This window comes from Pimephales promelas, chromosome 10 (assembly GCF_988280905.1).
Source record: "Pimephales promelas chromosome 10, fPimPro1.hap1.1, whole genome shotgun sequence".
NCBI classification, from domain to species: Eukaryota; Metazoa; Chordata; class Actinopteri; order Cypriniformes; family Leuciscidae; genus Pimephales; species Pimephales promelas.
This window is the reverse complement of record NC_142778.1, coordinates 19,489,875-19,561,963: the sequence shown is the minus strand read 5'-3', so window position 1 is coordinate 19,561,963 and position 72,089 is coordinate 19,489,875.

Sequence of the window (72,089 nt, the reverse complement as noted above, 5' to 3'; positions counted from 1 at the left end):
GATTAGGATTTAATAGAAATATCGTGAAGTAAAGTTAGGCGTCCCGGTACTGCGACGGTGAAGTCAGTGCAACACATACATTTTATTTATCTATTTTTGAATATAGATAGAATAATAAGTTGTGTAAGCAGTGCAGTGGATTCACTTTTTATGACGTCATGAGCAATCCAGTTCTATTTTCTAAAGCTATACAGTATGTATATATATATATAAAAAATGGATCACATCACTTCAGAAGGCCTTTATTAACCCCTTGGAGCCATATGGATTACGTTTATGATAGATGGAGGCACTTTTTTTGGTTCTTCCAAATCTCAGGTACCATTCAATCCAATTATGAAGCTTGGAAGAGGATATTTTTTTTTAATATAACTACAATTGTGTTTGGCTGAAAGAAGAAAGTCATATACACCCAGGATGGCTTGAGGGTGAGTAAATCATGGGATAGTTTTCATTTTTGGGTGAACTAATCCTTTGATATCAGGCTACAACTGCCTCTCAGCCCAGTGACGTTTTTCATTATCCATCTTTGAAAGCGACTACTCATGCAAAAAGCACCAACTCAGTTTTAAAAATATGTAGTTTTTCATGTCCTTAGTGTAACAAAATCTCTTAAAGGGAAAAAATTTCAACATTTGTGATGGATTAATAATTTTCTGGTCCAAAATTCCATTTCCTTCGTTTGTTCAATAAATGTTTCTCTATCATCTGCATAGTTATCAGTGATGGGAGCTTGAGGCACGATGGAACACCCTCATATCATATGCAAACAAAACTTAATCTTACAAACTTTTTTTTCTTCTCAAGAGGCTGAATCTTACACTTGTTTTTTTTTTTTTTTTTTGGGGGGGGGGGGGTTGTTTATTTGTTTGTTTGTTTTTTTTGGTTTGGTTTTTCCCTCAATGCAGAAACTCATTAACCTTTCGCAGGCGCAATTACAACAAAAACTAATGCAGATAAAACATCCCAACACTCTTCTCTCAAACAAATGCTTAAGCATCCAATTACACCGGCCCCTGTTCGATGCATCCCTGTCGAGCATCAGATGATGAAGTTTCTGATTACACAAATAACCTCTCCCCAATGCACAACTTCTAAAACAATATATCTTCACCCAAACTGAGGTTTTATTCTAATTATCTCTGTTTTGTGGTGAATTGAAAGAAATTCAGCAGAAAAGTGCTGTAAGGAAAAGCAGCAGGAACCGGGCTAACCATAAATGAAAAGGTGAAGGGTCCCAGGTCAGGCATGCAGTACTGATCTCCAGACACAGCGGGCATACCAATTAAAAAGTTAATGAAGATCATATCAAGCAACATGTCCAGCAGGGTACTCTATTCCACAGAGAAGAGGTTGTGGCTGTGCTGTAGTACACAGCAGGAGCAAATAAATGGCACAGATAGGATCAAAACATGGCTTAATTAGAATTCAATTGGCCTCAGTCTTTTTAACTTATTTTCAAGAACCTCTTCTCTAAGAGATAATGTACATCATCTATAAATCATGGAAATAAATAAATTTTCAAGCGATGTTTTTGAACATTTGGACATTTGTGATGCGATCTGGGAAAACCCGTCGGATGTAGCGGTGGTATGTTTTCAGTAAGGTCTAAATATAGATTGAATGTCAGTTTTTTGTCAAAAAAAGTTTTTTATTAAATTATTATTCTATGACTTGTTTATCATCTCTGAATTTATCTTGGGACAATTTACTAGTTTAGTGCAGAAAAATAGCGACTTAAACAGTGTTGGTCAAGTTACTTGGAAATAGTAATTAGCTACTGATTACTTTTCCAAGAAAGTAATCCAATTACTTTACTGATTACTTATTTTCAAAAGTAATTAGTTACTTTAGTAGTTACTTTACTAAGTTACTTTTCAAAAACATGATTCACAACCTGAATACGCTAAAGCATAGACATTTCAGCCTAATTCTATTCTTTCTGCATATTCCATCATCTAAAATGTAATCAAATTAAACATTCTCTTTTTTTAAACTTGTTTTATTTGTTTCAATATTTTAACTTTATGCACACTGCATCAAGCAAAAATTAAATTAAATGCAACAGTCTCAGACTAGAAGAAAATTGTTGAACATTTAAACCTATTTTCTCCACCATATTTTAAAGTCCCTGTAAAGTCAAAATTAAGTATGTGTTCTGAGTTTGTCACACCACAGAAAAATGTGTTATTAGCCACCCAGCCAAATTTGAATGATAAAAAAGCTGGCAAGTACATAAAATAAGCTATCAAAATCATGAAAAAATTAGCAGTTATCTCTGTTCTCAAACGCTGGGGGCGTGTCCGCTGGCTGCGCTGAAACCACGCCCACTAGCGGGAAAGCTGTCGACGGTGATACTGCTGATTAGCTGATACTGCTTTCCGGACGGGAGGATGAACACTGAGGCGGGAGATAGTCGTTTCGGCCCAGTTTACCAGTAACAGCGGATCATCAGTGAATCCCAGTTGTCTCTGAGGAAAGTTTATAAAACAATCCCCTGTAAAATGATCACTTCAGAGGCGGGTGTTGACGGTGATCCTCAGCTCTTCACCAAGGTTGGTTCTCTAAAAACCTCTTCTTGATGTGATCGTTTATAGGGAATTTAAATGAAGATACCGATCTGTTTTGTACATGATCGCATCCAGGTAGTACCCTATGCATTTCTGTGTCGAAGGCATAGCTAGCTAGAAAACTGTAGGCTCAGCTATAGTTGTACTGACAGTCACTCGCGATTGAGCGGTGAATGCGAATGTGCTCGGGGAGTGTTATTGTGTGTTAGGGGAGAGATCAGACTCTGTGCGTCATCAAATAGGGGCTTGTCCAGGAGCTCATGGGCTCCAGTGCGTCATCGAGCCCTGTTTTAGCCCCGCCCAAACAATCCGTAAAATTGCAATGGTGAAAAACTGTTCAACGGTCTAACTCCACATTTCAGTACTTCATAGTTCAGTCTTTGTAATATGTTTTAGCAATACATATGCAACATTTATGATGTGTTTAGAACTTTTTTGTAGAATTGCCTTCACAAGGACTTTAATGAAATAAAGACAGTCCTTCTTCTGTTGACTTAAATTTCTACATATTCCAGCATATAAAATAAATATATTTTGTAAAATCCTTCATTTGAATAGATGCAAAAATACAGCAATAAAATCACGAAAGCCGCGCAAAAATTTAAGTGAAATTATTGAACTTAAATATACAAGCTTGATAAAAATCATCATTAAAGAAGAAAATTTCAAATGGCATTTAGAGGCTTTTGCATCTGAACTCTGTGTGTGTGTGTGTGTGTGTGTGTACTAGAAATGTGTGCTTGAAAATTGATTCAAAGTAAATACCATTATTTTCCAGTATTCATAAAACATTTTTCATCACATAACAAAAGAAAATTAAATATAAATGTATAAATAAGTAAAATAAGAATTTTCGGACTTTTATTCTAGGTTTAAAATAAGCAGAATTCAATAAATACAATGCAGCACACACTACATGAACTTATAGTTCATTAAAAAGGAATAGTTTGCCCAAGAAGAAAAGTTCTGTCATCATATACTTACCCTCAAGTTGTTTCAACCCTGTATGAAATTTTTGGGCGAACTATCTCATTAACATGCTGCATATTTTGATGTATCAAGTAAATCTCAGAAATAATATTTGTATGTCGGTTTTCACAATACTCAAATACAACAAATAATTCCATAGCACAGACTGGAGATTGCAGCCGATACTACTTACGGTTTATTCATCACACTGGAAACCATGGCTCAACGTGGCTGGACTATAGACAGTTGTTGCACTGACCTCCTCTCCGCAGGTTTCCACACCTATTTGTCTTGCATTTTTCAATGCAGAGATATGAACAGGCCTGTGCTGGAATGGAGGGTCTCTTGACACTTTCCCCCGGTTTCACAGGCGAGGCTTAAGCCTTTTCTCAGACTAAAATGCATGTTTGAACTGTTTTCAATGAAAGCAACTTGCACTGGCATATCTTAAAATATATCAGTGCCATTGTTTTGTTTCACGATGCATAACAGTAATGTTTTTTTTTCTAATGCATGTTTTTAAAAGATAACTTAATGTCTTAATTGAATAAGGCCTAATTCTATTTGAATCTAAGCAATGTCTGTAAAACCAGGTCTTTGAGTGATCAGTAAAACCAAAAGGTGTGAATTATTCCTGTGCATGTGTTATTAAACAATAACCTCTTGTGCAGTTACAACGCTTGCCGATACACTCTCACCGATCTGTTTCTTTGTATGTTTACAGAGAACGGCCACCTAAAGAAGGGTCTTCCTGTTTATTTGAATGGTTGCATAGTAAATAATTGAGTTATTTTACAAGAGGTTCTCTCATATTGCGCAAGTTTGTAAAGTCAAAAATTGAGTATGTGTTCTGAGTTTGTCACACCACAGAAAAATGTGTTATTAGCCACCCAGCCAAATTTGAATGATAAAAAAGCTGGCAAGTACATAAAATAAGCTATCAAAAGCATTAAAAAATGAGCAGTTATCTCTGTTCTCAAACGCTGGGGGTGTGTCTACTGGCTGCACTGAAATCGCGCCCACTAGCGGGAAAGCTGTCGACGGTGAAATTAGCTGATACTGCTTTCGGGACGCGAGGATGAACGCTGAGGCGAGAGATAGTCGGTTCAGCCCCGTTCACCAGCGGATTATCAGTGAATCCCAGTTGTCTCTGAGGAAAGTTTATAAAACGATCCTGTGTAAAATGATCACTAAAGAGGTGGGTGTTGGCAGTGATCTTCAGCTCTTCATCAAGGTTGGCTCTACACAAAATTAATCCACCTCTTCTTGATGTGATTGTTTATAGGAAATTTAAATAAAGACACTGATCTGTTTTGTACATGATCGCATCTAGGTAGTAGCCTATGCATTTCCGTGTCGAAGGCATACAGTAGCTAGCAAACTGTAGGCTGTAGTTACTAATAGCACTGACAGTAACTCGCGATTGAGCGGCGAATGTGCTCTATTGAGAGAGATCAGCCTCAGTGGCCTCAATGCATCATCAAGTAGGGGCGTGTCCACGAGCTCCAGTGCGTCATCGAGCCCTGTTTTAGCCCCGCCCAAAAAATACGCAAAATAGCAATGGTGGAAAACTGTTTAACAGTTTTAACTCCATATTTCACTACTTCACAGTTCACAGTCTTTGTAATATGTTTTAGCAATACATTTGTAACATTTATAATGTGTTTACAATTTTTTTGTAGAATTGCCTTTACAGGGATTTTAAGGTTCAATCCCAATTCACCCCTTGGCCCTACCCCCTAGCCCTACCCCTCTGTTTTGCACGTTCACGTCTAGGGGTAGGGTGTCCCTATTCTTGTTGAGATCGAGGGGTAGGGTGAAGGGGTAGGGCTACATAGCCCTCGAAACGGAGATTTTTCAGAGGCACACTCCAAACGGAGGGCTAAGAGAAAAGTTCACGGAATGCATTGGAAATCACCGGTGAGAAGGATCGCAAACAGTTAAACATTTAAATTTAGCGCCAGATGATTCCACCATGCACTTTATTTACTCTTATAATAACACTATAGTCGTTTAAATTAAGAAATGGTATAATAAGTTACCTTTCCGATCAGAAAAGACATACATTTTGAGGAAGGGATGTTATAATCATCATGTTTATTCAAAGTTAAGAGCAGCTGCGCTGATTGTCAGTTGTTGTCATGGAGAAATCCTGTACAAACTCTGTAATGGCAGAGCCATCGCCGACGACTGATGATGTATCCGGTTCATGAAGGGTTGTTCCATTTCGTAGGGGAATATTTCAACCCCTTGGCCCTTGTAACTCCGTTTTAAGGGCCGAGGGGTACATTCGAAAACAAAGGGTAGGGCCAAGGGGTGAATTAGGAGTGAAGTATTAGGGGTGAACAAGGGGTGAAGTATTCCGGCACCGTGCGGCCGTGAGGAAAAAATGATTATTTTCGTTATTCATTTTTTTTCCAGCTTTAAAGTGTTAAAATATTTAATGCAAACGCATCCGTTTTTTTTCTGTCATCCTTTAGCTAGGGTTATGACCATGCTCTTATTCTCGCAAATGCTTTAAACCACTCATGCGTGACAAGACGAGAGTGAATGTCCTCCTCCACATGCGCTTACACACTCACAGAAAGACGCGTTGTCAGTATTGAGTTCTCTTTCGCGCTTAAACGAACAATAACACACACATGTATGCCAAAATGTCAGTTTTGTCGAGCCTCCTCACAAGAACAGTCTTAAGTTAGTTGAATAAAATCTTAAATGGAAGTAAATAGTAGTGAGAGAACAGAACAAAATGAAAAAGCCGGAACGAGGATTAACACTGGTCCAGCTTTCGCTTCGCCCGCTGGCGTGAGAGGAAGGGTGCTCGACCGATACGGACGCTTGCCTGCACACAAATGCCATTTCCAAGGTAACCCAGATGAATTCATATAAACAGTGTTGTATTTTCTGGTATTCCGGCCACAGCCGATGGTATTATGAGTGTAATATAATACCCACAGCTCAGTGTTCATTTCTACACACAAACACAGCCCGCATCAACTCAGTACGACTCAGTAGTACCCACAAACACTAACGTTACACACCACAGGTCCCACTGTTTCTGTAAAAATAAATGTCACAGGTCGAGGGGAGGAACGCTCGGGTGACCAACCACCCCACCTCTAACTGAGTCACCACCGTGAGGAGCCGACACCACAGGCACACAACAGAGGACCCGGAGACAGAGATAAGTTTCAAAGGAGTAACAATCTTTATTAAACCAAGGGTTTCTCACAGTTCAAGAGACTCTCGTCGATGTACGATGATGGAGCAGGGGGGGGGTTTGAAGCTCTCCCCAGCGGTGCTGCAGACTTCCAGACCCAAGAGTAAGTATGTCAGGTAAGGATTCTTCACGGTACAAAGTACCCTCGTTGGTGCACAGTAATGAAGCAGTGGATTAAAAGCTTACTCTTCCCCCAGCGGTGCTGCAGACTTCCAGACTCAGACAGTAAGTATGGCAGGTAAGGATTCTTCACAGTACAGAATACTCTCGTTGGTGCACGATAATAAAGCAGTGGATTAAAAGCTTACTTTTCCCCCAGCGGTGCTGCAGACTTCCAGACCCAAGAGTAAGTATGTCAGGTAAGGATTCTTCATGGTACAAAGTACTCTCGTTGGTGCACGATAATAAAGCAGTGGATTAAAAGCTTACTTTTCCCCCAGCGGTGCTGCAGACTTCCAGACTCAGACAGTAAGTATGGCAGGTAAGGATTCTTCACAGTACAGAGTACTCTCGTTGGTGCACGATAATAAAGCAGTGGATTAAAAGCTTACTTTTCCCCCAGCGGTGCTGCAGACTTCCAGACTCACAGTAAGTATGGCAGGTAAGGATTCTTCACAGTACAGAGTACTCTCATTGGTGCACGATAATAAAGCAGTGGATTAAAAGCTTACTTTTTCCCCAGCGGTGCTGCAGACTTCCAGACTCAGACAGTAAGTATGGCAGGTAATGATTCTTCACAGTACAGGGTACTCTCGTGGGTGCACGGTAATGAAGCAGTGGATTAAACGATTTCTTTATCAGCGTTGCTGTATACTTCTGGGCTCAAACAGTAAGTAGAACAGGTGAGGATATTCACAGTACACAGTACCAGAGGTGGGGGACTCGAGTCACATGACTTGACTCGAGTCTGACTCGAGTCACAATTTTCAGGACTTGTGACTTGCTTGATTAAAGTACAAAAATGACTTGACTTGACTTTGACTTGAGAACAAGTTACTTGAGACTTGACTTGAAGTGGAAGACTCGACAATGACTTGAACTGTTGAACATATAATAAACAAACAGCAATACAGTTAATTAAAATATATATATATTGTGACGTCAGCATCACTATATCGGCATCTGACTGTGCCTTTAACGCTGCTCAATTCAAACCGCGCCAAACGGAAATTCCGGGAGTCTCACGCATATTGATAGCGTCTCCCTGATGCCCGCAAATGAGTTAAAATCTCCCGGAATCTAGAGCGAGATACTGCGCGTATAACATACATAGCGTGCGGCGTGTGCACGGCAGAGATATGGGAAGCCAAACAAACCAAAAGTGGGACGAGACAGCGGGGCTTTACAGAGCTCGTGCCGCGCAGACATGTCATCTGCACGGTTCAATCATGATCCGAGCTGCGCAGCCGATTCGTCAGCGCAGCGCGGACGTGTTTCCTAGCGACACTCAATAGTCAGCGCTGCACTGACCAATTTAAAGCAACGCAAACCATATGCTACATACTACATGCAAATAAATGTACAATAAAGAAACCCCTCCTTCCTTACAAAGAATTGTTCTCTACTGAAGTTTAGGAGTTAATTATGGAGAATTCCATAATTAAAACAATCATTTGTTAATATTTATGTAAATTTAATATATAATATACATAATATTATTTAATATGTAATATTTATTAAATATAAAATATGTTAATATAACATATTACCATTTTTATTTTATATTTATTTTAAACAAATTTTAAATATGTTACCATAACATATTAACATATTTTATATTTATTAACATATTTTATATAATTGCATTTTATATTCTCATACATTTCATACATTTTAGATTTTATATTTTACATTTATATAAGATATAAGATATTACATTTTAGATTTCATACATTTTAGACCGTTTCAATTAAATTGAATTAGACAGATTGGATTATACATCTTAGAATCGATACATCTTAGACTCTGAACGTTTTGTGTAAACAACAAAATTTTCTTTTTTTTTCAGATATTAATGTAGCACAGATATATGCATATGATTAATATAGCAAATGTAAGATACATAATATATGTATAAAAGTTCATCTTTTCTGTGCAAAAATAAATATGTAGCCTATCGAAAAAATTTACCTCTATTTATTTTAGTAGTGTGACTTGACTTTACTTGAAACTTATCAGGACTTGACTTGACTTGCTTAGGGTGAACCCTTGACTTGACTTGACTTGCTTGATTTATCTGAACTGCGACTTGAGACTTGACTCGAGACTTGATGGTTAAGACTTGAGACTTGCTTGGACTTGACCATGTGTGACTTGTCCCCACCTCTGCACAGTACTCTCTCTTCAGTTCACAATAGGGAGACAGTGAGTCATAAGGTTACTTTACCAGCGATGTTGTGTGCTTCTGGGCTCAAACAGCAAGTAGAACAGGTGGGGATCTTCACAGTACAAAGTACTCTCTCCTCAGTTCACAGTAGGGCGACAGTGGGTTAAACGACTACTTTATCAGCGTTGCTGTATACTTCTGGGCTCAAACAGTAAGTGGAACAGGTGAGGATATTCACAGTACACAGTACTCTCTCTTCAGTTCACAATAGGGAGACAGTGAGTCATAAGGTTACTTTACCAGTGGTGCTGTATGCTTCTGGGCTCAAACAGCAAGTATAACAGGTGGGGATCTTCACAGTACAAAGTATTCTCTCCTCAGTTCACAGTAGGGCAGCCGTGGATTAAACGATTACTTTATCAGCGTTGCTGTATACTTCTGGGCTCAAAAAGTAAGTAGAACAGGTGAGGATATTCACAATACACAGTACTCTCTCTTCAGTTCACTGTATCACTCTGGGCTTCTGACGGGGGCAGATATAATAACCTTCCACGAACGTGTAAGCATGGATGGGGGCCACTTCTCAACAAAGACACAGCACACTTGTGTTCACTTCAATTCCACAGCAATAAATCAATGTGTATCAATAAGGCAAAAGCACTACAATTCACTCACACGATAGGGTTGGACAGAGGCCCCACTCCGTCCGTTGCGCTTGTTTACAGGGTTTTCACTTTTAATTCCTCCTCATCACACTCTGAAACACATAGCTCCTCCAACAGTCAGATCCACATTCACTGTATCCTCTTCAAGTGGTTCAAATGTTCATAAGATGAAAACAATTCACTTATCTTTCCTCTCTCCTTCCACAGCACAGATCCAGCCCTAGCTCGGTCCAGCAGTCTTCCCACAACCGATCAGTCTGACCCAGCAAACTCGAATGGGCGATCTCCACACTCCAACGATTTTTCCAAGGAAGCCTGTATCCAGCACTGCCCAGAGTCAACCCACTTAAATGTCTGCTCTTGTAAACCCTTTGGAATCTTGACACACTGTACACCCACCAACCGCGCTGCAAACACTCTCTAAATGCCCCTTTTATATCGTGGCTTATGAAACAGGGAGTCTGTGTGAGTGCCGCTCCTCTCTCTCTCTCACACCTGCAATGCATTAGCGCTAATCAGTACGGGCATGTTTACATCACACCCGGAATCGTAGTGGAGTGTTGCACCCAATACGTTCCCCTAGGAAACTCAGGACTCTCAAGAAGGTTCCATTTACTGAGCGATTTTGTCACCCGTGACATCCCCCCTTGCCAATCGGTTCCAGTCCCTGGAACTGGCGTCCCTCAATTCCATTCGCCGTACCTCTCAGGTGGTTGTCCTCGGGTGTTCCGTTGAGATCGTCGGGGTGGCGAGGGCAGAGCCGCTCTGGCTTCAACCTCAGGGTCCCTCGGGACCACAGCCCACCCTATCATAGGTGCCTCTGAGGCGGGTGGTGCACTTGGGGCTTCAGCCGCTAGTTGCGGGTAGTTTGGACAGGGACGGAGCAGGTTTCGATGGAGCACCCGTATTGGTCCTGGCTTCCCTTCGGGCCGTACAGAGTAGACGGGGGCATCAGGCCCTTGTCGTTGTTCCACCACATATGGCGTCGACTCCCAGCGGGCACTGAGCTTCCCTTTCCCTGGGCGCCGGTTGTCCCATACCAGCACTCGCTCCCCAGGTAACAAAGGGGCCTCTCGGGCAGTCCTGTCGTATAGTCTCTTATTCTTGGCGGCTGCTGCACTCAGATGGTCTGAGACTCGTCGGTAGGCATTGAGCAGTTGGTGGTGGTGCCGATTTACCCAGTCAGTGGTACTATACCCTCTTTCTGCAGCCTCGGTCCCCATGAGCAAGTCCACAGGTAAGCGGAGGTCACGCCCAAACATAAGGTAGGAAGGAGCATAACCGGTGACACTGTGCACACTGTTGTTGTATGCTTGTAACAGCGAGGGAAGACTCTCGGCCCATTGGCCCTGTTGTTCACTCTCTAGGGTCCCCAGCTACCCCAGCAAGGTCTGGTTGAATCTTTCGCACCCTCCGTTACCCTGAGGGTGGTATGAGATCGTATGGGTCTTTCGGCACCCATAGAGGCGGCTCAGCTCTTGGATGACCCGGGACTCGAACTTTGAACCTTGGTCCGAGTGTAGGGTTTCTGGGCAGCCAAAAGGTTGTATCACTGCTCTCCAAAGGGCGTTGGCTGTGGTAACTGCCGTTTGATCGACGGTGGGGACGGCCCAGGCATATTTATTAAATAGGTCGGTCATGACCAGAATATTCTGGAATCGGTCTGTTGGTCGACCCAGAGTCAGGAAATCTATCCCTACGATATGCAGAGGTGCTTTCGGTCGCAGGGGGACCAATGGGGCTCGGACCTCCTTCCTGCGTTTGAACAAGGTACACCGTGGGCAGCTCTGAACAAATTCCTCAACTTTCTTTTCCATCCTAGGCCAGTGGAAATACCTCCTCAGCAGGGACAGTGTCCTCTCTTGGCCCTGATGGCCAGTATGGGTGTGATAGGCATTCAACAGCTCCGAAACTTGGCCCTCTGGTACAACAACTTGGTGTACAGTCTCCTGTGTGCGGGGATCCCGCCTTGAACGACAGATTACTCCTTCTCGGAGTTGCAGCCTCTTCCACTGTCTCAGAAGCTGTCGTACCCCCACCGTCTGAGACCGTCTTTCCTCTGCCCTCGGCATGTTTCCCTGTCGGAGGTACAACAGGAGCTGACCCAAATCTGCATCTCTCTGCTGCAGCTCTCTCCACCGTCCGGGGTCCCACCCCCAACTAGATGGAACAGACTCCGGGGCCCCGGGAGCTTCCACCACGGCCACCAGCAACTCATCTTCGGTACCAAGGGCACCGAGGAGTGCTTGATCGTCTCTCTGGGTGGATGGGAGTCTGGAAAGGGCATCTGCATTTACGTGCTCTCTGCCGGGATGATATTTTAGCTGGTAATCATAATTTGCTAGCTGTGCCACCCAGCGCTGCTCCACTGCCCCCAATTTAGCGGATTGCAAGTGTACTAAGGGATTGTTGTCTGTAATCACCGTTACCTTGGCTCCCCACAAGTAGTCTTTAAACTTCTCCATCATGGCCCACTTCATCGCCAGTAGTTCGATTTTAAAGGAGCTATAGTTTGCAGCGTTTCGCTCGGCGGGATGTAAACTTCGACTTGCGTAAGCTATCACTCTCTCCACTACTTGATGTTCTTGGGCCAGCACGGCCCCCAATCCTGCATTGCTGGCGTCAGTGTACAGGAGAAACGGCTGGGTGAAATCTGCATAGGCTAAGATTGGGGCCTTCAGGAGTTCCTGTTTAAGGTTCTGGAAAGCGGTCTCACAGGTGGAATCCCAGTGTACTGAGGGGGAGCCTTTACCACGGGCACGTCCAGTGCCAGCCAAGAGTTGGTTCAGTGGCTTAGCAAGCCCAGAGAATCCCTTTATAAAGCGACGATAATATCCCACAAAGCCCAGGAACGACCGCACCTGTCTTACTGTCCGGGGTGGCTCCCATCCTTGGACCGCCGCCACCTTCTCTGGGTCAGGGGAGATCCCTACAGCACTGACACGATGTCCCAAGAACTGCACCTCTTTCCGCAGTAACTGGCCTTTTTCCGGCCTAAGCTTCAGCCCATATTTCTCCATGGCCCTGAAAACTCCTTCCAGATGATGCAGGTGAGTGTGGAAATCAGGGGAGAAGACGATCACATCTTCTAGGTAGACCAGCGTTGAGTCGACTAATTGTCCTCCTAGGCAGCGCTGCATCAGGCGTTGGAAAGTCGCAGGAGCGTTGCACAGACCGAACGGCATACGGTCCCATTCAAATAACCCAAACGGGGTGGTGAAAGCTGTCTTCTCCCTATCTCGGTCATCCACCTGCACCTGCCAGTATCCACTTGCCAGGTCCAATGTCGAGTACCATGCCGCTTGGGTAAGACTGGTGAGTGAGTCTTCAATCCGTGGCAACGGGAATGCATCTTTCTTCGTTACACTGTTAAGTTTGCGATAGTCGACGCAAAACCTCCAGGCTCCCGTCTTCTTCTGCATCAGAACGATGGGCGCAGCCCAAGGACTACTGCTTTCTCGGATGATTCCTCCCTCCAGCATACCTTTCAACAGGGTGCGGACCTCGGTATAAAGAGTGGGGGGCACCGGACGGTACCGCTCTCGACTAGGCGTCGCCTCACCAGTGGGTATTTGATGCTTCACCACCCCTGTGCAGCCATAGTCCTCTTCATGTGTTGAAAACACATGTTGCCACTTCCTCAAAAGCTCCTGAAGCTGTACCACTTGCTCCTCTTCCAGATTCTCACCCTTCAGGGACTCTCCCATCAGATGGGCCGGCATCCCTCCTCCAACCGAACCCAGTTCTACCTCGACAGGGCGGACGGCAACTTCCACCACCGCAGGGCTCACCTGTCTGAAGCAGACAGCTTGGTGCTCGTGCACCTGGGCAGGATGTACCGAGGAAACTCGGGCCAGACGTTGGTGTCGACGAAGGAGCACTGGGTAAGGATTTGTGTTCCGTACTTTTACTGAGACTCGCCCCCGATGGACAACCGCCAGTCCGTGAGCCACTTCAACTGGCTGACAATCTTCGTGAGGCTCTACCAGGACACAGGTGCCTGACCCACGGGGTCTTGCGGGTACTCGGACCCAAAGAACGGTCTCACTCTGAGCTGGGATGGACAGAGCATACCTACAGGCAACTCGACCGATGTCTTCCCTCTCTTCTATGTGATTAGCTGCGTGCACTCTTTTACAATCGGCCAGAATTCGGTCCCAGTCCTGTTTTGCCGGTGACGGAGACATCCGAGCCGGCGGGCCCTGAAACAATTCTTCCCAGCAATCCAGTATAACGTTCATCCCTAAAAGTGCTCGATGATTTCCCAAGCAATGATCTCGGACAATAACTACCCCTTTTTGTTGGACGGGGACCCCTCGGACAAGAAAGTCTACCAAGATGTACCCTGTGTAGGGGATGTCCAAACCATTGGCCCCCCGTAGGGTCAGCCTGGAAGCTTCAGTTGCTTGGAGCCGATGATCTGCGAACAACTCCTGGGCCAGGCTCTCCGAGAATAGCGTAACTTGAGACCCTGTGTCAACCAAACAGTCTATCGTGACTCCATTAGCTTGAACCTCCACGGTAGGGCAATGTCCCACCCAGTCATCTCGTGCAACAGGAACAGAAAGAGGGTCACACAAAGGGGTCCCGGCCACTTGACCCACAGTGGCCGGTGGGACTAAAAACCCCCTTGGGAACCCCGACGAAGCCCACACTGGCGACTGATATGTCCAGGATCTCCACAATTTATACAGATGGGCCTTCCTTGGTCATCCCACTGGAACCGGAGGCCCACAGGACGTTGGGGGCGGCGCAGAGGACCTCGCCCTTCCTCTGAATACGACCTCTCTCGCCCCACTGCTCCGCCTTCGACTCGTCCTCGACGAAGTTCACCCAGCAGGTTCCGGGATAATTCCGCCATCTGTCCCTTGACATCCTCTAACAGTTCGGCTCTCAGTTTCTGCTTCCAATCGCTCGGTTCGACAGGCGCAGGTCCACTGGCACTACTTGCTGCCACACAGACTGGTGTGCGAGTTACCTCTCCCTGGTCCAGTTCCAACGCCAAGGCCTCTTGTCGCAGAGCCTCAAAGGTCATAGTGGGGTCTCGTCGAAGCTGGAGTCGTATGCCCTGACGTACTGGCCCTTCACGCAGCCCCAAGACGAATTGATCTCGTAACAAGTCATCCCCTTCACCCAGTCCATGATCCGGTCGCCCCTTCAGCCGGCCAAACTGCTCCCGCAACTTCAAGGAGTATGCCCGAAGTGTCTGCGTAGGTCCCTGTTGATAGTTAAAGAACTGGGCACGAAGAGTGGCCACTGGGGTGGAGTCTCCATATAATCCGAACAAGAAATCAAAGATAGTTTTTGCGGTAGCACGTGTGGCTTCCGATGCAGCCAGAACTCCTCTTTTGGCTTCTCCTTCCAGCGACCCCAACACAAACTGTACTCTCTGTGCTGCACTCAGTCCCTGTAGTCCAGCCAGATACTCCGTCTGCGCCTTCCAATCCTGTAAGCTTAACTCCGATCCTGGTCCTCCATAGCGCTGCGCCCAAGGAGCTCCCATGAAGATCGGCATGACTTGAGGACGAGCCGCTGGTGCCTCTTCGTCCGCCATAGCGTACCTGTGGCCGCTACAACTCACGGTGTGTACCCTGCCGACTACGCCACTTTGATGTCACAGGTCGAGGGGAGGAACGCTCGGGTGACCAACCACCCCACCTCTAACTGAGTCACCACCGTGAGGAGCCGACACCACAGGCACACAACAGAGGACCCGGAGACAGAGATAAGTTTCAAAGGAGTAACAATCTTTATTAAACCAAGGGTTTCTCACAGTTCAAGAGACTCTCGTCGATGTACGATGATGGAGCAGGGGGGGGTTGAAGCTTACTCTCCCCAGCGGTTCTGCAGACTTCCAGACCCAAGAGTAAGTATGTCAGGTAAGGATTATTCACGGTACAAAGTACCCTCGTTGGTGCACAGTAATGAAGCAGTGGATTAAAAGCTTACTCTTCCCCCAGCGGTGCTGCAGACTTCCAGACTCAGACAGTAAGTATGGCAGGTAAGGATTCTTCACAGTACAGAATACTCTCGTTGGTGCACGATAATAAAGCAGTGGATTAAAAGCTTACTTTTCCCCCAGCGGTGCTGCAGACTTCCAGACTCAGACAGTAAGTATGGCAGGTAAGGATTCTTCACAGTACAGAGTACTCTCGTTGGTGCACGATAATAAAGCAGTGGATTAAAAGCTTACTTTTCCCCCAGCGGTGCTGCAGACTTCCAGACCCAAGAGTAAGTATGTCAGGTAAGGATTCTTCACGGTACAAAGTACTCTCGTTGGTGCACGATAATAAAGCAGTGGATTAAAAGCTTACTTTTCCCCCAGCGGTGCTGCAGACTTCCAGACCCAAGAGTAAGTATGTCAGGTAAGGATTCTTCACAGTACAGAGTACTCTCGTTGGTGCACGATAATAAAGCAGTGGATTAAAAGCTTACTTTTCCACCAGCGGTGCTGCAGACTTCCAGACTCACAGTAAGTATGGCAGGTAAGGATTCTTCACAGTACAGAGTACTCTCATTGGTGCACGATAATAAAGCAGTGGATTAAAAGCTTACTTTTTCCCCAGCGGTGCTGCAGACTTCCAGACTCAGACAGTAAGTATGGCAGGTAATGATTCTTCACAGTACAGGGTACTCTCGTGGGTGCACGGTAATGAAGCAGTGGATTAAACGATTTCTTTATCAGCGTTGCTGTATACTTCTGGGCTCAAACAGTAAGTAGAACAGGTGAGGATATTCACAGTACACAGTACTCTCTCTTCAGTTCACAATAGGGAGACAGTGAGTCATAAGGTTACTTTACCAGCGATGTTGTGTGCTTCTGGGCTCAAACAGCAAGTAGAACAGGTGGGGATCTTCAAAGTACAAAGTACTCTCTCCTCAGTTCACAGTAGGGCGACAGTGGGTTAAACGATTACTTTATCAGCGTTGCTGTATACTTCTGGGCTCAAACAGTAAGTAGAACAGGTGAGGATATTCACAGTACACAGTACTCTCTCTTCAGTTCACAATTGAGAGACAGTGAGTCATAAGGTTACTTTACCAGTGGTGCTGTATGCTTCTCGGCTCAAACAGCAAGTAGAACAGGTGGGGATCTTCACAGTACAAAGTACTCTCTCCTCAGTTCACAGTAGGGCGACAGTGGGTTAAACGACTACTTTATCAGCGTTGCTGTATGCTTCTGGGCTCAAACAGCAAGTAGAACAGGTGGGGATCTTCACAGTACAAAGTATTCTCTCCTCAGTTCACAGTAGGGCAGCCGTGGATTAAACGATTACTTTATCAGCGTTGCTGTGTACTTCTGGGCTCAAATAGTAAGTAGAACAGGTAAGGATATTCACAGTACACAGTACTCTCTCTTCAGTTCACTGTATCACTCTGGGCTTCTGACGGGGGCAGATATAATAACCTTCCACGAACGTGTAAGCATGGATGGGGGCCACTTCTCAACAAAGACACAGCACACTTGTGTTCACTTCAATTCCACAGCAATAAATCAATGTGTATCAATAAGGCAAAAGCACTACAATTCACTCACACGATAGGGTTGGACAGAGGCCCCACTCCGTCCGTTGCGCTCGTTTACAGGGTTTTCACTTTTAATTCCTCCTCATCACACTCTGAAACACATAGCTCCTCCAACAGTCAGATCCACATTCACTGTATCCTCTTCAAGTGGTTCAAATGTTCATAAGATGAAAACAATTCACTTATCTTTCCTCTCTCCTTCCACAGCACAGATCCAGCCCTAGCTCGGTCCAGCAGTCTTCCCACAACCGATCAGTCTGACCCAGCAAACTCGAATGGGCGATCTCCACACTCCAACGATTTTTCCAAGGAAGCCTGTATCCAGCACTGCCCAGAGTCAACCCACTTTAATGTCTGCTCTTGTAAACCCTTTGGAATCTTGACACACTGTACACCCACCAACCGCGCTGCAAACACTCTCTAAATGCCCCTTTTATATCGTGGCTTATGAAACAGGGAGTCTGTGTGAGTGCCGCTCCTCTCTCTCACACACCTGCAATGCATTAGCGCTAATCAGTACGGGCATGTTTACATCACACCCGGAACCGTAGTGGAGTGTTGCACCCAATACGTTCCCCTAGGAAACTCAGGACTCTCAAGAAGGTTCCGTTTACTGAGCGATTTTGTCACCCGTGACATCCACCAACACAAATAACGTTACAGTCAGCTCAGACAGACGATGTTTTCAGTGCAGTTGCCTGCCGTCCCATGCCCACATTCACTCACAGACATGATAAGCCCCACGGGGCTCACCCCACTCGCTCTCTCTCAGCCGACTGCTATAAGGGAATCGAGCGCAGCACGGCTGCTTGCCTCAAACACTGCAAGCACACACAATCTAAAGACACGGGAGGCTGACCGGTTGATTGTTTGTTGACTTTAATTTGCGACAGTGCTGCGGAGCTTGAGGCACCATCTAGTGGCCAAAAACTCCACAGTCTGCCTTTAAGTTTAGGTGAACAACTTTGTTAAGGTGAGTGAAATTAATACTTCAGCCACAAAACATTACCACACGATAATGTGTCACAGAGCACTCCATAAGCTCACACCAATGTAACACAAAAACGTTTTTCTACATGTGTCATTGCATTCACTGAAGCATTTTCAGGCATAAACTGAGGGGTTAGAGAAATATTAGACTCCAGACTGCAGTTACAGAAATTTCTGCACACAATTAAACTACTGAAAGTGACTACTAAACATACATGTAACTGCATGTGTAGGGTTTGGAACATTAAGTAGGGAAATATTGTGCATACAATAACTCTTTTGAGCATATTAGCTTTTAAAACTTTGGGAGCAGTCTACATTATGGCTTTTGAACTCTCCAGCTTTTTGTTTCAGAATGCTTTCTTTTAATAATCACAATTGGAGTTAGTTTACAGTTCATTAAGTACTATTGTCACCGTGGTGACAAAGGCAGGCTGAACCTTTTATCACGGCCGGGTTTCCGAGTGGAGGGATTTCCGGTGTGGGACCCGGAAGACTCCAGTTCCGGAAAAGTCCGAACAGAGACGGAGGATTATTAGTTGATTCAAAACAGGTGCAGTTGGGAAGGATAAAAGGATATCTCATCTTCAACACGAGAGGAGGGAAGCAGAGAGGAAAAGCTGCATGTGACATTCGGGTGAATCTGGAAATGTGGAGAGGAGAACTGTGGTGGATAAGTGCTGTTGATGTCTGGATTGTGAAATGAGAGGTCTTGTGGAGGACGTGATGAGAGGAAGAGTGCTGTTGATGTTTGGACTGTGATATGAGAAATATGTTTGGAGAATGTGATGAGACTTCATGAGGTGTAAATCTGTCTTTTTGGCTTCATTGGAAGAAGTCCAAGAGATTGTAGTGATGTGCAGTGGACCAGATCCCCTGTCTACGCCCTAGTTTGTGAGTGACGAGACTTTGCAGTGTTGTCCATTAATATAATCACGTGTGCAGATTTGTGTGAGTTACAGATGAACACGAGTGGAAGTGTAATGCAGTGACCTTGGGGAAGTGGTCCTGGTTGTGAAGACATCGTCCGCACCTCTTAGGCTGGAGGCCGATGGAGGAAGTCATCTACTGGTGAAATTCTCTTTTCTCCTCTTTAATCTCTACGTAGGATTGTGAAGTATCAGTCAACTGTTGAACCCTCATCTCGTCTCTGTCTGCCTGAGCCCTGTGAAGAGAGCCAGCTTCGCTGTTGAATCCTTACTCCTCCCTGTTCATTTGGATTCTGTGAGTAGAGCCTGTTATACTGTTGAATCCTCAGTTATTCTCTGTCTGCCTGGGCACTGAGGAGAGAGCCAGCCATACTGTGGAATTGTCATCTCGTCTCTGTCTGCATGAGCCCTGTGAAGAGAGCCAGCTTCGCTGTTGAATCCTTACTCCTCCCTGTTCATCTGGATTCTGTGAGTAGAGCCAGTTATACTGTTGAATTCTCACCTTTATCCTTTGTCTGCGTGAGCCCTGTGAAGAGAGCCAGCCATACTGTAGAATTGTCATCTTGACTCTCTGTCTGCCTGAGCCCTGTGAAGAGAGCCAGATTCGCTGTTGATTCCTTACTCCTCCCTGTTCATCTGGATTCTGTGAGTAGAGCCAGTTATACTGTTGAATTCTCATCTTTATTCTTTGTCTGCCTGATCCCTGTGAAGAGAGCCAGCCATACTGTGGAATTGTCATCTTACCTCTCTGTCTGCCTGAGCCCTGTGAAGAAAGCTAGCTTCACTGTCGAATCCTTACTCCTCCTTGTTCATCTGGATTCTGTGAGTAGAGCCAGTTACACTGTTGAATCCTCACCTTTATTCTTTGTCTGCCTGAGCCCTGTGAAGAGAGCCAGCCATACCGTGGAATTGTCATCTTACCTCTCTGTCCGCCTGAGCCCTGTGGAGAGAGCCAGCTATATTGTGAAATTGACATCTTGTCTCTCCGCCTGCCTGAGCCCTGTGAAGAGAGCCAGCCATACCGTGGAATTGTCATCTTATCTCTCTGTCTGCCTGAGCCCTGTGAAGAGAGCCAGCTATACTGTGAAATTGCCATCTTGTCTCTCTGCCTGCCTAAACCCTGAGAAGAGAGCCAGCCTGCTGTTGAATCCTTACTTCTCTCCATCTATCTGGATTCTGTGAGTAGAGCCAGTTATACTGTTGAATCCTCACCTTGTTCTCTGTCTGCCTGAGTCCTGTGAAGAGAGCCAGCTATACTGTGGAATTGTCATCTTATCTCTCTGTCTGCCTGAGCCCTGTGAAGAGAGCCAGCTATACTGTGAAATTGTTATCTTGTCTCTCTGCCTGTCTGAGCCCTGAGAAGAGAAACAGCCTGCTGTTGAATTCTTACTCCTCTCCGTCAATCTGGATTCTGTGAGTAGAACCAGTTATACTGTTGAATCCTCACCTTGTTCTCTGTCTGCCTGAGTCCTGTGAAACGAGCCAGCCATACTGTGAAATTGCCATCTTGTCTCTCCGCCTGCCTAAACCCTGAGAAGAGAGCCAGCCTGCTGTTGAATCCTTACTTCTCTCCATCTATCTGGATTCTGTGAGTAGAGCCAGTTATACTGTTGAATCCTCACCTTGTTCTCTGTCTGCCTGAGTCCTGTGAAGAGAGCCAGCTATACTGTGGAATTGTCATCTTATCTCTCTGTCTGCCTGAGCCCTGTGAAGAGAGCCAGCTATACTGTGAAATTGTTATCTTGTCTCTCTGCCTGTCTGAGCCCTGAGAAGAGAAACAGCCTGCTGTTGAATTCTTACTCCTCTCCGTCAATCTGGATTCTGTGAGTAGAACCAGTTATACTGTTGAATCCTCACCTTGTTCTCTGTCTGCCTGAGTCCTGTGAAACGAGCCAGCCATACTGTGAAATTGCCATCTTGTCTCTCCGCCTGCCTGAGCCCTGAGAAGAGAGCCAGCCTGCTGTTGAATCCTTACTTCTCTCCGTCTATCTGGATTCTGTGAGTAGAGCCAGTTATACTGTTGAATCCTCACCTTGTTCTCTGTCTGCCTGAGCCCTGTGAAAAGAGCCAGCCATACTGTGGAATCGTCATCTTGCCTCTCTGACTGCATGAGCCCTGAGAAGAGAGCCAGCTTCGCTGTGGATTCTTTCCTCCTCTCTGTCTATCCGGACCCTGTAAAAAGAACCAGTTCCACTATGAATCCTCACCTGCCCTCTGTCTGCCTGAGTCCTGAGAAGAGAACTTTGCTGTGGATTCCGGACTCCTCTCCGTCCATCCGAATCCTGTAAAGAGAGAAACAGTTCCGCTGGGAATCCGAGAGAAACAGTTCCGCTGTGAATCCTTACCTGTTCTCTGCCTGTCTGAGCCCTGGGAAGAGAGCCAGCTTGCTGCTGATTCCCTAGTCCACTCTGTCCATCTGAGCCCTGAGAAGAGAGCCAGCTTCGCTGCTGATTCCTTAGTCCTCTCCGTCCATCTGGACCCTGTGAAGAGAGAAACAGTTTCACTGTGAATCTGGCGTTCAGCCTCCCCAACCCGTGACACTATTTTGACCTTGAAACTTTAGTATGACAGATTGAGCTTCTTAAAAAACCTGTATTGTAACACGATTGAAAGACTTTGGTGCATTACAGTGCAAAGTAATGCACAGTAATGCTATCATATTTGCTAATCCTACTTGAACTACTGTGCAAAAGTTTGGGGTCAGTAAGAAATTAATGCTTTTATTCAATGAGGATGCATTCAATTAATAAAAAGTGGGAGTAAAGAAAAATATTTCTGTTTCAAATAAAGGATGTTAGTTTGGACTTTCCATTATTCAAAGATTGATTAAAATGTGGCAATAATAACATTTATATTGTTTCAAATAAATGCTTTTTTTGTACTTTCTATTCATCTAAGAATCCTGAAAATAAAATGTATCAGTATCCACAAACAGGAGCACAACTGTTTTCAACATTGATAAAATAAGACAGGTAATGTAAATCAGGATATGACACTGAAGACTTAATGATGCTGAAAATTCATCACAGGAATAATTTATATATTAAAATATAAAAATACAAAACTGTTATACATTTAGTTGTACTGATATTTCACAATATTACTGTTTTACTGAATGTTTGATTCAATAAATTAAGCTTTGGTGTGCAGAGACTAAAAAAATCATACTGATCCCAACATTTTTAATGGTTGTTACAATAACCTAGCAACCACCCAACACACTAGGAACTGCATAGCAACAATGACGGATTAAAAAAAAACTTAAATTGATGGAGTTCGTTGAGTATTTTGTCCATAACCAGCTGTTTTTATGGACAACATGATAACAGAAATGTTGACAGCTCTATTATTAGTGTTAAAATGGTTTTGTAAAATATTCACATGTCATTTGAACTCAATTTGCAGCGTTATGTAAGTAATTTGTTGCATTTCAAATTAAGCCCACCAGGAAGAGAATAATGCAATTTCACATCAATACATTTCTCAGCAATATTCCCCTATTTACTGCAAGACTGATGAGATAGTTTGAAGACAACTGACCTAGATGACCTAATTCAGTTTCATCTGTGCTTTCTATGTGGAAGTTTGTGTGGTGCATCTTTCATGAAAATGATGAAAATCAGCAATTCATTCACTGACCTTGTTTCTGAAAAAAATATCTGAATGTCATTGCATTAGATAAGAACATATCAAGTGTAAATCTTTAAGGTAGATAGACTCAACATTTCATAAAAAAAAAACTTTTGTCTTATCTTCTCTCTTCATGAACGCTTAACTGGTTCATTATTCTTAATTAACTGGTGTTCATATTAGCCCCTTTCACACCAAGATTCTGGAAAATACACTGATAATGTGTCCCGGGATTTGTCCTGGGATCATTTGATTTTAGTCCATTCACACTGCCAATGATTTTCTGGAGTCTCTGCATGCGTTCACACACATCCTAAAGACCCCATAAAGACATCAAGATGTGACGTGTATACGGCTTGTAATGATGTCAGCTTCAGCGCAAATAATGAGGAGCTCCCTAGTCTCTGGTTCATTCCAGTTTGCAGACCTTTGTCCCTTTGACGAACACAAACTTTCTTCTTTCTTAATGTGCAACGTGACTGTTGATTTAAACCTCTTTACGGCATTGGTCCAGCCTTTTGTTCGCACAGGGCACATTCTGGGAGTAATCCCAGCAATGGTAATATGTCCCCATTCCAGGATCAATCCCAGGACATGTTTGCATTCACAAAGGGGCCTCTAGCAATTACTGTATATGACAACTTTCTGAGATCAACGGTCGGTGTAAAAGTTGCTATTGTATAGCCGTGACAACTATCAATATATTCCACTAACCAAAAATAAATACAAGGTGATTGGTATTTAGGATTGTCTTAATTTTCTTGATTCCTTGACTTCATTTTCAACACTACAGGCCCTATTTTTACAATCTAAGAGCATGGTCTTAAGTGCATTTCGCAAGTGCACTTAGTCCAAATCCACTTTCGCTAGTTTAACGACGGGAAAAATGCTCATAGTCTAAAAAGATTGTCCTTTGTTCTCTTAATGAGTAATGGGTGCGTTTAATTTCCCTTTAAAAATCAGTTGTGTACACAATATTAATCTTTTACATTGTAATCCTTTTATTTTTTAGCATTTGGCATGTTTGTGTGCATGCGTCCCTGTGTGTGTGTAATAAGCAGAGTTACCAATGTACTATATATATATATATATTTACAACTGAAATAGACTGCACCATTGACTTTAGACAAGGTTTCTGTTGGTCAGTGGTGCAGTGTATTTCAGTTGCCTAAAAATAGCAACGTGCCAACAATGTGCCAGAACACACCTCGTTTTCAGACCAGCACGCCCATGGGCGAACAGATGGGCGCAAATGCATTTGCTATTTAAACAACGTGGCGCATGACTTGAAAATGATAACTGTGTTGGGCTGAAACTAGCAAAAAACACTTGTGTTACACCTAGAACTACATTGTGCTGGGTGTTTGATTGGGCCCAATATCTCTTAATATAGCATCTTTCTTTAAAAATTGTTTTCTTTCAAATTAACTTTTTATGATATGACATGCAATGGATTCACATTTAGGTGTGCCTTGAAATTAAGTGTCCAAATATATTTGGGGGACGCTATACTATACACAAATTAAAAATGTTAAAAATGTACTGTTGTTACACTGTTGTTATGATTATTCTGGCTCACACACTATGACAGTACAGGTGCACAAACATTGAGCATAGGAATTGGGAAATAGGAAAGTGGGAAAGATGTGGGTGGATTCTAAAAATTCACATGTTTGATAATAATGAGTCAGCAGAACCACCACAGAATTATGCAATGAGAAGCTAACAGATTTAAAACTGAACTGTGTCATTTTTCAAAGTTAAAATATTCTTCTATCCCAGTTTAATATGCAGAGTTGACAATAAATAAGCCATTCCTAGGCTGACTATCTAATGCATGTAAAAAAAAAAAAGTGGCTTTTTCAAAATACTGCTCAATGAAAGTTCTCATTTGTGTTTATTTTAAGCATTAACTGTCTCAGATTTTTCTCCTAAAATTAAGCTTGACTCAAGTTGTGCTCAAATGCATACAATCAAACGACAGAGATCTGAATATGAATTTAAAAAAAAATAATGCCAAAAGATTTGAGACGTTATCCACATTAATTGTATAGTTCTTAATCTTATTAAATTACATTATTTGTTTCTATGTTCTGTCTCATTTGTGTCTATTTATATGCCCTTTTCAACCTTTCATGCACAGTAATATTGTGAAATATTATTACGATTCAAAATAGATTTTCTATTACAATATATTTTAAAATGCAACTTATTCCTATGATAGTATATGTGTCATAATGTGGGTTTTCATTATCTGTGGTTCCCCGTCTATTAATTATCCCAGGTGTTTCTTATTTCTCACGCCCCTTGTTATCTTGTCTAGCTCGTTTGTCCTTGATTATTTAAGCCCTGTGTTTCTGCCCTATCTTTGTTAGTTGTTGAACGTAGGTGTTTTGAATTCTCGAGTCCTGTTTCAAGTCTATGTACCCTGTTCCTGAGTTTGTTATTAAAGCTACACTGCGTCTGGATCCAGCCTCGGCACTATTTCTCCGCACAACGTCACAGAACAACTAACCAAAAGATGGGTCCAGCAGTTGTCAGCAACCGGGCTCTGGGAGAATACCTGTCGACGTTATTACAAGAGGGCCAGTCCATCCAGAGGTACGCAAAGGATTTTCTGTCCATTTGCCATCTGGGAGCGCTAGATGATATCCAGCTCATGGGCCTGTTTCTGAATGGGCTGGATTATGAGATCGCTGGATGGACCTTCCCAACTGGACTCTTGACCGGTATATAGCTCAGGCTTGTTTCTTGGAGGACCTCTTCTCCATTACTGGCTCTTTCTACTCGACACCTCCCGAGTTCACATTACCCGCGAAGCCCTCGTCGTCTTCGATGCTGGTTCACGTCAGCCCAGCCGAGCCCGCGAATCACGTCAGCCCAGCCAAGCCCGCGCTTCACGTGAGCCCCGACGAGCATGCACTTCACTCAAGCCCCGCGAGTGAATCTCCAGTTCAAGTGAGTGTTGAATCTCCAGTTCAAGTGAGTGATGAATCTCCAGTTCAAGTGAGTGATGAATCTCCAGTTCAAGTGAGTGATGAATTTCCAGTTCAAGTGAGTGATGAGTCTCCAGTTCAAGTGAGTGATGAGTCTTCAGTTCAAGTGAGACGCCACCGCAGGAGGAGAAGGTGGACTTGTTCGGTCTTGCCCTGCCGGCTCCGCCTCTGCGCCTCGCCCTGCCGGCCTTCAAGCTCCTGGAGCTTCAAGCTTTCCTGAGCTTGTTTACTGCCCGGCGGTTCCTCCCGTAGATTTTTTTTTTGGGGGGGGGGGGGGGTCGGGGGGGGGGCAGTAGACACTCTGTGGGGGCCATAGAGACGACGCTGACATGGCCTTCGCCTCGTCCTGCTCCGCCCTGGCCTCGTCCTGCTCCGGCCTGGCCCTTGCCTCTTCATGCTTCGGCCTGGCCCTTGCCTCGGCCTGCTTCGCCCTGGCCCTTGCCTCGTCCTGCTTCGCCCTGGCCCTTGCCTCCCCATCTATTAATTATCCCAGGTGTTTCTTATTTCTCACGCCCCCTTGTTATCTTGTCTAGCTCGTTTGTCCTTGATTATTTAAGCCCTGTGTTTCTGCCCTGTCTTTGTTAGTTGTTGAATTAATGTATGTGAACATTGGTGTTTTGAATTCTCTAGTCCTGTTTCAAGTCTATGTACCCTGTTCCTGAGTTTGTTATTAAAGCTACAATGCTTCTGGATATTTCTCAGCACAACGTCACAATATGGGAAACTTTTCTCATTTACTAATTATGGAAAAAAGTTTTTCGTTTAATACAATAATGACATCTTTCGGGGGTAATTTCTCTGCCACATTTGATATGCGATTAATTTGCGACTAATTAGATGAATTAATTACCACATCGTTCAATTAATTAGGTTAAAAATTTTAATCGCTTATCCATATATATATATATATATATATATACAGAATATATTAGCATAGCATAGCGTCAGTTCTGGCAGGTCATTTTTCGTGCAGTCAGTATTTGGCCTTCTGAGTGCCCTTTGAATCAGAATAAATTCTCAAATTATTTTGTACATTAAAATCTTGAATTAATGATAGTTGCCATACATTCATGTTGGTTCTGTTCTGTTTACCCTAAACGGGGTTATTGCTGCTCTCCCTGCTCTTATCCATACTAGGCTGCATGGATCCGCAGGGAGTTCTCGCTCAGAACAGAACCATATTGCCAATCCAAAATGTATATTAACGATATTGTTAATGTATTTGTCGATAGTGGTCCTGACAGAAAACCAGTTAATAACATTATTTTATATTTATAATATTTTAATTTGGCAGTCAACTTATCATGAATTCAAATAGATACAGGACAGATTTTGTCCATCATTAGAACGGTCACATCTGAGGCAGTCAATTTTATCAACTTACATACTCCAATGGTTATTTATTTATTTTTTTCTCTCTTTGGCACTTAAAGAAGGCGGTCGCATTTTATCTCCCTCACCCTCCCCTTTCCTCTCCTGCTTTTTGCTTCTCTCGTCACGTCTAGTCTACTGTCTTGTACTTTGAGAGACTCTCTCAGCACTGCTCTCCAAACTAAGAAATTATGGATTTGATCAACTGGTCTCTCAACGGAATTGACACCATCTTCTCGACAAAAAGCTTTGGTTCGGGGGAACCTGATTGCCCTGCCAGAATGTTTGCAGCTGGCTACACGATGGACGCGTGGGAGAGGTGGCGGGTCGTGTGTCTGGCGGCTCTTTCCGTGGAGGACGTTGAAGATATCTACCTATTCGTAACCATGATAACAGGTCTTCTGCTGACTGGATTAGGCATTGCCCTGGTTTATCAAGGAATTAAAAATATGGTGACAGCTGTCCAAAGCCTTACAAGGCTGCCTGTCATGACTGAAGCGGTGGGAAGAGCTGTCAGCACTGAGACTGTCTATGAACCAGAATATGGATAACATCATAGAGAAGCTCACATCTCTGTAAAGGCAAATGGATCGTTTCGGAGACCAACATGGACATGGTCCTTAAGAATAGTCGTGCAAATATAATACGGCTACGCGCCTGAAGACCAAACAACCCCAATCTTACCTGTTTCGGCCACCCCGAACCAGCACTACTGGCCTTGGCCAAGGCCGCTGTTGGAACAACTCCCCCGAAAGAGCACTGCAGTGAGCCACTCTTGCGTTTCTTACCCGAATCCACCAGACACCTGTTGATTGTTGACTCTGTCTGGGACCTGATCAAGGTTTTCTCCATGGCAACTGCTGTGTATCGCTATGACAACCCTGCGGACTGAGGTTACCTAGATTCTGATGCCAGGCATAGCGACTCTCCAGGCCTACACACACACAAACTCTTACATATATACAGATATATGCATTCACCAGCCCCACACCCCATCCCTCGCCTTCGTCGCTTTGTACCCCCCAGTCTGACAGGTGGGTCTGTGACCAGCACTGAGAATGGCTGCAGGACCGGATGGCTGCTTGCCTGTGCTGGGCTACCTCCATCCCCCACTCCCCAACCCTGTTGCAAGTTTTGTTCATGTTGTAGAATGTACTGATTGTGCTAATGTTGCTGAGGTGTTTTTCCCTGTCCCCAAACTGCACTCCTTACGACCGTAGTCTGGGGTTTGCTTTTTTCTCCTCACCTCTCCTCATGTCATTCTGTATTTTTCTCAATTCCCTGTCTCCCTGTCCTATCTACCCCCTTGAATATGTTTTTTATGGACAGGTTGATGGCCAATTTCACTGGTACTTGTGACTATGTGACAATAAAGGGTTAATACTACTTATTGTAGCTATGTGGGCACTCAGTTTTTACAGAGTCTTTTAATATATAATTTGTCAAAAAGCTTGTGTTAAAAGACGGAAATGATACGTACAGGCTTCGTTGGCTATGACTAGATGGCAGATACGTACAGGCTTTATTGGCTATGACTAGATGGAAAATACCAGACTAAGACAGACTTCTACGGTCCTCAAAGGCATAAAACATTATACATGTATAAAGAAAACCCTGTACTAATTCAAATAACCAGTTTTTATTGATCTCAACTGTTATAGACTAATATGACCCCATTGAACAATGTGGGATGTGTGCCAAAATCTCTACCCAGGAATGACCACATTAGTGGTGTCACTATTTTCACACTACAGGTGAATGGGACTTTTTCCACCTTTATAGATATCCTCATACATTTCTACCAGTTTAATCTTCATATTAAGATAAATACTTTTTTGAATTAAATTTCTTAAAAATGAAATAAAATTCGGCAATATCTCATTAAATATAAACTCTTGAAGCTACAGATTTTCTGAGGTGATCACAACGTTCTGAAGTGTTTACAATGACCATGTAGTGCAAGTATAAGAATTCTGGTTTGCTGTATTTTACAATCTCAGGGACTAATAAAGCATATGCATCCAGGCTTGTGCAAAATTCTGAATTTCAGAATTGGCCTCCATTCAATTCATGAATTGGAATTTGAATTGAATTGACTCCGCCCCATAAGAAGTTGAATTTGATTTGGAATTGGAATGACAGGAAGTTGAAGTAAATTCATGGCAATTCAAAGAAATTCCACACAGTCACACAACAGAGAGAATGTGTTGAATCTCACATTAGGGAAGAGCGGGGCACAACGTAACGCTTTTTGACTTTCTCAGTTTGTGCAAATCTATTTAGAGTATTTATTTTTCCCCACATTAATTTCCCACATGTCTAGTACAATTATGTGCTTTTGTTTTATTAATACAGTGTATACTTTTTTTCTTGATTTACCCTGAAAGAAATGTCGAAATGTGACAACATGCCCCATTGGTGGGGTACATTGTTGTGACGCTGGTGGTCCAGTTGAGGCAAGGATATAAGGCTGGATCCAAGTGCAGAACACGCTTTATTTAATATACTACAAACTCAAACAGACTAGATACAAGACTCTAACTCAGTAACAGGCTACATGAACAACCGACATCAACCATCTGACATTAAACAAGAACTCACAAAGACGAGGCAGAAACACAGGGCTTAAATAATAGGGACAAACGAGCTGGGCAAGGTAACAAGGGGGCGTGAGAAATAAGAAACACCTGGGATAATTACTAGACAGGGAACCACTGATAACAAATTGACAAGACACAAAACCACATCATGACATAACCCGGAGTGGTTCCTCTAATCCCCCACGGAAGCTTCAAGCACTGGGTGCTCATTTGCGTGAGATGGGCCAGTTCAATAAACTCCGCGACGTACTGTTCTATGGTCCGATTCTCTTGACGGAGACGAAGAATCTGGACGTCTGGACTCCAGAAAGGCATGGCTGCTGGATCACGATGCGGTGAGTTCTTCTGTGACGCTGGTGGTGCAGTTGAGGTAAGGATAAGGCTGGATCCAAGTGCAGCACACGCTTTATTTAATATACTACAAACTGTACAAACAGACTAGATACAAGACTCTATTTTTGAGTTTGACTATACACGCACCGGAAAACACAGCTATACAGCATAGATCAAAACAAAATAATAATTAATCATTTCTGAACATTGACTCTCAGTCTTTATTTACATGTTTCTCATGTTTTCTCAATATAATTCATAAAAATATAGAATATCATATTTCTAATAGGGATACATTGTAACACAGTACAACATGGGCCTCCTGCACAACTGGGGTTTAAACCCTGCAAGTTAGCGAAGCATTAAAGAAATAAATTAACTGCAGTTTGGAGATTAAAGGGGTGATGAACTGAGAAATCAAATTTTCCTTGAGCTTTTGACATCTAAGAGGTCATCATATTATAAGAATATCCTGTAAGTTTCCGAACTGAAAACGTCCTTGTTAGTCCAATAAAAGCTTTTATTGACACCAGTGTAAGCAAACGACTCGTTTTTAAAAGTGGGGAACTATGACGTCAAAGAGGATAAAACACCACCCCCACAGAAGAAGATCCATGCCTACTTCAACACGGCCGGTTTAGCCCCGCCCACTGATTTGACGATTAACCGCATAGCTAAGTAGCCTAACATACATGTGTTAACCATTCCTGCTTCTGTCTCCTAATCCTGATTGGAAGACACAGGGGAGATTCATCTTCTCCAGGGCCGGAACTTCTCTTCCCGGGGTTAACCCCCAAAACTTCACAATTCACGCTGTGTAGGGTGTTGGTAGCATAAAGAAAACAAAGAGGCCGTCTTGCCGAAGACCTTAGGTGCTTTATTTTACTGGCTGCACTGAAATACACTGCACATAACTAACTATCTGCACCGATCACCGCATCACTCTCTCGCACACACTCTTCCCCGCTCCTTCACGCGCGGGAGTCCAAAGGTGAAAGTAAAAGGGCCGCGCCTCGGACATGCGCACTCTCTCAATCTCATTCACACACACACTGAGCTATGATGAACTAAACACATAGGAGACACATCCCACAACACATGCTTACCTCGTGATGACAAACCGGATCGTTCTACCGAGCAATACAGAATATTGTGCAGCGCCTGTTTGTGGAAGACAATCGCTGAATAAGCTTCCTCTGGATTCCAATAGGACTTCATGGATAAACTTTATTTTTAATGACGTTCCAGCTGATGAGGTAAAACATCGTCCGTCTGTTCGCTTCATTTCACTGGGGATTGTTTTGTAAACAAGACTGGATTTGCAGACGATTAAGAGTAAAGAACGTGCTGTGCCGTCTAAATTGGATCTGACAGAAATTGTCAGTAGCGGTTCTAGGCACGGGCGAATAAAATGCATTATAAAATGCAAAACTGTTATCCACTCACAGCAGTGGGCGTTTATTTCCAAGTCTTCAGTGCGACACGCCCATAAAAACCGACCGTTTTTCAGGAAGGCTCACAACTTGGGTACAAAATAGCCTATTACTTATTTATTTTGATGTTTTTGAATGCAAAAACCAAGCGAACGTCATAAGTTGACCTCAGACAACAATATAATGTAGAAAAGCTTGAATACAGCGCGCGTCTCCATCAGACTGTAAACGAAGCTTGGGCGCACAAGATAACACGTCAGCAGCGTCATTGGAATTGTGAACGAGCAATGACAACAGAATTGGAAGAGAATACAATGCTGAGTAAAGTCGTTGTTTTTGCTATGTTTGGACCAAAAAGTATTTTCGATGCTTCAAAAAATTCGAACTAACCCACTCATGTCACATGGACTACTTTGATGATGTCTGTATTGCCTTTATGGACATGGACAGTATAAGGTACATACATTTTCAATGGAAGGACAGAAAGCTCTCGGACTAAATCTAAAATATCTTAAACTGTGTTTCCGATGAACGGAGGTCTTACGGGCTTGGAACGACATGAGGGTGAGTCATTAATGACTTAATTTTTATTTTTGGGTGAACTAACCCTTTAACATTAACCATCTAATTTATTTATTTTATTGAAATTAAAATTAACATTTTTTGTTTAATATTCTGTAAGTTTCCAGCTAACTGGCTTACTCATGTAATTACTGTCTTACTGAAATACTTCTGCTAAGCAGCTGTGGGCCCCAGTCTATTAATGGAGAATGCCTGTCGCTCTTACTATTTTGAGCAAAGATAAATGATGAATCAAGATTTGTTTTACAAACGTTTGTTACATCAGTCATTCACGTTAGTGCTAGATGAACATATGCACCATTATTGATACAGTTCCCGCATGTGCATCACAATAAGTTGTAGGAAGCCTCCAGACAGAGCTGACGTTCAGTTATGGTAATTGGCGTTTTGTTTCCGATGGGCGTGGTAGACCAATTACAACAGAATGGGCCATTTAGCCAATCAGATCAGAGCAGGAGGGATTTATAACCGTTTGAGAATCATTGAACAATGTGGTCATGTGCAATGTATATTATTAAAAAATTAAAGTGTTTTTGGACTTTGGATGCATGTAAACCTATTGTGGGAGACCTCCAAAACAGAATTAGGAGCCTTTAAAAGACCATTATAGGGGCACTTTAACAAAAATGATTAACAAAAATCAATGTAAGTTCATGTTAAAAAGGAAACCTTATTGTAGAGTGTTAAATAAACAGTAAAAAATCAAACCAGCAGGAAATTTCCACAAAATTCTCAACCTTCTCTCCAGAACTAACCACTAAGACATTTAAGGGATATAATTTGTGATGTTTCTATTTCTTAAAGGTTGAAACTGTTTTAAACCTGATTTGTCATGTTGTGCTGTGCTGTTTTTTGGATGTCCTCTCCAGCAGTATGATGTATGCTTACACTGTCCCTTACAGCATGGTGCTATTCCACATTCACCCCTCCACTGACAGAAAGACAGGGCAATTACTTCACTAGGGTGTGAGTCAGCGAGCTCTAGTGGCCAGAAGGGCAGCTGGGTGGCGGGGCGGCCCAATCCCCTGAGCCATGAGAAGGGGATTTGTCTGCCATCTCTGGCTTTGTTGATAAAACTGACCCTGCGGTACCACAGCGAAGCCTGAACCTCCCTAATCGCTTTAGGGCTGCCTCGAGGCCATGAGAAAAACACAAACATAGACACATTACACAATACACATGCATCTACAGTTCATAGCTCACACACACGGATCAATGCATTCACGTAATCTATATGAGGAAAGGACTTCTACATACTCAGAAAACTGCATGCAAGGACAAACATATGCAATGTATGTAAATGTGTGTGTGTGTGTGTGTGTGTGTGTATTCATATGTATTCATTTTCAAATACAAATATATATGTTCATATGTGTTCATTTTCATTTGTTGATTTTTATTATTATGTATAAATCACGTCACAACAATGACAGATTTGTGGAAAATGTGCTTAAAGGGTTAGTTCACCCAAAAATGAAAATTAAGTCATTAATTACTCACCCCCATGCTGTACCAACCCCGTAAGACCTTCGTTCATCTTCGGAACACAAATGAAGATATTTTTGATTAAATTTGAGAGCTGGATCACTCCTCCATAGACTTCATAAGGGACTAGCACTTGACGGCCCATAAAGTCATTAAATAAAATGTTTAAATATTCCATGTGCCTACAGCGGCTCAATTATAAGTTTATCAAGCGACGAGAATACTTTTTGTACGAAAAAAAAACATAAATAACGACTTTATTCGACTATTCCATTACTTCCTTATGGGCCTTGAGAAGAGAATTGAAGAGATTTCCAGAACGCATGCGTGAGAACTGAGACGAGGACGTTCTTCTTCGACTACTTCTTCTTCTCTGACAATTCCCTGAAAGCGACACTAAAAGACTGCTTTAAAACTTTCACAGAGACCTCAAACAGAAAGCACTTAGCCTTTATTTAATGTTAATTTTGTTTTGTATTGTATCTTTATTTTAATCAACATTTCATCAACAAATTACCTAGATTTAATAAATAATAAGTAAATATAGCAGACAATAATCAAGACACGGAGGCACCCGCACCTGAACTGCAGCTCATCTCATAAATGAACCGAAACTCAACATAGTTTACTTGCCTCAAAGACCTGAGAAATATATAGCCTATATTATATTGTATATACTGTGAAATGTTTACTATGTGTCATTCATGTTGTGTATATGTTCTAAGAATAAGATTAAGATTGTTGGATAATAAAATTTGCCACTGAATTAGTTTAGTCCGGTTATAGGCCTATGTCATAGCTGTCAACCCTCCCGTTTTTTCCGGTTTTCTGACGTATTTTATCTCTGTTCCCGCTGTCTTCCCGTTTTAGTATTTTCCCGTAAAATATCCCGTATTTTTACGCTCAGATTGTGTGAGACGTACAAGCTCGGACATATTCGGCTTGAAGTCGTTCATACTCAGATGCAGCGCGCGCGGGCCGGAGAGACACACTGGCTGCATGTGTCTCAGCTGCGTGACGTGACCATTTTTATTTTACTGTCTGGTTTTTATTTCGGCTCCCATGTTAACAGATTAGAGCTTGCACACTGCCTGCGTGACACGCGCAAACGCGTGCATGCTAGAAATAGAACCAGAGATGCCTATTTTTCACGCGACACGCAAAAAAAACAAAAAAAAAACGATGTTTATATGTCAAAAGTTTCCATTATTTTTGCTTATATATATTCATGTCATTTTTTTTAAACAATCGATAGCATAACATAGGAATAAAATATCTTTTTTTTTTCATTTGTTTCTTATGCTCTTAATAATGTAAAAAAAAAAAAATCCCTTATTTTCAATGTTCAATGTTGACAGCTATGGCCTATGTACAACAGCGAACAGCACGTGTTGTCCCTGAGCTCCATTACGACATCTCTCATAAAGGTTTGCAACTTAGTTTAAATAGTAAAACATTATCCGAAAAACACCTAGCCTCTTTTCTAAAATACCATTGGTATGCTACTTCCGCCGCCTGACCAGAAGTTGCACCCACTTTATTTTTTACGGTAACACCCCCTGGGAAAAGGAGGATAATTTTGTTTAAAAGATGCAGATCACACAGAAAACATTTAACCATGTTTTCAGTTTCTGAATTAGAGGTTTTCATTTTTTTTATCATCTAAGGCCTCCTTATATGTCATTAGCCGCATTTCCACTGCCAGGCTAGGGCTGGGTCAGAGCTAACAGCGAGCCGAGTTGAGCCTGTGGCCTCGGGCCTCAAGCACCAGGCTTGCGTTTCCACTGCCGGGCCAGTAGCCCTACAACGCTGCCCTAATCCCCGCCCCTAACATGCCTTTCTGGATCAAACGTCATACAACCCAGCTTATATCAGCAGGTATTATGAATTAATTTATTTTTTAAGTTAGGAAGATAACATGTATATTAACTCGGTGGCTGTGGCTGCAATAGTGTCCCGATTGTCTCGCGAGTCGCCACTAACAGAGGGACGGTGACCCGGCACACCGTCCATCAAGTCGAACTATGGAAAAATCCTTCTCTGAACTTTTGTTCATTGTGCATTTTAATCGCCTTGTACAGTACTGCACCCCCAACTTCTGTATTTTTTCCTGAACTTGAAGCGTTACTCGTTGAATGTCTAGCTTAGAAAGTTCAGCATCGATGTATTTTGTAACATCCTCGTTTCTTCACACGCCATGACGTCGTACAAATTGACGTCGTACCCTTTCTTCTGCCAAAATGCTCAGAGCTGTGGTATACTCGACAGACCAGTACAGGCGATTCTCCATTTCAAGCAGTGATTTTTTTTTGCACGATATTGCTTCAGATCATAACGTTCTATAACACAGATAAACTCCGCCTTTTACCTTGAGCACGCCTCTAGCCCGAGCTGGCCCGCTTTGGCCCAAGGTATTCGAGGGTCAGAAATCCTGGCCGTTGGCATCGAGTAAGCCCCGATCAAGCCCCAGAAGTGATATTGGAAACGCGACTAGCCCTGGCACGCACTAGCACGGCTCGGCACTGGCCCGGCAGTGGAACCATAACGCTTTGTTCATTATAAATGTGGGATTATGAATTATAATGAGAACGTCATACATAGAAAACATGCCGTAATGTACCCTGAGTGTAAACCTTAGCCGCATTCATTGTGAAGCGTGCAAGCGATTTGCAAAGATTAATATAAAGGTTAATCAAATTAGGGATGTAAGTTACGAGAAAAGATTGGTGAATCGCGCAAACATGAAGCATTGACGTTGCTCTTGGGGAATATTTCCATTGAAAACCAAACTCGGCTACTGCGTCTTCAGCAGTTCGGATTTAGGAAAATCAAAATGACTGCTGTGTTCATTATTACACAAAAGAACAGAAAACCACAATCACTTAGACACCATTCTGCTCCAGCATATCAACAATTGTGGACTATGATGACAGTTCGCTCAGGACGGGTCTGTGTTGAAATACTGCTGTCAATCACACACATGACCAGCGTCAGCCAATAGTGAGCCTATGTGTGATGTAGCTCTACGCTATCACACTATGTTAACTGACTAGAGGCCCAAAGAGAAGGAAGTGAATAATTGAAATAAAGTTGTTATTTTTGTTTGTTTTTGCGCACAAAAAGTATTCTCGTCGCTTGATAAAGTTGAGATTGAGCCACTGAATTTACTTGGACTTAGGGATGTAAGTTACGATTCAGTCAACTCACGATGCAATACGATTCACGATACCGGTTTCACGATACGATTTTCTCACGATTTTTTTAACAAATTAGATTTAAGACAAATTATAAATGAAAAAGTGTCTCTTTTATTATTTTTCAGACAAAATGCTGCACATTTCTGTTTCATTTTAAAATATATTTGTCAAATAATAAAACTACATTGAAAAAAAATATTCCCTTCAAGGTTGTTTCTGTCTGTCTGATCAAGAGGCTGGACACTGGTCACCTTTGCACACTAAACAAAAGACTGTAAAATTAGTAGGCCAACCACATTGACCGGCGTTTTACATTGCAATAAAGCAAAGATTTAAATTTTGTCATAATTTGTATCATTAAACTAGAAAGAGTTAAAAAAGAGAACACGTTTAGCAAAATATGCGATAACCCAAATTATTTAAAAAATAAATAAATCCATGTACACATTTAGAGAAAGAGATAGTAAAATAAATACAACACATTGTTGCCATGGAAACACTGACGTACCTTGTGATCTCCGTACAGTAGCTCTCACACACTTGTCGTATTAATGACTTTTACGTAAAAATGGAGGTGATGTGCTTCTCACGGTGGTGATTATTATTCGTCTACGAAGAGTCAAAATGCCACCACAGCTCCGATTTGAATGAGTCTACGCTTGCCGTCGCCATGTGTTTTACAGCGCGTGCACAAAGTCTATGGCACACACGCGGTGCGAGTGGAGCAAACCAAGCGTTCGTTTTCAGTTCATTACTATGAGTGCTCACACAAGCTCAAGTACCTTAGGAATGAAGTGAAAACACTCGCTAGGTTTACGCCAGTGTGTACTCGCTGCTATTGTGCCTGTAAAGCGAGGTTCACAGCTTCACAGGGCTATTCAGTAAACGTCCCTGCTGTTTAAAGATGAACTGAACTGAAATTTGAGAAAAGGTGATATAACAGATGTATTTTATTTATTCTCATTGGTACAATTTTTAAAATGGCAGAATTTGTTAAAAGGGATAAAATGGTACATTGAAAGTGTTGTTTTTGTTACACGGGCGCCGCCATGTTGGATTTCAACGTTCGACTACGTCACTGGCATGGTAAGCCACTCCGTTGCCTAACCGCACCAGCAGAACAGCCGTAGCTTGTAAACAGTCTGAGGTGCGCTGACATGGCTGAGGAAACAGATTTTTTAGCGACACACTATTTAGAGATGTGTACTTTCGTCAATGAGTACATGAAACGTCTGACAATGCACGAAATGTTTTATTTACACAAGTTACAAGTTCAATGCATCACGTTAACGTTACTCGAATCCTTGATATTCGGGTGAGGGGGAAAAGATCCCTGATGTATAGTTCACTGTAAAGAATGGGATTCTCCTTCCTAAATGCACCCTCGCCCATAGAGTGAACTGCCAGTCCGCTGTTAATCTAAACAATCTGAGAAAAGTCTAACAAGTTAGCCCAGCCGTCACCTATTCGTAAAATACCCTGCTACTTATGGGGCGGTCCAGCGTCTCAGCTCGGACATCCATTAGAGACAGCATAGCCTCCTTCAACACGTTTCTCTCACCGAACAGCATCCGAAATGAACGGTGCATGGTGATGCATTTTTCGCCGATCAATAAATGTCCATGTTGACCTTTCTGCAACAGATCGTCTCCGTTCAGTGTCTATGCTCCACAGCGCTTGCGCCCACAGTCACTTTCCCCCAAACGATCCTGTACTGCAAGTGAAGCCTGAAACTGATCGTCCTCCATGTGGTGGTAGTTAGACACTACCGGCCTGTCCCTCACGGGCTCAAATGCGTAATCCATGCCGTTAAAAGCGCTCATTTTCGTCTGTGTACAGGACCTACAGCTGTTGTCTATGGCGTTCCGCGGGTCCTACCATGCCAGTGACGTCATCGGAACTGCCAGCGCTAACAAGCGCAATTTTGCGTTGCTTAAAAAAGCTATATTAATATATATTTTTTAAAAATGTTTAGTGTAATTTACTTTTAATTGTCATAAACAACACGTTTTCAACGTCGATATTTTTCAGTTCAGTTCATCTTTAAAATGTGAATCGCGATTCATTTAACATTTCAACTGACTTGAATTGTCACACATTTTTATCGATTTTCAACTGGTTGCGAGTGAATCGTTACATCCCTACTTGGACTGTTTTAACGATGTCTTTAATTACTTTTCGAGGCCGGCAAGTTTCAGTTCCTCAAGAAGCCTATGGACTAGTATGCAGGAGTGATCCAGCTCTCAGATTTCATCAAAAATATCTTTATTTGTGTTCCAAGTTGAACGAAGGTCTTAAGGGTTTGGAACAACATGAGGGTGAGTAAATACTGACAGAATTTTAATTTTTGGGTCAACTAACCCTTTAAGGCAGGGGTAAACATATAAGAAGTTTAAAACAAAAACACTAGATAGATTTGTATCATTATGATGATTGTGTACAGGCACTACCAACACGCATTTCAGTACAATCAACTTGAAAAAGTGCATGTACCATTATATGACCCCTTTAAGATAATGAGCAAAACTGTTTCTAATTTGCATGATGCTAAGCCTTATGATTGGTTCTCATAATGAGATTGTGTTGAAGATTGAGTTCAGAACAGAAAGCAATGGTGATACAGTAGCTCCCTCTTCAAGTCAGTTCTCGAGAAATCATAGCCTAAATTTACTTTGATGGAGTTAAGACTGTAATTAAATCGCTAATCATAATTGTTTTCTGGTTCTCCTGCCCTGTTTCGGGGATCCTGGGATATTTATGGGATCGTTGTAATTGCTAAACACATGCTGCCACTCGAGGAACTGAAAATTGGCCAATTTCGAGGAGCTGGGGTTATTTTTTTCCCCCTTGTTTGCCTCTGATTAGCTGCCAGCTCAAACTGCCCCACAGATTCATGGGAACGGATGACAAATAGATGATGCAAGGTTTTTTTTTTTGTTTTTTTTTTTTTCATGAATGTAAGCCAGGTATCTGCTTCCTTCATTCTGTCTCACCCAGCAGCTCATTTGCATCTTAATTTGGAATTATAAGATGCACATTATGGAAAATACTGATGCTGCATGGTGATATTTTGCATGCACCCACAATGCTCCTCGAGTTGTTTTAATTGAAGGATAGTTAGAGGCACTATCTGCAGATAAATAAAATACTCTATCTAAATTATTAATAATAATAATAAAATTATAATTTTCATGAGCAGAAACAAAAAGCATTCACCAACCATGCACGCACACTAAAGGTCAAAGTCACTGTCATTTAGACTCAGTGATACTTCCATTAACACACTGACCAGCAAGTCTGGAAAAATTAACAATGGGAAAGAAGTACTAATCTCCTTAACAACCTTGCTGCTTTGAGAGACACTTGTAATCATGTAGGCAATTCAGGATCACAAACAAGTGAATTAATGTAGATTTGCAAATAAGTTTGGAGCAAAATGAATAGGTTTGTGTTGTCTGTCAGGTGTGCGCTTGGGGAGTGCTGGTTTCGGCCTGTTTTAATTTAATTTTAAGCAGTTTACGGCCTGTTTATACATGCCGAGGGGTGTTCGTTAACAAAGGCTGGTTTAGCGTTTGGGTAACACTTTATTTGAAGGGATGTGCATAAGGCTGTCATGACACTCATAAACATGACATAACACCTGTCATGAACATGAAGGAGTCTTTATGAATGTTTATGACTGTAGTCATTAAGTGTCATTCGGTAAATTATGACACTTTTAAAGTTGACATTGTTTGAAATGTCTTTGTTATGACAACTTGACATTAACAAAGACAAAAATGTCTTTGTCATGACAACTTGACATTAACCAAGACAAAAATGTCTTGATTATGACAACTTGACATTAACAAAGTCAGAAATGTCTTTGTTATGACAACTTGACATTAACCAAGAAATCATAACTAGTCCAACGTCTTCCACTTACTTGAGGACAAGTAAAATATTCATGTCTCAGTTATAATGGTGTCATAACAACCAAAGTTAAAACCAACCATAACATATGATAGGGTAATGTTAACATTACAGGTTAACAGGTTATGATTTTTTGGTCATGTTATGATGTCAAGTTGTCATAACCAAGACATTTTTGTCTTTGTTAATATCAAGTTGTCATAGCAAAGACATTTTAAACAATGTCAACTTTGCATTTAAAGTGTCATAATTTACCAAATGACACTTTATGACAACAGTCATAAACATTCATAAAGACTCCTTCATGTTCATGACAGGTGTTATGTCATGTTTATGACAGTGTCATGTCAGTCTTATGCATACCTCTTCAAATAAAGTGTTACCAGCGTTGGTAACTGAGCCGGTGCCGGTATCAAACTATATGTAAATAAATAAGCAGAGCAGTTCAACTAGATGATGAGCATACAATACTATTACTGGAGACTATAAAGAAAAGAAGGGGTGTGTTTGGAATAGAATGTTAATGTTTGGCTTTTTGCACACTGCAGAAAAGGCTTTGTGAATTCTTTGCTTTGAAAAATAGTCCAGTGAAATAGGATACGCAACAATAAACATTGTAAACTAGATGGTGGTGGACCTCACTTTATCACAATTATTGTGCATACATTAGAAAAAAAAAAATTTCAGCAAGGACACATTAAATTTATTAAAGGTGACAGTTAAGACATTTAGAATGTTATACAACATTTCTATTTAAATTTTTGAAAAGACTTTAAAACAAAGTTTATTAGTTAAAGTGCCCCTATTATGCTATTTGTAGCCCTCAATCGGGTCATGGGGTCTATACCAGTGTTTCCCAACGCTGTTCATGGCGGCACACCAACACTGCGTGTATTCTTTGTCTCCCTTATCAAACACACCTGATTCAACCCATCAGCTCATAATCAGGTGGGTTAATGAGCTGATGGGTTGAATCGGGTGTGTTTGATTAGGGAGACAAAGAAAACACGCAGTGTTGGTGTGCCGCCAGGAACAGGGTTGGGGAAACACTGGTCTATACGACCCCAATCAACTTTTACTTAATAAAAAAAATTAAAGTTTCCCTTCAGCTCAGTGGAATATGATTTTGTGAGTTCATACATTATCTATCTATACACACACAAAAAAACGTCTCTGGTTACGCATCTAACCTTAGTTCCCTGAAGGTAACGAGACGCTGCATGTAACCGCTATGGTAACGCCCCTGCATGATGAGTCATGAAGCACGTATGAAATCAGTCCAATGGCGAGACGGAACGTCATAGGCGGGGTGACATACCGACCAGGAAACTATAAAGCACCCTAAAAAACACAAACGCAACAGCTTCTTATAAGACTGAAGCAAGTGCTCACGGGCATGCTGGGAGTATGGCATGGACACGCAGCGTCTCGTTCCCTTCAAGGAACTAAGGTTACATGCGTAACCAGAGACGTTCCCATTCAGGGAACTTCGAGCTGCGTGTAACCGCTATGGGAACGCTAATACCAACGACGCCATGCGAGCAGGTGTCCGTTGTATGAAATCAGAGCACACATTCTGACGAAAGCACCTGCTCCCCTGGAGTGGAGCTAAAGTCAAGATGATAAAATTTTACAAATGTGTTGAGTGATGACCATCCTGCCACATCACAAATGTCATTAATAGGAACTCCCGATAACAACGCCTTAGGCGGCCATACCCCTAGTTGAGTGAGCCCGGACAGACAAAGGGAAAGGCTGACCGGTGGACTCATATGCAAGTGAGATGGCCTCGACCACCCACTTACTCAACCTCTGCTTAGACGCAGGACAACCTCGCTTAGGAGGCCCAAAACAGACGAATAGTTGTTCCGATTTCCTCCACAGCGCAGCTCTGTGGATGTAAGCATCTAAAGCCCTCAAAGGGCAAAGCAGATTTAGTTTCTCCTGGTCTGGTGTTAGAAATGGAGGAGGACAGAAAGCCTGCAGCACTATAGGCCTGACAACATTAGTTGGAACCTTAGGAACGTATCCCGGTCTAGGGAGGATGAAAGCCTTCGCCATACCAGGAGCAAATTCCAAACACAAGGGAGAAACCGACAGCGCCTGAATATCTCCAATTCTCTTTAAAGAAGATATAGCTAGAAGGAAGATATTCTTCAGAGTGACAAACTTCTCAGGAACCTCTTCAATGGGCTCGAAAGGAGTTAGACAGAGCCCCTCCAACACAACCGCTAGGTCCCAAGTCGGCACCCTCGTTCGCACTACTGGCCTCAGCCTCAGGATACCACGAAGGAAACGAATTACAAAAGGATGTCTGACGAGAGAAGCTCCACTCAAAGGGACGTGGTAAGCGGATAAGGCCGCCACACACACCTTCAGTGTGGAGTGGGATAACCCCGTGGAGAAACGCGCCTGAAGGAACTCCAGCACCGCCGACAACGGGCAGTTAACTGAGTCCAACTGGCGTTCTCCACACCAAGAGGTGAACATTTTCCACCTCAAGGCATATAATTTCCTCGTGGACGGAGCTCTGGACTGGAGGATGGTCTCCACAACCTCAGTCGAGAGACCTGATTCTATGAGCTGGGCCCCCTCAGAGGCCAAGCCCACAACCTCCACAGATCTGGGCGGGGGTGAAATATCGACCTGCATGCTTGAGATAGAAGGTCCCTCCTGACCGGAATCTCCAGAGGAAGACCCTCGAGAAGAGAAATCAGGTCCGCAAACCATACTCGGGCCGGCCAGTATGGGGCTACCAACAGTAGACTGACCCCTTCCCGGCGAACCCTCTCCAGAACCCCTGGGAGCAGAGCAATCGGAGGAAATGCATAAAGGGGTGACCTCGGCCACCTCTGTACTATCGCCTCCAGCCCCAATGGAGCTGGTGGGCTCAGGGAAAACCACAGCGGGCAGTGTGAAGTTTCCCTGGATGCAAATAGGTCCACTTCGGCACGACCGAAATGTCTCCAAAGGAGCTCCACCACCTCGGGGTGAAATCTCCACTCCCTGGGCCTCGGCCCCTGCCTCGACAGGATGTCTGCTCCCTGATTTAAATATCCCGGGATATAAATCGCCCTCAATGACAGAAGTCTCCCCTGGGACCACAAAAGGAGCTAGCTTGTATAATGGATGTGAGCGCAGACCCCCTTGATGGTTTATGTATGAGACCACCGACGTGTTGTCTGACCGGACAAGAACATGGTGACCTCTCAGGTCTGGGAGAAAATGTTTCAGAGCCTGAAACACCGCCATCATCTCTAGACAGTTTACATGCAAAAGAAGATGATGGTCCTGCCACAGCCCGCAGGCCGAGCGACCACTCATGATCGCTCCCCAACCCGTGAGAGAGGCATCCGTCGTTACTGTTACCCGACGACACGGAGCTCCCAGCACAGGTCCCAGGGACAGGAACCAAGGTTCCTTCCACATAGGCAGGGCACGGAGACACGTCGCGTGACCTTGATCTTGCGGAGTGGGTATCCCCTCGGGGAGAACCCCTTGGTCCTGAGCCACCACAGCAGGCCGCACGGTAACACATTGGACGCTGCCGCCATCAGACCCAGAATTTTCTGGAATTCTTTTACAGTGAGTGACTGGCCTAGCTTCACTGTAAAGGTGAGAGAATTGAGGCTATACGAGCCGACGACAGACCGGCGACAGAAGCACACTTTTCTTGCCTTTGAGTCTCAACCCCAACCTTCTGATATGGGCGAGGACGACATCTCGATGCCGAATCGCCTGATGCTCCGATTGAGCCAAAATCAACCAATCGTTGATATAATTTAGAATGCGAATGCCCTGGATTCGCAGCGGGGCCAGAGCTGCGTCCATGCATTTCGTGAAGGTTCGAGGAGATAACGCTAGGCCAAACGGAAGAACTCGATATTGGTACGGTTCGCCCCCGAAAGCGAACCTCAGGAACTTCTGATGTTGCGGAAGGATGGAAACGTGGAAGTATGTGTCCTTTAGGTCTATCGTGACGAACCAGTCCTCGGATCTAATTTGTGACACGATCTGCTTGAGATTTAGCATTTTGAACTTGAGCTTCCCCACTGAACAATTTAACAGGCGCAGGTCTAAAATCGGACGTAATCACCCATCCTTCTTTGGAACAATGAAATATCGGCTGTAATACCCCGACTCTCTGTCGGGAGGACGAACTCATTCTATCGCACCCTTCAGTAACAGAGCTTTCACCTCCTGTTCAATAACCAAAGCCTGCTCGGGGCCACCACTGTGGGCAAAATTCCCCGAAAACGAGGTGGACGTGACCTGAACCGGATCGCGTACCCATATTCGATAGTCTGCAGGACCCATTGAGATATATTTGGAAGGCTTTTCTATTCTACCAGAAATTTTACTAAGGGTACCAGTCTCTCGAGACTGGCCTCTGGAGTAGTTCTTAAAACAGAAACAGCGCCCTGTGACCGCGCACAGGCAGGGTTTAACGACAGTTCTGTATCGCTCCTCGGAGCGAGCGAGCGTCCCTTGGGAAAACACTCGCTGGGACCGTCTACGCCCCACCGTACAGGCGGGGTTGGCAGAACGGGCCCCTGGGGGCACCGAGAGAGAGCGGGCACCGTATTCAGCGGCGAACACCTCTCTCTCACGGTGGGTTCCACCCTCAGCATCCTGACAACTGCGGCATCAGGACTTCTTCGACGAGGCCTTCCTGGCGACAATAACTGTCCTCAGATCGGTTTTGTCCCGGGAAGACCTCGCCTGAGAGCGCCCAGTTTTGCTGGGGAGGAGCACGAGACGCGACACTCTTCTTCTGCTGCGCCCTATGAGAAGAGCTACCTGACGGGCGGGGCTGTTCCCGCCCAGCAGCCCCGGGGACATGCACACGGAGGGGGAGATATTTATGGAGCGCCGCTGCCTGCTTTTTTCCCTCTTGAAATCTTTCGATGACCGAATTTACCGAGCCACCAAAAAGACCATCGGTCGACAGCGACGCATCCAGAAGAAAAGCTTTATCTTTCTCTTTCAAGCTCGCTAAATTAAGCCATAAATGTCTCTCTGTGGCCACCAGGGCTGCCATAGAACGGCCGACTGATCTGGCCGTCTCCTTAGTGGCACGGAGAAAATATATGCTGCCTGACGCAGTTCTTTGATCACATCGGTGCTTACAACCTCCCCCTCACTAATATCTTTTAATAAATCTGCTTGATATGCTTGGAGGATAGATATTGTATGCAAACATGATGCTGCTTGTCCCGCTGCCGAATAAGCTTTGCCCACCAAAGCCGAGGTGTTTCTGAGTGGCTTGGTGGGCAAAAAAACATGCCAAACACACAGTCCATTCACAACTTAAAGGGATAGTTCACTTTGAAATTAATTTTGTTAATTGATTAATTGATATGTTTTGGCTTACCTCAAGGGCATCCAAGATGTAGGTGTCTTTGTTTCCACAGTATCAATTTTGATATTTTTAGGTCAAACCGTTTGAGTCAATCAGTCATATAATGGAGGTCTATGGAGTCCACCTCAAAGAGCATGCACAGAGAAGTCCAAATTAAACATGATTAAATGACTCGTAAATGTAAGTACACATTGATGGCCTAAGACACGAAACGAGTGGTTTGTGTGAAAAAACTAACAGTATTTATATCGTTTTACCTCTTGTAACCACAGCCACGTCCAAGTGATCTGAGGGCGCAGGCGCTTTGTGGCTGTGGTTAATCAGAGGTAAAAACAATATAAATACTGTTCGTTTTCTCACACAAACCGCTCGTTCCGTGCCATTTATGAGTCATTGAATCATGTTTAAATTGGACTTGTCTATGCATGCTCTTTGAGGTGGACCCCATAGACCTCCATTATATGACTGAGAGACATAAAAAGGTTTGACCTAAAAATATATAAAAAATTAAACTACTGCGGAAATAAAAACACCTACATCTTGGATGCACTTGAGGTAAGCTAAAACATGTCAAAAATAAATTAAATAAAAATTAAATTAATTACTTAAAGTGAACTATCCCTTTAATAATTTCTGCTTCGCCTTTACAGCACTAGCTGAAGACGGGCGTCAAGCATGGGCATCCGGTCGTTTATGTCTCAAGGTAACTCAGAACTGTATCACAGCTCTGGAAACCTGTGAGGCGGTCGACTGGTATCAGACAGGTGTAAACCTGGGGGTAATCTCGAAACTGAAAGTGGTTTCGACAGATGCCTCCAATTCAGGCTGGGGCGCCCTCTACAAGGGCAGACTGACTTTTGGCCTGTGGTCAAGCCAAGAAAAGAGCTTGCACATAAACTGTCTAGAGATGAAGGCGGTTGAGAACACTTTGCGGTTCTTTCTTCCCCTCTAAAGGGCTACCATGTCCTTGTCTGCACGGACAACATGTCGGTGGTTTCCTACATAAATCGCCAGGGCGATCGGAGATCACTGAACCTTCATGCACTGGCAGAACACCTCCTTGTATGTGTTCAGCGCAACCTACTCTCGTTGAGAGCGGCGCGTGTATGCCAGGCCATCTGAATGTGGGTCCAGACTAGTGTTGCATGGTGCACCGATACTTCAAAAGTATTGCGATACTCGGAAATTAAAAACATTTTATGAATAACTGCGTTCCAGATTTGTAAGAGACGCATTTCATGTTAGTGTGTGCAACGCATGCTTCCAGTCCCTCCCTATGGACGTTCTCCACACGTACGCAGCAAAGAAGCTGCAGCTGTCATGATACACACTATAGCGAGATGGCTGCGTGTGCAAGCACACGTGATACTGTGGCCGCTGGTAAGTAGAGGAGTGGCAATCCGGAGATTCAGAACTTTTCCCGGTGGGCCGGTAGTGTTTCGAGGCCGCGAGGACCGGTCTGATAGTTGTACTTTGCAAGTTCTTAGCAACACCATCCAGCGGGCATGTACACAATAGTCTCTGCAACGATGATAGAATGAAGCGCGCGTTCGAATGAAGACGGTGCGCGAGCCGCAAAAGGCCGTGCAACTGATAGCAGTGAAAAAGCAACAACGCAGCTCGAAGTTCCCTAGAAAGGGAACATCATGCAAAGATTTATATGTGAAAGTGCACCGTATATAAAGTTATTGTCTTTCAAAAGTGAGAGTTGACTCTGAGTCTATGAAATTAACTGTTTTTGAAACGAGTCATTAGCTGTTACATCATGACGTAGATAGGTCATTGGCTGCTCCCAACAACTGCGCGCACATACAGAAGTGTAAACTTGAAGTGACGTATAGAACACATTCAAATACTTCAGCTGAATCGCATCATGTCGACAAGACGCTGTGCTACATTGCAAAGACAGTTCAGCCACTTGTTTCCATTGTCCAGGGACGAGAATGTGAAGAATCAGTGGTCCGAGTTCATATTTGCAACGCCCGAACATTGTGTTCAAAATTCAAAAACGACCCTAAATATTGGAAAATACTGGAAATATACAAGTAATATACAAACTTATTTTAAATAAGTTATTATTGGAAATATACAAACTTATTGGAAATATACAAAATTATTTACTTGTAAATAAAATTACTAAATACTGGAAAATCCTATCTCACAGGTAGGTCCTTCAGGGTCGCATGGAGAAGCGAGATATCCAAAGCACATCAACTCACCACAGGGGTTCCCCAGGGTTCAGTGCTTGAACCCCTCCTCTTCTCCATTTACACCACATCATGACAGAAGCAACCAGGGCGGAGCGGACGGAGCAGGTTGTGCGGGCGGCCAATGTGGTGGAGACCCCTCGGGCAGCCAAGGCGGTGAAGACCCCTCGGGCGGCCACGGCGGTGAAGACCCCTCGGGCGGCCACGGCGGTGATGCCCTCTCAGGACCAGACACCAGCTCGGGCCCAGACACTGGCTCAGGAACAGACACCAGCTCAGGAACAGACATTAAAACAGAAATAGTCACAAGGACAGACACAAACACAGAAACAAACACTGGCTCGGGAGCAGACATTGGATCGGCCATCTTGTCCGGAGACACTGGGTCGGCCATCTTGTCCGAAGACACTGGGTCGGCTATCTTGTCCGGAGACACTGGGTCGGAGGTGGCCATCTTGTCATTAAACACTGGCTTGGAGGCGGTGACGTGAACAGTCTCTGAATTGGCAGAAGTAACATGAACAGTCTCTGAATCAGCCATCTTGTCCATAGACACTGGCTTAGAGACGGCCATCTTGTCCGTAGACACTGGTTCGGAGACGGCCATCTTGTCCGTAGACACTGGCTCGGAAACGGTGACATGAACAGTCTCTGGATTGGCAGAAGTAATTTGAACAGTCTCTGAATCGCCCATCTTGTCTTTAGACACTGGCTTGGAGGTGGCCATCTTGTTTTTAGACACTGGCTCGGAGGCGGCCATCTTGTCTTTAGACACTGGCTCGGAGTCAGCCATCTTGTCTTTAGACACTGGTTCGGAGGTGGCCATCTTTTCATTAGACACTGGCTTGGAGGTGGTTATGTGAACAATCTCTGGATTGGCTAAAGTAACGTGAACAGTCTCTGAATCAGCAGAAGTGATGTGAATAGTCTCTGGTTTGGCCATCTTGTCCGTAGATACTAGCTTGGAGTTGGCCATCTTGTCTTTAGACACTGGCTCGGCAGGGCTGACGTGAAGCGTCTCTGGCTCGGCAGGGCTGACGTGAAGCGTCTCTGGCTCGGCAGGGCTGACGTGAAGCGTCTCTGGCTCGGCAGGGCTGACGGTGAGCGCAGGCTTGGCAGGAAGCTCAGGCGTGTCGTGGTGAAGCTCTAGCTGGACGTGGCTGATGTGAAGCTTTGGCTGAGGGGATATGGTAAGCTCACGGAGGTCCTCCACCATGCCCACAGTAAATGATGATCCGCTCGACAGAAGGGCCAGGTCAATGTAGTGCTCTAAAGTCCCGTGAGGATCATGCAAGGGCATGAATGAACTGAGCGGTTCAGATAGTCCTCCACAGAAAAAGATCATTAGGCATACCTCTTCTATGCAGGTCAGGTGAGCCAGCTCCAAAAAGTCAACAACATAATTCTCAATTGGTCGATCTCCTTGACGGAGACACATAAGCTTGACTGCTGGATTCATGATGGTGATTGCTGCTGGATCTTGGCACGGCGAAGTCTTCTATTATGAACTGCTCCGAGACGTAGAGATGAAGATCCAAATGCAGCTTTAATTTAAGAATAGTCTTACAGGCAGGGTCGAGAATCAGCAGACAGGACAATGGAGAATACACAGTGGGAATCCAAGAAACAGGCAGAGATCAGGGCAGGCAGCAATAATCAGAATCCAAAAACAATCCAAAGTCAAAAACCAGAAAACACACACGCAAAACGCAGAAATGCAGACACACAGTACAACAAGACTTCGCAAACAGTGAATGTGAACACAAGGTATATATATAGACAGACTAACAGGATGAGACACAGGTGAATTCAATCAGTGAATGAGGTACAGTTGAATGTGATCAGTGATGATGAGTCCGGGCAGTGAGTTCTGGGAAATGTAGTTGTGAGTGAAACATGAACATCTGGTGTGGAGTGCCCTCTGGTGACTCTCAAGGGCACTCCACCTGGTGACCGTTACAGTTAGACAATGACATCAATGTTTTCTCCATGAACTGCATTGATACTAATGCAGGGCTGGACTGGCCATCAGGCAATTCGGGCATTTGCCCAATGGGCCGACGTGCTTTGTGGGCCGGTGGGCCGATACATCTCAAACTTTATTGTATTATTATTATTATTTTTTTAATGGCCCATCCAACTCGTGTCAGCGGCTCATTGCGTTTAGTTTAGCGGCCGCGGAAACCGTTGAAACGCATCTTTGTGCCGTTGAAACGCATCAGACAAAAAAGTCGGCGTGGGTCCTTTCTTTCTCACAGACCGGCCCATGAAACGGAGATCAGCGGCCCATTGGTTATTTTCTTGATTGACACTGGGCTGGTCCAATCACATCTTTAATCACCTCCCTCTCTGGGCTGAGCGAGCGTCCAGTGTCAGTGAGTATCTGTCAAAATAGTCAGAGCAAAGGAGAAGAAACGCAGGGAATGTGCGCAGAAATGGCGTGAAAAAAAGAAACAGCCTTCAGTGTCTGATGAGGCGTGAGGGGGATCACGAGAGACATTAGTGAGTGTAGATAACTGTGGTAAGCAGAACTAGGCTACTTTCAGAACACAGGGCAGGCTGTGAGAAGAAAACCATTACTCAGTTACGCATTATTTCCACGTGTGCATATTTGACAATTACGCATTTTACTTGAATTATAATGAGAGTATAAGACCCGTTTGTAAACCATGTTTTCCGCCAAAATAAAAGCTGAATGCCGTTTCCATCAAAATAAAAGATAATGTGTATATATCTCTTTCAAGTTACAGAAATTAGTTCTAAGCTAATTATGAAAGTTGCTTTTATTTTTCAGTGCATGTGTTTTACAATATCTGGCTATAACTGTCATGTGATTAATATTATAACTATGATTAATTATGTAGTATGTAATGTTACAGACGCTATATCCCAACTAAAAGAGTTTTGAGTTTTTCTTTGTTCAATTTGCACAATGAATATGGTTTGGAGCTCTTAATTTTGAACTCTCAAAGTGCACCAGATTGATGATTTAACATTAAAAAGCACACAATTTTCTTACGGGGAAGCATGCACCCGAACCCCCCCTAGAGGGACGGACAGAGGTGCACTGACCAATACTATATAAACATCTTGTGAGAAAGACTGGTATTGACAATGCAATGGAGAATTGTATTTTAAACTTAGTAGTTATTTCATCTCACTCATTAAATAGCGTTGGTGGTTTTAATAGGAGTTGTTGGTATACATATTCAAGGGCGTACACAGTTCAGTTGTGTTTATGTTCATATGTAGTGGGCCGGTCTGGGCCAAAATGCCCGGGCCGATTTTTTTGTCCCAGTCCAACCATGTACTATTGATTTCTACAATGAATCTGAATCATCACTGAACTTACTTAAACTGGACAATGACACTACTTTTCTTCTAGAGCTGCTAAAAATGAAAACTAAAAAAAAAAAAAAAAAAAATTAAAACTGAAATTGAAATAAAATATATTTATAAAACATTATATATACATACAATATATACATGTCTAATATTAGGCAACATTCAGTCAAACATATTGTCATATAGAAGAAACGCTTCTATATGACAATATTATAAGTACTAACAAACAGCCAATATCCTAGTAATATGCATGCTAATAAGCAAGTTGATAGTGAGAATTGAACGCTAAACTGTTATCATATATACTGAAATCAAAAGAAAACTAAACTAAATTGAAAAATACAAATTGAAAAAAAGTTATAAACTATACCCTGCCATCCACTCACAGTAAGATAATAAGGATAAGGTATTAGAGACATTATCAATACAATTTTTTTAAACATTACTAAAATTACAAGTGCAACATGTACAATATAAATATAAAAATTCATGCAAAAAAATTATTGGGTCACTTTATGTGCATTCTGTCTCATTTTATTCCATAAATTGTACACGCTGTCATCATTGTTCATTAGTTTGCCAGACTAGCAAAGCTTATACCAGTATGTTCAGTGCCGTGAACAGTGTGACCTTGGCTGCCCCACAGAAAACCTGCCATTGACATAAGTGACATGTTACAACAACTAAGAAGCTTAAAAAACTGCAGCACAATGGCATTTGTGTATTTATTATTGAATCTACTCTGAATCAGAACATGAAATAACTGCATAGTGGAAACAATCTAACTGGCAGCCGTCTGTCTGACCTAATTGATGTCTGAACATCTCACACTCACTGAGGTTGCAGAACATTCAGATTTTCTATTATTTTTCTTCCTGTCAGAGTTGAGAAAACTAAAAGTGAGTTTGAAATTGTTTGAATTGAGTTCGAATTCATTGTATAGTGTTTCTTCTATATGACAATATGTTGGACTGAATGTTGCCTAATATTAGACAAACTAGCAAAACATCAATTAATTTATTTGTGTGTGATTTCAATAAATATTTGAGTGATTCCATTTCCGATTTATTTTTTAATTTGTCTTTATGGTGCCATAACTTATTTTACATTCAGGTGACATCAATGTAACACAAATATGCTGAAAGTTCAATTTGTCCTGAAAAAAAAAGAGGTGTGTCAATTGTCTGTGCACCAAAGGGTTGATGTTTTACAAGCTTTTTTAGTAAATGACACCAGACGGAAAATGTATTGTAAAAATACCCTTAGGTCTCAGAGGGTTAATTGAGTATCAAAAATTTTGTAATGTAAATTAAATTAAACAAAAGCATGCTACTGCCATTTTAAAGAACAAAGAAAAGTTTGCAACAACAAGAGTGTTTGATGGACTTTTTATTTTTGTCTAAAACAAACAAGAGTAAATTATTTAGGTTTAGAATGACATACATATTCATCTCCAGACCTCGGTCTGCAGCACACTGGCAATCCGGAGGGTTCGAGTGACTCTAGTAAGTTACAACCTCATAAGATGTCTGCATATATTTAGTGAGTGGAGATCTTTGGCAAACAGCACAGCCATGTTGACCTAGTCTGATTTATGAGTTTGTTCCAGCTGGCCCTTGTGCAGCCTTGGCTCGCCAGCATATCATTATTAGTAACCCTCCCTGAGACTAACGCATGGCTTCATGATGTGAAAGTTTTATAGGACGAAACTGAGGAAAGTCTGATGCATATTGTGAAATTAAATGTCCCAAACTTTCCCAACATGTCTAGCTGCTTCGCAGTGCCATCATTCATGTTTCCAGGCTGCTACACTTGATCCTTAAGAAATCATTATGCTGATTTACTGCTTAAGAAACATTTCTTATCATTGTCAATGTTGAAATTATTTTCTATGAACAACAGTGTTTATTATATATATATATATATATATATATATATATATATATATATATGTATAGACATTTTATAGACATATGTAAAATTATAAATGGCTGTATTGTGGCTTTTGATTAATTGAATTGATTGAATTTGTCTGTGGTGAATACAATTATTAATTTCTTAATAAAAAATAGCAACCCCAAAATTTTTAAATTTGTATCTTTGTAGCGTCTTACTGTACATTGTTCTCGGTCACAGCATGCTTGTGGAAAGTCAAAAGTCTCACTAAAAGTAAGTAATGCACTATTAGAATAATCTTGACATTGTCATTTAAATTCCACAATAAAATACTTTCTAACTTTCTGTTAGATGTGTTTACTGCTCAAGTTCTGAGAACATTAGGATTTTTTACTTCTTTCAGAAACTGATGATGGTGATGTTAAAAATATATTAACATGATGTCTGAAAATGCTACGAACACAAGTCATTATGCACTAAATGGCTTCTTCGGGACATGTTGTGTATCTGCAGAGAGTTTTAGCCATCAAGCTATCAGAGAGGGTGAACTCAGTTGTAAATTTAAATTTTTGCTATCATTAATCTTAGTGAACATATTAATGCTGTCAAGATGTAATATGGAAGTGATAAAGCTCTGCAGATTCCTACATAGCTCACTTTTTTCCATTTTGGAGGCTTTGGAGATGTAATGTAAGAAATGTATTTAGACATACATTTACTACTAATGCAGAGTTATGATTAATCATCAGTCTCTGAGACATACTACAGCATGTTTTAATTAATTATACTGTTTGTTGTGACAAGTACCTGCTCAAAAGAGATCAAGGTCAAGAGATGAGGTCGAGGGTCGTGGGAGGATGGCACGAGGCTGGTGGCATGATTATGAGTGACACCTGCGCCACGCACCGGTTTCGTATCTCTCACGAAGGAGCGGAACCATAAAAGGAGGAGCGATGACTGGTGAGATCGTGAGAGGCCAGGCCTGGATTTATGTTGTGTTGTTGATGTTTTATTATATGACAGCAGTGTAACAGTTCAGATGTTATAGGAAAGAGGCGGGAACTGGCGAACATTTAAAGGGCACCTATTATGGAAAATTCACTTTTACATGGTGTTTGAACATAAATGTGTGTTGGCAGTGAGTGAGCAAAACCACCCTGGAATGATAAAAATCCACCCAGTGTTTTTTTTTTTACAATCTCAATAAATCATATGCACTGTCTCAGAACGAGCTGTTCTAAGATTCAGCTCTTTGTGACGTGGAATTGAGCAAGGGGTTTGATTGACAGTGTGGTTGTGGCCTAGACCCCGCCCTCGGTGATCTGTACACACCATCCTCCATTGTTTCAACGACAGCCGGTAATGTCTCTTGGAAACATAAGTGTTCTGTTGTGGACTCGTGGGTTAATCCTGTTGTTGTGGCTTAAAAGTTAATCCTCAAGTGTGGATCGTCGTCTACTGTTTGCGATCCAACGTCACCTCCAGTAACAGTAAGTGTATGTTATGATTTTTGAGCAAATAGTTATTTCAGTCTGTCAGCCAATTCATCAACAAATGCGTCTAAAGTTGTCGTCGTCGACTTAGGATGTCTGTGTATATAATTTAAACATTGTTTTGTAGTATGTAACCACACGTTTATAAATATATTTTTTAAAGATATTGTATTAAAAACTGCATATATGTTGTTGTTCTGTAAGTTAGCCATCTTCTCACATTTGCCACAGAAGCTCCTGTATGACAAGTAAACATGACGCCACAGGTCCCTCGCATTAATGTAATTTGGCTTACATAGCAAACTTTATCACATAATGTGGATGTAGTTTCAAAAAAATGCGTTAGTGTTTGTGTGTATCTCTGTGTGTGTTGCACACCCATACTTGCAAAAAGACTCGATTACAACTCTATAAGTACATAAATGTATCAAATAACCATACCGAGACGTACTGGTCCATTCTCATTTGTGTTTATTCTGCCGGAGTCTCATCGTACTATTTATATATTCCGATTCAAATGTACGCTGAATGACAGACAAAACAGCGCGTCTCTCACTCTCTCAGTACCGTCTGCCATTGGTATCAAGTTACGCCCTCATCCAAAGGCAGGGCGGGGATCTGCAGCTCATTTGCATTAAGGTGGCATACACCCAAAACAGCTCATTTTTAATCAGGCCCCAAAATGACATTTTCAAATGGTTATAATAAATTAACTATGGGGTATTTTGAGCTGAAACTCAACAAATACATTCTGGGGACACCCGAGACCAATATTACATCTTGTAAAAAGGGGCATAATAGGTGCACTTTAAAGGGGTCATATAATGGTACATGCACTTTTTCAAGTTGATTATACTGAAATGTGTGTTGGCAGTGCCCGTACACAACCATCATATATTGATAAAAATCGTTCTGGGATACTTAACTATAACCTTGTTCCCTGAAAAAGCAGACGCACTTTATATATAAAGTCACAGACGTGCACCCGTGACATGAGGCTATAATTAGAAGAGCCACAGGTGCATCGTCACGATATTTTGTCTGAAGAGCAGTCCTGGGACATAATCAGCATGGCAAAGTAGTGCAGCATCTCTTTCTGCTTTTTCAGGGAACAGGGTTACAGTTAAGTAAACTGGAACGTTTCACCAAAAGCTGCAATTGATGCCGCGCTGCTTAGCGCATTGGGAACGAGAATACCCATGCCACCGTGCTTGAAGGTGTCTGGAGTCCTTACTGTTGTGTAGGTGTGCTCGCAAGAAAGCAAGAAAGACCTAGACATTAGCTTGTGATGTCGACTCAAGGATGTGAGAGCACGGAGTGGCCTGAACATCTTACCTATAAAACCTTATGAATTTGTAAGTAGAGGACCAGCCTGCCGCATCACAAACATGTTGTAAGGGGGCCCCCCTTGCCAAAGCAGTAGAGGAGCAGTAGAGGAGGCAACCCCTTGGTTGCACGCCTCATAGGCAAGAGCAATAGCATCCCTGACCCAATGTGACATGGTCTGCTTAGTAGTGGTAGCACCCCTGTTACTGCCCCCATATCAAACAAATAGTTGCTCTGACTTACTCCACTGGCTACTGCGGTGAACGTAGGCCTGAAGAGCACGGACTAGACACAGTCTGTGAGATCTCTCCTGCTCCGGCATTGTGAACGGCGGAGGGCAGAAAGCCTCAAGAGTGACCAGATGTACAGACGAAAACGGTACTTTTGGCAGGTAATCAGGATGAGGATGCAAATTCACTTTCATCATTTCTGGCGCAAAGTCTAAGCAGGATGGTGATATTGACAGAGCCTACATGTCCTTGATTCAGTTTAGAGAGGTTATAGCCATAAGAAAAAACATCTTTAACCCTCTGAGACCTAAGGGTATTTTTACAATAAATTTTCCGTCTGGTGTCATTTACTAAAAAAGCTTGTAAAATATCAACCCTTTGGTGCACAGACAATTGACACACCTCTTTTTTTTTCAGGACAATTTGAACTTTCAGCATATTTGTGTTACATTGATGTCACCTGAATGTAAAATAAGTTATGGGACCATAAAGACAAATGAAAAAATAAATCGGAAATGGAATCACTCAAATATTTATTGAGATCACACACAAATAAATAAAAGCTAAGCTATTTTCCTTTGGAAAATAGTTTGTTCATGTCTTTGGAGTCCTGGAGCACAGGAATAAACATTATAACTTGTACAGAACAAAAACTATTGACATTTTTCCAAAAGAGGTCCAGGCGTTTGGGGCCTCATGAAATTCACTGGTGCCAAGCCTCAAAACAGTTCCTATCAGCAATCACACAGAGGGCCACATCACAGGCTTTGCATTTCTATTTTATTTATTCTTTTATTTATTATGTTCTTTTTATTCTTTTATAATACATTTATACTACTATAATACTTTTTTACAGTAAATAAATAAATGGCACTTCAGCTGGGTCTATCCTGGTAATAGTTCCTCATCTGTCAAAAAGCTCTGTTTTCCTGAAAATCCATCATCCTGCAATGCACCAAAATAGACCAGCGCTTTATTTACGTCCATTTCGCTGTGTTTAACTCTTTCTAGTGGAGGAGGCTCTACTACACTTAGAATGGTCTCAATAACGGCACACTAAAGCCCAGTGTCCCGCAGCTGGTACCCATCAGGGGCCAAACATGAAGGTTCCACAGGTCGGGCCTGTGGACCTGTGGATGCAATTTTATGCTCTACGCCTGGGACAGAAGTCCCTCCACCTCAGAATGGCCACGGTGAGCTTTTGAGGAGAGATACTATTTACGAGAACCATACTCTATTACTCTGCCAGCGCAGCGCTATCAGTAAGAGGAAAGACCCTTGTTGGCGAACTCTGGCAAGGGAGTAAAGCCACTGGAAGAAATGCATACAGGTGCATTTTGGGCCATGTGTGTGCCATCACATCCAGACCCAGGAGGGCTGGGTGACTCAGAGAGAAGTAGAGAGGATGTTGTGCTGTCTGCTGGGAGGCGAATAGGTCCAGCTCTGCTTCATAAATTCTAGTCCAGATCTGCTTTAGGTGGACTTTCCATTTCCCTGTTATTTTTGTCTGGACTGTAAATCCACTCCCACATCCAGATGCCCTGGAATGTACACTGCCCTGAGTGGCAGGAACTTCTTCTGGGCCCAGAGAAAATCTGTCTTGCTATTCTGTTTGCATGCAGTGCAGACCTCCCTGGTGATTATGTAAAAGACTGCCACTGTGTTGTCTCCCCACACTAGGACAGCCTCTCAACTGAGGGAGAAAGTATTTCAGGGCCAGAAATATTCCATCAACTTGAGAAAATTGATTTGCCAATCAAGATGAAGCCTACCCAGGTACCTAGGGCTGGACGACCACTTAAGACCACTACCCAGCCCAAGAGGGAGGCGTTTGTCATTAGCATTCTGTGACAACTTGACTGGGACCCAAGGTGAGGAACCGGGGTCTGAGCCACATAGAAAGGAAATTAAGCCACAGTGCGTAACCCTTACCATAAACATGGATTTTTAGAAAGGACACAAAGCACTAAGCGCATGCTCTTGCCTTAATTGACGCATATGAAAATATGCATCTTTTATGATCGAACGTAAAGATCCAAAGGCAATGTTGAATTTACAACACGATCTTCTTGATAGTCAGCACCTTGAACTTGAGCATTCAAACGGAATGGTTCAAGCCTAAAATATCTAAAAACGGATGCAGTCCCCTATTTTTATTTTTTTTTGTGGGAGCAGATGCGAGTATTCCTGTTTCACGGTAGTGTGAACCACACCGTTAAAATGAGGAGGGCAACATTCCTTTTTACTGTCTTTAAGACACAAAAAATATAGCCACCAGTAGCTTTTATGCTGCAAAAGTCTCTTTAATACTTCCTGTTAGGGGAATGTTAAATGCTATTTGTCCTGGGCGATAACAGGAAACAAAAGGACATTCAACATTTCGCTGGAAACCGCTGCCCCCTGAATCACCAGAGGTGGCAAGGATGTTACAGTGGTTTCGAAAGGGCTGCTAAGCGTGACGAGCAGGTCCCCAGTCTGTATGCGTGGGAACACATACTCTGCTTAGACAGAGGTATGTGTCAAGTCAAGTCAAGTCACATTTATTTATATAGCGCTTTTCACAATACAGATTGTATCAAAGCAGCTTCACACTGATAACATGAAAGTAGCACAACACAGGATCAACAACATTGCTAAACACTAAATAACCCCAACTGAGCAAGCTCAAAGCAAGCCAAAAGCAAGGCGACAGTGGCAAGGAACCAAACTCCATCAGATTGGATGGAGAAAAAACCTTGGGAGAACCCAGGCTCAGTCGGGGGCCAGTTCTCCTCTGGCTTACATTCAACACCATGTGTGTTCAACACCATTGAAGACAATGGTCCTCATTTATCATTCTTGCGTAGAAACGGGTGTATATGTTGGCGCAGGATTATGCTTACACTCCTCTCATTTATAAAGCTGTGCGTACCTTTGAAATCCAGGTGTATGCAATGCCTGCCCTTGATAAATCCCGCGGCTAAAAACGGCCGTCATTAGAATAACACGCCCCTAAATATTCAAGTCTCCATTCCCCCCACGCCCTCATTTTACTCCTTGTACACACTGAAGACGGCAAAGAAGAGAAACTTTTCTGACGTAGAGCCGAAATGACCTATCACAATGCATTATTTTAGAGCACGTCTTTTGAAATTAGCATTCAGTTTCGAATCACGTCCCTATGATCACAGCACATGTATAATAGTGATGATGATGGTGTGATGTGAAGTACCAGTCATTCACATTAATATTTGCATGACAATTTGTAATATTCTTATTATTATTATGATTTGTATTAATGACGCTTATTGTTATTTAGAAGAAGGATGTCGTTATTATTATTTGTATTATTATGAAGAATGTATTTTTTTTTATTTTTGTCAGTCTGAATTATTTTTTGGTCATTGAAAGCCTTTCATTACTGAACCCAGTCCATGCGCACCTGCCAGGGATAATCCTGAAACGTCAGTTAAAGCACACGGCTCGCAACTGAAGGAATAATTATGCTTACAAATCAAATGCTTTGGTAAAGTCACACAAATTACACACTGAAATCCATGTTGCACAAAAATAAACACTGAAGTTTATAATTACTATGTTGTTGGGTTTTTTTTTTGTTTGTTTTTTTTTTTACAGTGGGTCATAATATATCAAATCTCTTAGTTTGTCAGTGCGTTTTGTGGTGTTAGGAATTTTTCTGCGCATTTCCGCACTAACTCAAAACGTGAGTACACCACCTCCTGAGCTGGTGTAGGATTTGAGCGTGCCATACGCCAACGTCCATATTGATAAATCTCAAAGTCACCGTGGTTTTGGGTGTACACAAGGTGTACACTGGAAATTTGGTGTACGCACTTTTGATAAATGAGGGCCAATGTTCTGTTAGGTTTAATAGTAAGGTTAAAATGGTTAAATTTGAGGGTTTTTTTCCACTTTTTTGGCCGGGTTTAAAATCTTTGTGATCTTTAAAATCACAGTGCACTGTGAGTGCTTGATGACTCATCGGTGTCTCATAATTATTAATGAGACTGCGTTTTCATATCCTATGCGAAGACATTCATATTCATGACAACATGTGGATCTTTCCCATGAAAGACATGTCAAACTGTGATATTGCGTGGTATGTGAGAGAGGCAATCATGGGACGCAAGTGTTTGTTTTCATGGTGCAAAAGTTTAAGTGGGTTGAATATGTTTCCCCGCACTAGACTCTGGCTCTGGACGGTTGGTTTGCCATCAACCATGGACACATGTAAACAGTCCATGATCTAAAATATAGTGTGTGCTGCAAACACTTTCTCGAGAGAGCTGTGAGAAGTGGAGAATGGTAGACTTCGCCTTGTTGATAACCAATCCAAGTTGTATCTTGCGAGTGATGCGGTACCAAGTCCCGACGACTTTTCTATCCCTTCAGAGGTGTGTGTGTGTGTGTGAGTCTAAAATGAGAAGTCATCCACCTCCGCAGAGCCATCTTTATTACGGGGGTTCAGGGGGTGCATAGATCTAGGCTATGCATGGAATGTTTTTTTTTTAAAGCGGAAAATTAATAATTTTCAAATGCATTTATAGTGTCTATATAAACCACTATATATTTTATAATGATACATTTATATTTTATAATTATACATGTAGCCTACATTAAAAATTTTTTTAAATATAATTATGAGTAGGCTACTATATGTAGCAGGGCATTCAGTTACTTTTGAAAGGACAATAATAAAGTCTCAGTGTATTTCATTAAGACTTCATCTTTGCCAGCTATATAACAAAATCTAGCATTTCTTCACGTTTTACCACTGCTTTTTAGTGACAGCCGATATACATGAGACATTGGCGATGACAGTGATGGCCATACCATCCATACCCACTCCCTTCCCTTCTTCTCACAACTATCCACACCCATTTAAGTTGCATTTTTTCAAAAAGATTGTGAACTAATTGTGAGCTAGCTGAGGAGGGTTTCATAACCCTTTAAATAATGCAAGCCCCAGAGAAGAGAGCCCGCGAGCGTCTCTTCGGACTGGCACATCATCGTGAACCACATGCCCCTGCACCCAGAATAGTCTAATAGATTGACATCTAGGGCACAAAGATGCATGAAAAATAAGGTTTTCCCCGTGCATGAGGTAACATCATGGAGATCCTTAAGGAGGGCAGTTTAGCTGTAATCTGGCCACAGAACGAGTCACCACCTCGAGTAACCTCTCACATGATTTATCATAACGAGAGAAGAGCGTGGAGGCGGTACTCCCAAGTCCATCATTTTAGATGGATTTTTCAATATTTAATTCCTCAGAATTAAATGTGACCAAAGAACAGCCAGACAATATATTAATACAAACATCTGATATATTGCATTGAAAATCTGATTTCTCATATATTATAGTTTAATTCATCAGCAATAAATACAGCCAAATATCTATCAGACAAGCAAACATGGTCTGAATGACAGGTTGTTTAAATCTTTCATAAGATCACCCTAGTATCCCAGATAGCAAACTGACATTGAATCAACGTGGAAATATGACATCGAAACAACGTTGATCTGACATTGTTTTGCTCATCGAATTAACGTTGAACCAACGTCAGACGCATCATTCTTTCAAAACTAACGGAAAATCAACTTGAAATCAACGCGTTGTCTCAACGTTATGAAAGCAAACCAATTTTCGATTTTCATTTAGCTTTGAAGAATGCCGCGTCTGACGTTGGTTCAACGTTAATTCGATGAGCAAAATCAACGTTGTTTCAATGTCATGAGAGACGTCGTTTCCACGTTGATTCAATGTCAGTTTGCTGTCTGGGATGCCTGTAACACAGTCATGGCGTACAGTGCAGTGCCAGCCTGACCTGCTGAAATTAGGGCTGTTAACTTTAGTCGTTTAGTCGACTAATCAGTCTGGTTGCATTTTAAAACAAAGACGACAAGACTGTGGAGGGAGGCGACCGCATTGCTCCATTATGAGCCCGCACATCGAGCGCCTACATTTGAAATCTAACTTGAACGCGCAAAAGACTTGAGCAGCCCTTTTAACGGCTATATCATGCTGACTGAATAGATTGTGTTTTCTTAATATATTTTTGTTTTTATTTGTACACTTGACGCATTTGAAAATAGCCTAAATAATGCAACAAAATGAAAATAAACGTATATGCCTTCCAAAACACATCCTATTATTATTAAGGATTGTTTTTTTAGGCTATTTGGGTTTTTTTTGTGTTTGTTTAAAACGCCTTGATCGGCTGGACCAAAGTAAACCCATAGCTTTGTAAGTAAAGAAGAATGTAATGCTTCTATAAATGAGAGCTTTTGTTAGGATTTTTCATAATGTGGCAAATAGCAGTTATATTTTGTAGCATGTGGTGTGATCAGGTGTGCGATTGTGACTGCATAAGTCTAAGGATTTCTTTGGTTGACTACAGCCCTACTGAAAATGCATGTGATAATATGATCCCATGATAATGTGATTCAGGTATTTTGCCGACTGGCTTGACACTTTAGCGTGAGAAATCGGGGGTGTGGCGTGTGTATATATATATATATATATATATTTTTTTTTGATATTGTCTATTTAGGCTAATTATAGCATTGATTAGGCTACTGTGGAGGGGGGAAATCCCCCACCGCCAAATCGCACCTTGCTTAGCTTGGTTATGTTTTTTTAAAAAAAATCTACATGGAACCTTTCTGAAGGCGAAGCACTGCTACTTGGGCAGAGTGATAACCATCACCTGAGACACGCCGTGGTGAGGAGCGGAGAGTTCGCTCAGTGTTAAAATAAAGAGTCAGCAATTACTAACGTTAGATAGAAAAGCATATAGTTTATCATGGGTGTTTGCTTTATTGTATGAGCTGTGACAATAAACAGGGGAGACCAGGTAATACAGTACCATGTTTCATTAAATTCCAAACAAAAATGCATCCAGATTTATAAATATCACAGAACATGAATAAATTATTATTATTACAGGAATCAATATATTTTAAATGCAATTTATTAGCTGAACCAAATGTATTCAACGGCATATAATATACAGTATAATTGCATTACTATAGGATAGAATAAGGGGAAGGTAATAGCACAAATTGTTTTTGCACAATGAACTCACAGCCTATCGTACCCTTTTGCACGCTCAAGTTAGTTATTTCCATGGTTATTTCAAATTTAGGCTAGTAGGCGCGCCGCGCGCAGGGTGCAAGTTCAACGCGCTCGTTTTTTTCCAAGCGCGTCCGCGCCGCATCAAGATAAAAAACATATTCATACGCTAATCATATAGTAGTGTCACTAACGTTACATTAGATCTGGCTAATGGCACTGTTACAGTAGGTCATCTAAAAACATAACGGAACACTTACCTCAGCCGCAGGTGATCCACTTGTCCTGTCTGTGCTATCGATGGGATGGCCGTATCCTTCAGCACATTATGGTCCGTGTGGCAAATTCCATATTTTCAAAATAGTCGTCCTCATTGAAATGTACCGAGCAAACATAATGTCCCTTGATAATCTATTTAGGTGTGTTTGGATCAATATCCAGAGTAAGTAAGTTAGCCATTTCTTCATCTAGTCAGCGTTTTTAGTTGGAATTCTGTGAAACATGGTATTACTTCCCCTGTTTACTGTCGCAGCTATTTACAATAGAGCGAAAACCCATGACTGTAAACTACGCTTTTACTATTTATAAATTGCTGACTCTGTTACCCAAACTCTGAGCGAACTCTCGGCTCCTCACCACGGCGTGTCTCCGGTGATGCGGTTATCACTCCGTCAAAGTAGCAGTGCTTCGCCTTCAGAGAATAGTTCCCAGGTTTTATACGGTTAAAAGATGTCTGTGTCTCATATGGCCTTGATATTTGTACACTCTGTGACACTCTGGCCTTGATATTTGTACACTCTTTATTTTGTATGAAAACGAATCGGTTACCTAACCTAACCTCGGTTCTCTCTAGATGAGGGAACGAGTATTGCGTAAGCTAGCTTACGCTACGGGAAAGATTCATCTTTGCTGAGAAGTTGAAGCCAAAAAATTATTCCATAATTTTGTAATCGTCAACGCAGTATCTCTGAGGCAGACCATGAACGGGGCTAGCTAGCAGCTCATTGGTTCGCTCAGAGAAAATCCACGATCCTATGGGAGAGCGGCGCTGAGCCCGCGGCCAATGAGCGGACGGCGTTTGCTCATTGCGTCAGAGCCAAAATGTAACCGAGACATTTGTGTAAACAGAGTATATCGGATTTGTCTCTATCATCCTGAGCTATCCTGTCCACTCTTGTGATTCAGTTTTTTTTCAAGGACATTTTGAGCTACCACTCCAGAAGTACCCTAAGTCCAGAATTCCTCTCAAATGACAGGCCAGAGAACAGAGAGGCTCAACTAGATAAAATAAATCAGTGCTTATGCACTTTGTTACATTTCTACACCATCGGTTTTAGCAAAGGTCTCTGATTTTTCATTCCAGACTAATTTCCTGGCAGTGCTAACATTTCCAGAGTGCCAAGTTTATTCAAGCGTATGCTATGCCTTCTCGCAACATGACGTGCCTGCCATTTTAACGGCTCCCATCCGACTCTAATCATTCTAAAGCATTCTTTGAGATTTGCAACCTCGAGCTTAAAAGCCATAGACTGAATTTCTGCATCTGTGACATCTACCTGTCAATGAATTAGTAGCCATGGCGCACAGATTCAATTGATTGACTGCTATTAGTTCAGTTGTGTCAAATGTGATGCCAAATTTGATTTGAAACACTGCTAATGTGCTGTGCGGTAATTGCAGACAGGTTATAATAGCTACTGTGGGAACGGCAGTCATGTTGCATGAAATGACAGCTACATGGTGAAATGAAATGCTTTTTTAACCAGTGAATGTAATAACCTCTCTACACATGTTTTCCACCTGATTGGCTGAAATGACAGGTTGATAGTACAGTACAGTGATCTATGTTGTGATACAATTAAAGCCTCTCCATCAATTGCTTCTATTTAAAAAAAAAAAATAGCTAGATGTAGTGTAGATTTGTAGTGCATACATGGTAAAACTTTCTCTGCTAATTCTTTAAAGTTAAAATAATGCTAAACAGTTTTGTCACACCTCTGCTCAGCAACAGATGTTCATAAATGTTGGCGAACAGAAGTGCCATTAGTGCATTGAGCATTTGTGCCGTGAATTGAACATATGTCTCCACGACATTGTCTTCAGCAAATCCCAGTATAAGGAAGCATGAATATTTCCTTTAATTCTTCAAAAATAAATCTGTATTGCTTATTGCAATTGGAAAGTAATACACTTCCCACCATACAACAATCTCAAAGTACACCATAAAGCATGGCTGTGAGATTATGACTTATGGTGGCTGACAAAGCTCAACGCACTGCAACTGAAGAAAACACAATTAAAGAAAATGCATGCAAATAGAAAAAAATTAAACACCTGCAAATTAAGAAAACATCTTCATCAGATTCACAACACACGTGAGTTCCAAATACTTACAACACCACCAAATACATAAAAGTGCTGCAAAAGCTCACACCACAAATACAGAAACGCGCTGTTTACTATGGAATGCCAAAGCTGACTTAAATAAAAATAAATATATACATAAATAAATATACGAAGAAATGTGAAAAAGTACAAATAAATGAGTATTTATGTCCCGATGAAGCAAGGACGAATCCAAATGCAATCACTTTAATTAAATGAAAAGGTTATACAGGATAAACAAAGAAAATAGAAACAAGAAATCAAAAAGGTTATCAAGGGGTAAACAAAGAAACTCAGAACAAGAACTCAGAACAGGGCTACAAGCAACATCAAACAACGACCGACACCCAACAACTGAAGCACAGAGGTTCAAATACACAGACAAACAAGCTAAACAAGGTAACAAAGGGGTGTGGTTAATCAGAAACACCTGGGGGAACTCATCAACAAGAAAAACTACAAAGGACTACAAAACATGGCACAGAACAGAGAATAGCAAAAGTTCACACAAGACAAGGGAAACAGATAGGAATCATTACAATTTATACTTTTATTTCCATATGTATGTATAATTGTATTTTTTCACACATTCATTTATTTATTTCCACATTTAATTATTTCCACATTTATTTATTCCAACATTTCTTTCTCCGTATGTTAATGAGGGGGGCGTGTTTTATCTCAGACATAAGCAATCAAGCTCAAAGTGGCAGTGCTGAAGCTTTGAGGCCAAAGTGAAACCTTGTGGTATCGACTGATGACGTTTCACAAGTCCACAAGAACACAAGTACAGACAAGTACGCATATTGAGAAATGGCTTAAATCAAAAACATTTTAAACTGTGTTTGTCCCTTATTTGGTTCCCCTGGAAACATTTCCGTCGTGGTCTGTGTTATTAGCAGCACGTTTCTGTATTGACTTAGATCCATTTAGTGCATCCCAGTATGTAGGAAGAAGTTTTTTTTTATTTGCTTTCACCCACCAAAGAATGTTTTTTGATGCTCTCAGAATGAAGCACATCCTCTCCTTATGATTTCCCATGTGTGCACTGTAGGTATAAACTAATTTAATTGTCAATTTTCTTTTTCCCATTTTGACTTCTTAAAACACAATATGACCATGTAGTGTGATTTTGAACCATCGTAATTGAGGCACCCATAGACAAATGTCATTACTCATGTCTTGTGGCAGCCTTTTAATGGGGTAAAGAATTAATGACAAGATGCATAAATGGCCAAGTAACAAAGATATTCTGCCTACAGGCATATTGACATTTCAGTTTTAAAATGCCCAAGCTTCCAGGATTCTTCTTGTACAGCTATAAATGTGTGTTCACCCTCATTTTTGATCCTAATAGTCCCAGAAAAGCAGAACAAGAAGTGGCTGAATAATACATTCATTTAATTTCATGGGCAGAGTGAAATATGGACCCAGTCACTGCCTGAGGATATTGACATATTGTGCACAGGCATAATTCAGACCACAACTAGAAACTGTTTTAACCAACATATCTATTATTCTAATGGGCAAACAAACAAAACCATTAGCTCTAACCTAACAGAAATTGACAAAAAAAAAATACATTTGGATGAAAAAAATAAATCAAATTGAAAATAAAATGCACATCAACAAATTTGAGATTTCATGTCGACTTCCTTGGCTACTCCCCTTGACTTTTTTGTGCAATCTACATGTGTAAGAAAAAGTATGTGACTTTTTGAGCAATCAAGACATGAAAACACATCACGATTGCTGCGATTTAGCTGAAGATCAGATCAGTTAACGCAGAAATGCTTGTACATGCAAAGGGTTTGCCAATGCATGAAGAAGAAAACTGGCCTACATGCAGATACATGCTAAAAAATGCATACCTTTATGAATTTTCAAGCTCATCCTTATTTTGAAATAACTTCAGTTAGATGATACTGTGATTTAAAACGGATAAGAACCTCTTCATATAAGCAGTAAATGTGATACCATGTGATAGTATGTGATAGTATATGAGACTGGTCTCTTTCCCATCCATCTATATTCAATCATCTGGTCTCTCACTTCACCAATATCTCTTATGAGGTTTTCTTCAATTTCATTAAAGGGTGAATTCAGATGTTCTGAGCTGCTCTGATTCAGCTACCAGGAAAAGATTAAAAAAAAAACAGGTTTGTGGGAGGCCACTGTGCTGTCCTCAATATTTAAACATTTGAACGTTTAATCCCTCTGAGCACTTTAACGCTGGGGACACGGACTCTATGCCGCAGACTGCAAAAGCGATTTAATGTTGGAGCCACAGTTGTCAGTGTTCAGTAATCTGACATGATGGGCAGTATAAATAAAGCATCTGACATGATTACAGTTTTAATAGTGGATGAGCATCCCTCAGAAAAATGTTCTCAGCGCTTTCAAATTTGTTGAAAAAATCTCTGTGATCCGATGTCTCTTATATTCATCTCAAACGTACTGATGGACAGGACAAGGTGTTTTCTTGTTCAATTTGTGAGCTACTCTCAAGCATTTTACAAATGAAAAAGCTCTGTGTGGTAGATTATGTGTGTTATATTTGCAGGGTTGGGAATCAAGCTACAATCGATACAACACAAATCTGTTTATTCGTTGTTGTTTTTATATGATTTAAATGTATGTGAAATTTTAATTTGATGCTTATAGTTATTCTAGGTTAACAGGGAACTTTTCCTAACATACAAAAAAATGAAAAAAAAAAAAAATACACACACACACACACACACACACACACACATATATATATATATATATATAAATGTTTGTAAAAATTAATCTGCATCGTTTATCCTTTTGATTTTTCATTCAAAAAATTGGCAAAAATATAACCTTCCTGTGAAGTAATAGAATTGAAAATGGAGGAGAAATCACATTATAAAATAAATGTTGAACTGCCACCTTAACGTGGTGGAGGGGTTTGAGTACCCGAATGACCCTAGGAGCTATATTGTCTGGGGCTATATGCCCCTGGTAGGGTCTCCCAAGGCAAACAGGTCCTAGGCGACGGGTCAGACTAAGAGCGGTTCAAAAACCCCCTTTATGAAGGAAATATACCCAAGGACCGTGACGTCGCCCAGTATGGCGCAGCCGGGGCCCCACCCTGGAGCCAGGCCCGGGGTTGGGGCTCGTATGCGAGCGCCTGGTGGCCGGGCCTTTCCCCACGGGGTCCGGCCGGGCTCAGCCCGAAGAAGCGACGTGGGACCGTCTTCCCGTGGGCTCACCACCTGCAGGAGGAGCCGTAAGAGGCCGGTGCAGAGAGGATTGGGCGGCAGTCGAAGGCAGGGGCCTCGGCGACCCGATCCCTGGACACGGAATCTAGCCTTAGGGACGTGGAACGTCACCTCACTGGCGGGGAAGGAGCCCGAGATTGTGCGTGAGGTTGAGAGGTTCCGACTAGAGATAGTCGAAATCACCTCTACGCATGGCTTGGGTTCTGGAACCACTCTCCTTGAGAGAGGATGGACTCTTCACCACTCTGGAGTTGCCCATGGTGAGAGGCGGCAGGCTGGTGTGGGCTTGCTTATAGCCCCCCAGCTCAGCCGCCATGTGTTGGAGTTTACCCCGGTGAACGAGAGGGTCGTTTCTCTGCGCCTACGGGTCGGGGATAGGTCTCTCACTGTCGTTTGTGCCTACGGGCCAAACGGCAGTGTAGAGTACCCGGCCTTCTTGGAGTCTCTGAGAGGGGTGCTGGAAAGTGCCCCGACTGGGGACTCCGTTGTTCTACTGGGGGACTTCAACGCTCACGTGGGTAATGACAGTGACACCTGGAGGGGCGTGATTGGGAGGAACGGCCCCCCCGACCTGAACCCGAGTGGTGTTCAGTTATTGGACTTCTGTGCTAGTTACAGTTTGTCCATAACGAACACCATGTTCAAGCATAAGGGTGTCCACCAGTGCACGTGGCACCAGGACACCCTAGGCCGTAGGTCGATGATCGACTTTGTGGTCGTTTCATCTGACCTGCGGCCGTATGTCTTGGACACTCGGGTGAAGAGAGGGGCGGAGCTGTCAACTGATCACCACCTGGTGGTGAGCTGGATTCGATGGCGGGGGAGGAGGCTGGACGGACTCGGCAGACCCAAGCGTACTGTAAGGGTTTGCTGGGAACGTTTGGCCGAATCTCCTGTCAGAAAGATCTTCAACTCTCACCTCCGGCAGAGCTACGACCAGATCCCGAAGGAGGCTGGAGATATTGAGTCTGAGTGGACCATGTTCTCCACCTCCATTGTCGAAGCGGCTGCTCGGAGCTGTGGCCGTAAGGTCTCCGGTGCCTGTCGAGGCGGCAATCCTCGAACCCGGTGGTGGACACCGGAAGTAAAGGATGCCGTCAAGCTGAAGAAGGAGTCCTATCGGGCCTGGTTGGCTCGTGGGACTCCGGAGGCAGCTGACAGGTACCGGCAGGCCAAGCGGACTGCGGCCCGGGTGGTCGTGGAGGCAAAAACTCGGGCCTGGGAGGAGTTCGGTGAGGCCATGGAGAAGGACTATCGGCTGGCCTCGAAGAAATTTTGGCAAACTGTCCGGCGCCTCAGGAAGGGGAAACAGTCCCCTACCAATGCTGTTTACAGTAGGGGTGGGCGGCTGTTGACCTCGACTGGGGATGTTGTCGGACGGTGGAAGGAATACTTCGAGGACCTCCTCAATCCCGTCGTCACGTCTTCCATTGAGGAAGCAGAGGCTGAGGGTTCGGAGGTGGACTCGTCCATCACCCTAGCTGAGGTCACCGAGGTAGTCAAGAAACTCCTCGGTGGCAAGGCACCGAGGGTGGATGAGATCCGCCCCGAATACCTTAAGTCTCTGGATGCTGTGGGGCTGTCTTGGTTGACACGCCTCTGCAGCATCGCGTGGCGGTCGGGGACAGTGCCTCTGGGATGGCAGACCGGGGTGGTGGTTCCTCTTTTTAAGAAGGGGGACCGGAGGGTGTGTTCCAACTATAGGGGGATCACACTTCTCAGCCTCCCTGGGAAAGTCTATGCCAGGGTACTGGAGAGGAGAATACGGCCGATAGTGGAACCTCGGATTCAGGAGGAACAGTGCGGTTTTCGTCCTGGCCGTGGAACACTGGACCAGCTCTATACTCTCTACAGGGTGCTGGAGGGTTCATGGGAGTTTGCCCAACCAGTCCACATGTGTTTTGTGGATTTGGAGAAGGCATTCGACTGTGTCCCCCGAGGCGGCCTGTGGAGGGTGCTCCGGGAATATGGGGTCCGGGGTCCTTTGCTAAGGGCTGTCCGATCCCTGTATGACCGAAGCAGGAGCTTGGTTCGCATTGCCGGTAGTAAGTCAGACTTTTTCCCGGTGCATGTTGGACTCCGGCAGGGCTGCCCTTTGTCGCCGGTTCTGTTCATAATTTTTATGGACAGAATTTCTAGGCGCAGCCAGGGGCCGGAGGGTGTCAGGTTTGGGGACCACACGATTTCGTCTCTGCTCTTCGCGGATGATGTTGTCGTGTTGGCCCCTTCATACCAGGACCTTCAGCATGCACTGGGACGGTTTGCAGCCGAGTGTGAAGCGGCTGGGATGAAAATAAGCACCTCCAAATCCGAGGCCATGATCCTCAGCCGGAAAAGGGTGGCTTGCCCACTTCAGGTTGGTGGAGAGATCCTTCCTCAAGTGGAGGAGTTTAAGTATCTTGGGGTTTTGTTCACGAGTGAGGGAAGGATGGAACGGGAGATTGACAGACGGATCGGTGCAGCTTCAGCAGTAATGCGGTCGATGTACCGATCTGTTGTGGTGAAGAAGGAGCTGAGCCGTAAGGCAAAGCTCTCGATTTACCAGTCAATCTACGTTCCTACTCTCACCTATGGTCATGAGCTTTGGGACATGACCGAAAGGACAAGATCCCGGATACAGGCGGCTGAAATGAGCTTTCTCCGCAGGGTGGCTGGGCGATCCCTTAGAGATAGGGTGAGAAGCTCGGTCACTCGGGAGGAGCTCAGAGTAGAGCCGCTGCTCCTCCACATCGAGAGGGGTCAGCTGAGGTGGCTCGGGCATCTGTTCCGGATGCCTCCTGGACGCCT